At 39.2% G+C, this 72,089-nt stretch overlaps 1 protein-coding gene and 1 non-coding gene across 2 annotated transcripts; one reads left to right on the top strand and one right to left on the bottom strand.

Moving 5' to 3' along the window:
- Nucleotides 1–39,992: 39,992 nt before the first annotated feature.
- Nucleotides 39,993–40,100, bottom strand: LOC148577492 (small nucleolar RNA R71). Its single transcript, XR_015903814.1, has one exon. It is a non-coding gene; the product is annotated as a small nucleolar RNA R71 (small nucleolar RNA).
- A 22,657-nt stretch (nt 40,101–62,757) lies between these two features.
- Nucleotides 62,758–63,493, top strand: LOC107625286 (uncharacterized). Its single transcript, XM_088502888.1, has 3 exons — nt 62,758–63,093; nt 63,214–63,259; nt 63,360–63,493. The coding sequence occupies exons 1-3, from the start codon at nt 62,758–62,760 to the stop codon at nt 63,491–63,493; spliced, it is 516 nt and encodes a 171-aa protein (XP_088359014.1).
- The last annotated feature ends 8,596 nt before the right edge of the window (nt 63,494–72,089 follow it).

Below are 72,089 nucleotides of genomic sequence, written 5' to 3'. Positions count from 1 at the left end.
GAATACCTCAAAGTGAAGGTGTGGAGTATGGACAATCTTCCCTGGAGTAAGTGAACTACATGGGTAATTCTTCAAAGCCACCTCAAAATGATACTTTCTCTAAGATCTATAATCCTGGATGGAGAAATCACCCAAATTTTGGATGGAAAAATCAAGGTCAGATGCCTAATAATTTTAATAACAACCATCCACAGAACCACTTCCATTCCTAATATAATACCTTCAACCCTCACCAACAATAACCACCCCTCACTCAACCACCTCAAGACTCTTAAAGGCTCTCTAATCTTGAACTTGCTGTGGAGAAACCCTCCTAAGGCACACTCACATTTATGTAGGAGATAAGGACCAACTTCTAGAATCAAGGTACTTCAATTAAAAATTTTGAGGTACAAGTAGGCCACATTACTAAAAAATTACCCAAAGGCATCTCCTTCCCATAATGAGTTCTCCATACAAATATCTCTAGAAATTCTATCATAATCCAGATCTCCATTTACCCTTTGGTGGTATCCTGGTTCACCAAAGCGGACTGATTTTAGTCCCAAGACTTTCTTGATGGCATCTGAACTAAAGTCTACTTCCATCCCCCGTACATAACTCTTGTACATTGGGGCTTCACCTGTGTTGAGTCTTGGGATATTGGCATAGAACTCTCTTATGATATTTGCATTGACCCGAGTGATAGGTGAGACGAGTTCTTCCCATTTCCTCTTTCTAATCTTGTCCTTCATTTCTTGGCACCCTTCATCTAGTAGCAAGAGTGGAACCTCTGGATATATCTTCTTCTCATTCATCCATTGGAGTTGTAATTGATGGTACCAAGATCTAAATCTCGATCGGTCATATTCAGGTGTACTCTCTTCCACCATGGGATCTTTTCCTTTTCTTCGTTTGGTTCTTGAGGAAGAGGCCATGATCGCTTGATTGGTTGATCTTCTTAGAGGTTAATGGGTTTGTGAAGAATAGTGGAGGTTTTGTTTTGCTCTTGAGAAGGAAAATGTTTGAGGCTGAGCTTATATGATGAAAAGTGATAAATGAAATGGAGTTTGAATGGTTGGGGTGCAGGGAGTGTGCAACTCTTCGGTTATGTACAGGGCTTGAAGGTGGTGTGTTACTTAAATGAACAATGGAGGGCTGGGATGCAATTGGGCACTATGTGAATCAAAGGTGTGCATGTGAGGGTGAATGAAGACAAAACTTGCTTCTTCAATGGTCTTTATCGTGATCATTCCAAGGAGTGGCAGATTCACTTTTTGAGACATGTGATGGGATTCTGTCCTCATGCTATGCTCTCCTTTTGTCTTGTCTCTTTCATTAGGTGTTCCTTGACCACCTAGTCATCACAACAATACATCAAGGATCAACATTATCAAACCGTGGCAAGAATGCTTCCTTTATTCACAACTATATGAACTCTCATTCCTTATATCCATTTTAACCGTGACTTTTCTTGGAGGACACCAAACTTAATGTTTGGTCATATAGTTTAAAAATGTTTCTTCCTCCAACTAGTGTTCTTGAAATCCCAATGTCACTCTTGGTTAAATGTTTATAAGAAATGCTTTCATTATAATTTTTCTTTTTCTCTTTTTTTTTTTCATGAAGGATCAATTGTGTCCCTTAATCAGTGCATCAAGGTTTGATGAACACCAAACTTGTCTCTTGTTGAGGGGTAAATGTGAGATGCCAGTAATTAATCACAATTGATGCCTTCATCACGGAATATGATTTCTTTTCAATTGAAAAGTCTCAGAAAGTGACAACGTATGATCATTGGTGCATGATTTTTAATTTTCATGAAAAGAAAAAATCCAAACTTAGTGTTTGGTCATATGCTTCATCAGGATAACTAAGCATATGGTATGAAAATGTTTGTAACACTGGTTTGGTGTGCTTGAAGGCACACCAAACTTTAGAAGTTTTAGCATATTTTTCAAAACAGTGCATGCATTCATTAAGTACATTCATGAAAAGAACAAATCATGCTCAGGTGATCATAGCTTATTGAATTTAAAATGACATAAATCTTAAATCATGGGTTACCTCCCATGGAGCGCTCTTTTATTGTCATTAGCTTGACACTGGGGCTTTCTTTTATGGTGGTTGATGATTGTAGTGCCTCAACTTGTCTCCCCTGACTGTGATCCTCCTCTTTGTTCTTTGGTGTTCAATTTCAACATGCTCTAATGAGGGTATATCGCTGACAGTGTAGTAATCATCAGTTTGTTGGCTTGCTCCTAGTTGTTGATAAATCAATTGCACTTTATCGCCTTTGGAAAGCCCTTCTGTTGGAATCTTTCTGTTCTTCCAACCTCTTTTTGTTTTGTTTCTGTGTTTCTTCCTTTCTTTTGTTGATCTTTCTTCTCTGGCCGTAGGCTTACTTTGGAGATCTCTCTTCTTAGTGGCTAATATTCCAATATCCTCTTGAACTTCTTCATCCTTCTGCACAATCTTTTGCCTTGGGATGTTGCTGTGAATCACCTTGTTGCTTTCTTCCTTTAACTATGATTCTTCCTTGTCGAGTTCTATATAGTCTTTCTTCTCATCACTGAACTGCGCTTCTGGTAATACTTTCAGAGTGACACTCTTATCATGCATTCTGAGAGTTAATTCTCCTTGCTCTACGTCTATGATAGCCCTAGCAGTGGCCAAGAACGGTCTCCCAAGTATGATGGAGTCACTTTCATCCTCATCTGAATCTAGAACCACAAAATCTGCAGGGTATATGAATCTATCCACCTTGACTAGAAGGTTTTCAATTACACCCCTGGGGTATACCATTGACTTATCTACCAGCTCTAGAGACATCTGTACCGGTTTAACTTCCTCTATACGCAGTTTTTTCACCAAAGAGGAGGGGATTAAGTTAATACTTGCTCCTAGATCGCATATTGCCTTAGTGATGGTTAATTCCCCAACGGTGCAAGGCAGCAAAAAGCTCCCAGGGTCTTCAAGCTTAGGAGGAAGCCCTTTTTGAATCAAAGCCCTGCATTCCTTAGTAAGTAGTATGGTCTCTTTCTCCTCCCAACTTCTTTTCTTGTTGATAAGCTCCTTCAAAAACTTGGTATACAGAGGCATTTGCTCAAGTGCTTCAGCCAAGGGAATATTGATCTCCAGCCTTTTGAAAGTCTCAAGGAACTTATGAAAATGTTGGTCCTTAGTCTCTTTGCTGAACCTCTGGGGATATGGTAGTGGAGGTGCGATGCTCTTTCCTACTTGCTGCTGGCCCTGAATCACTTCTTTTGAATTGTGTGGTTGGTTGTTCTTCTCTTTGAGTTTCTCAGTGCTCTTGTTTGGCATCACAACTTGATCCTTGGCTTCATCTGCCTTTGTTTATTTTTCATCTTCTATTGGTCTTCTGCTGCTCTCTGCTTGCTTCTTTGTAGTGTCATTGTTGCTCATCAATGTTCTCCCACTCCTTAATTGTATCACCTTGCATTCTTCCTTAGGATTTGGGATTGTGTCACTTGGCAGTAAGCTTGAAGGTCTCTCAACAGAAATTTGCTTAGAGATTTGCCCAATCTGCCTCTCTAGGCTCTTCATGGAGGCTTCATGGTTCTTGGTTGTCATTTCCTGGTGTTTTCACATTTTGTCTATCAAGGTTTCCAACTTGGTGAGTCTTTGAGATTCAGGTGATGCTTGTGGTGGGTTGTGAGATGTGGATGGTGGATGGTGGGCATTTTGGTTGGTGGGTTGGTTATTAGATTGGTAATGGTTGGGATTGGGGTAGTTGTTTTGAGGTTTTCTGTAAGGGTTTTGGTTAGTTTGCTGCTGGTTGTGGTTTTGGTTGTTTCTTGAAGTGTTTTGGTTTGAGTTCCTCTGCCATGGTTGTTGGTTCTGGTTGTGATTATCTCCCCATCTGAGGTTTGGGTGGTTCTTCCAGGATGGATTGTATGTGTCACCATACACTTCATTCTGTCCAGAATTTTGGTTGTGCATGTACTGGACTTGTTCTTGCTGCTGCTCCTCTTGAGTTTCTTCATTTTGCCCCCATGTGGATGATGGTTGGCTTGTGTTAACTATTGCAACTTGGAGGCTATCAATCCTCTTGGCCATTTACTCAAATTGTTGTTGAATTTGCTGCTTCATCATCTTGTTTTGAGCCAAGATTGAGTCCACTCCTTCTAACTCCATTACTCCTCTCCTTTGTGATGGTTGGCGTTGCCTTTAATGCGCAAAGAAATACTGATTATTAGCCACCATGTCAACAAGATTCTGGGCTTCCTTAGCAGTTTTCATCAGTTGTAGTGAACCTCCAGCAGAATGATCTAGTGCCTCTTGAGATTTCAATGTCAGGCCTTCATAGAAATTTTGCAGCACGTCCCATTCATTGAACATCTCTGGAGGACACTTTCTGATTAAGGCTTTGTACCTCTCCCATGCTTCATACAAAGATTCGGCATCTAATTGTGTGAATGTCTGCACCTCAGTTTTCAGCCTGATGACTCTTTGGGGTGGATAGAATTTAGCTAGAAATTTAGTCACCAAGTCATCCCAACTAGTGATGCTTCCTTGGGGAAAAGTTTCAAGCCATTGTACGGCCTTGTCCCTTAATGAGAATGGGAACAGCAGAAGCTTATAAGTTTCAGGATTCACGCCATTGGATTTGACAGTGTCACAAATCCTTAAGAAGGTAGATAGATGTTGATTTGGATCCTCCAATGGTCCTCCCCCAAACGAGCAGTTATTTTGGACCAATCTGATGAGTTGTGGCTTCAGTTCAAAGTTATTTACATTGACATTAGGGGTGAGAATGCTGCTTCCACAATGTCTAGCATTTGCAAAGGTATAGGAGGCCAGTACTCTCCTCTGTTGTGGGTTATCGTTAACCCCTCCTCCTGGATTAGATGGATCTCCTTCCATCTCGTGATATTCTTCCTCAGATTCTTCCTCTCCAACAATATTTTTCCCTCTTTCAGCTCTTCTTAACCTTCTAAGAGTTCTCTGGTCAGTTTCAGATAAAATAGGAATGGATCTCCCTGTACCTGACATACAAACAAAACAAAAGAAACACCACCAGTAACACTTCAATCTATTGCTAGAATGAAGTTTAGTTTAAGCAAAATTTCAAACAGTTAGTGTGTTAGTCAAAAATTAGAGAAACAGAAAAGAAAAAGTGCTTGATCTAGATCTCCACTTCACGTAATCATTGTCAATCTATTTCAATCCCCGGTAACGGCGCCAAAAACTTGATGTGTATTTTCGGAAAACAACTTCCAAACACACAAAACTCACCGGCAAGTGCACCGGGTCGCATCAAGTAATAAAACTCACGGGAGTGAGGTCGATCCCACAGGGATTGAAGGATTGAGCAATTTTAGTTTAGTGGTTGATTTAGTCAAGCGAATCAAGATTTGGTTGAGTGATTTGTGATTAACAGAATTTAAATTGCATGGAAAGTAAAGGGAATGGGTAAATTGCATGAAATTAAAGAGAACAGAAAATAAAGTGCTGAATCTTAAAGAACAAGAAATTAAATGGCAGAAACTTAGAACGCAAGAAATGTAAATTGCAGAATCTTAAAGTGCAAGAAATGTAAATGGCTTGAATTGTAAAGGGAATTGGGAATTGGATTTGCAGAAATTAAACAAGGAAAAGAAAAATTCAACAAATAGGAATGTAAAAGATGGATTCAATTAAACCAGATCTTAACTGAAAATGAGAATAAGCTTGGAGTGACTGATGACAAGTCATCTTAGCCTAGTTTCACTAGTCTTTTTCTTTTGTTTTCACTTGAATTGTGCACTTTCTTGAGCTACAAGTAAGCTAATTTGGGTAGATTTTCATGCTTCCTTTGATTGAATCAACCATGTATGAATTCATGCTATTTCATGAGGTTTTATGCTATAATTGTCACATATTATGATAAAATGAATATCTCATGATTTTAAGCATAGCTTTGATGTGTTTGGTTGATTAATGATAGGTGAAGAAAGCTTGGAGAAAGGTTGAAGCAAGAAGGAATGGCTAGGAGTAAAGAGAGGACAATGGAATAAGTGAAAATGAACCAGGAAGCAAAAAGTTGGACCAAAAGTTAGCCTCAAACTTTTGCAAAAACTTTTGGGTGAAAAGTTAGCCCCAACGTTAGCCCCTAACTTTTGGGCTAACGTTGGCACATGAAAGTCACTCCCTGGGCACCAAAAGTTTGCGCCAACGTTAGCCCCTAACTTTGTGGCTAACGTTGGCACATGAAAAACACTCCCTGGGCACCAAAAGTTTGCGCCAACGTTAGCCCCTAACTTTTGGGCTAACGTTGGCGCCATAAGTGCACTAAGGAAGGCCAACGTTGGAGCAAAAGTTAGACCCCTAACTTTTGCACCAACGTGGGTATCAGCAAAACATGGGGGCTGATATGAAAAGTTGGACCAAAAGTTTGCCTCAAACTTTTGCTCAAACTTTTACTCAAACTTTTGCAAAACTCCAACCCGGTTCACTTGGTTCACTTTGGTTCCTCTCCAAACTCCAAGAGCAATCAACCAAGGCCTCTCTCAACCCAATTCCACCAAGAGCAAAGGCCCAACTCAAGGCTTGAAGATCATTTGAAGAAAGTGTATAAATAGGATAGAATTCAAGTTCTTAAGAGAGCTTTTCCTTTTGAGTTTTCATAATAGTTTTCGGAGAGCTTTGGATATTGAGTGATCTTTAATTTCTTAGTTTCGGGGAAGGAGAATTCCACTCTCTTCCTCTTAGTTTTATTGCTTTCAATTTCAATTGCAATTGTCTTGGATCTTGGGTTGGAGAATTGAAGAAATTCTGTTTCAATCTCATCCGAAGATCTCTCTGTTTCTTCTACTGCTTATTGAATTTGATTTCTGTTAATTGTTCTTCATCTACTTTCTTTGCAATTTACAATTCCTTTGCAATTGTTCTTGTTGGATCTAGGAAGGCATTGAGATCTAGACTTGGTTATCTAGTCTCTTGGGTCCTGAGATCCGGATTCCCCATTTCCCATTCCCTGTTTACTGTTTTCATGTTTATTTACAATTCTGTTTTTAGATCTGGTTCAATCCAAGTGTTCTTTTATTTCTCTGTTGGTTGCAATTCACTTTCCCTCGTTTAATTTCTGCAAATTCAACTCCCAATTCCCTTTACAATTCAAGCTATTTACATTTCTTGCCCTTTAAGATTTTTCAATTTACATTTCTTGCGTTCTAAGTTTCTGCCATTTAATTTCTTGTTCTTTAAGATTCAGCATTTAAATTCCTGTTCTCTTTAATTTCATGTCAATTACCCATTCCCCTTTACTTTCCATGCAATTTAAATTCTGCAAATCACAAATCACTCAACCAAATCTTGATTCGCTTGACTAAATCAACCACTAAACTAAAATTGCTCAATCCTTCAATCCCTGTGGGATCGACCTCACTCCCGTGAGTTATTATTACTTGATGCGACCCGGTGTACTTGCCGGTTAGTTTTGGGTGTTTTGGAGAAATTCGTTTCTCCGCGAAAATATCCCATCAAGTTTTTGGCGCCGTTGCCGGGGATTGATTAGATTGACAATGATTAAGTGAGGTGGTAATCTAGATCAAGCATTTTTTTCTTTAATTTTTGACTAACCCACTAACTGTTTGAAGTTTTGTCTCAACTGACTACACTCAATTTGCAAAAGTATCACTGTGTGTTCCGTTGTTGATTTATATGTCACAGGGAAGAAGGAGTTTCTGAGAAAGAAGAACACCACAACATGAAGCGGCACAATGGCTTGAAACCTTTCCCCAAGGAAGTATCACTAGTTGGGATGATTTGGTTGCCAAGTTTCTAGCCAAATTCTCCTCGTCCCAACAAAACATCAAGATGAAAGAGGGAGTACACCCATTCATCCAAGGAGGGGAAGAACCATTGTTCAAAGCATGGGAAAGATACAAGAAAGCAAGTGACAAAGTGGATTTTCAAGTGTTCTATGAAGGATTAACCTCAGAAACAAGAAGAGCAGTAGATTACTTCTCAGATGGCCTACTCAAGGCAACAGCAACCATCCAAGGAACTGCAGAGTTCAATGACAAAAGAGCCAATAACCAACACTCATTTGAGACACCACGGAATGCAATTTCAGAAAAGGAAGTAATGAATCTTGAAGGAGTGAGAGCAATCATGAATCAAAACAAACAACTATACCAACAAACTCAGCAACAATTGGAGTCAATAGCTAGACAAATTGATTTTTTACATTCCGCCACAGTGAATGCACAATTTCCACCATGGAAGCCACATTCTTATCTAAGAATGAGGGAATCTCAACATCAGGAACAAAGGAACTTCAACTACAACAACCTCAATTTCCCAAACTTGCAAAAACCACACTGCCTACCCTTCCAACCTCAGATACCTCACAACCAACAAATTTCACAACACTCTCATAGGATCACCAATTTGGAGATCTTAATAGAGAAAATGATGACACATCAAGAGATGATAAGCAAACACCAGGAGGCCTCACTCGGGAGAATTGAGAGGCAAATGGAACAACTAGCTAAGAATCTCACAGAAATGAGTGAGAAAAGGGCTAAAGGAAAAGAATCACTCATCCAGGATGAGCATCACAAAGCAAAGCCTCACTTAGGAGGACAAGGGGACAAGGAGAAGGAAGCTCAGAATCTGAACTAAGCAAGCACAGAGGATGTCAAGCTAGTGACAATAAAAGAGCGCTTGTTGGAAGGCAACCCAACCTGAGGTAGTTTTCCTTTCATAGCTATTTCAATAAAAAGGTTACTTAGTTTTATCTATATTGCAAGAAGCTAAGTTTGGTGTTGCACACCAAAACAATCTAAGGGAGAATGAAGGATTCTAAGTTTGGTGTTCCACCAAAATTCCATCATAAAATACATTCTCACCCTCTGCGTAATGCTGGCTTCAAGCATGTTGGATGAACTAGTCAACTATTCTGCTGTTTCCTAGTCTTCAGTTTTATTGCTTTTGAAAAAGAAAAAAAAGAAAAAGGGTTTCACACATGGTTAAATTTGATGCATGGAAACCATTGGCAAGGTACTAAGTTTGGTGTTCCCACACCAAAGTAAGTTCAAAAAGCCCACAAATAAATCATGCATGCTAACCATTTTTCAAGTGCTTGGGGAACAAGCAACTTTCAATATCACTGTAGGATACCATACAAACTTTTGGAAGGATTAAACATCATCAACCAAAGAGATGAAAGAGGAATGTGTGGATCAGTGATGATGATGATGAGGAGGAAAGCAAGTGAACTCCAAAAGGTTGTATTGTTAAGTGATTATCTTACATCAAACACTGCTATGATTGAGAGTGGTTTAGTTTCCCTGATTATCTATCTGCATAGCATAGTTTTTCTGTAATTCAATAAGCAAGATGCTTGATCATTCACAACATTTTTCTTTTCAAAACTTGTTTACACTAAACGTTAAAAAGATGCATCACATGAAAGTTCTTTGAAAAGAAGGATTGAGGAATCAAACAATTTTGAGGCAAGCAAAAGATTAGAAGAAGTGGTGGTTCTAGTTGTATGATTATGTATTGAGGTTGCATGCTTGTGAAAACTTGCATGGGAGCTCATAGGCAGGACATGAAGTTCAAAGAAGTATTGTGGAGATTCTCAAAAATTTATTGATCCAAGAAGCAGCAAACAAAACAAAAGAAAGAAAAGAAAATACAAAGACAAAAAGAACATGGCCCAAGGCTCTGAGCATCAATTACTAGGCAGAAAAGAAAGAAGAAACAATGACTCAAAGAGTTGTTAGCCTAGTAAAATGCTTGTGGTTGAGTTGTGTCAAAGAAAGAGGCTTGAGCAAGTAAATCCTTAGGGGTGCTTTAACACCTAATACCTTAAAACCAACTGGTTTAGGAGTATTGATTGAAAGCTTATCTAAAGAGCCGCTTTGAGACATGACACTTAGACTCAAGGTCAAATCAAAGAAACTATAAGCTGCTTCAAGGTGATTACATATAAAGAGATCTCCATGATACCATTTGGATGAAAATCCTAAGACCTAAGACTCCCAATATGTGAGGACTAGTGAGCACTGAAGCCCTTGCAAAAGTATATGATTTAGAGTTCACCCCACTGACACTTAATCACTTCACTCACAGGACCTTACAATTTATTCTTCAATCCGTCTTAAGTGAAAGAACATATGAGCATAATTCATTTCTTGCTTGGGGACAAGCAAGCTTTAAGTTTGGTGTTGTGATGACAAGTCATCTTAGCCTAGTTTCACTAGTCTTTTTCTTTTGTTTTCACTTGAATTGTGCACTTTCTTGAGCTACAAGTAAGCTAATTTGGGTAGATTTTCATGCTTCCTTTGATTGAATCAACCATGTATGAATTCATGCTATTTCATGAGGTTTTATGCTATAATTGTCACATATTATGATAAAATGAATATCTCATGATTTTAAGCATAGCTTTGATGTGTTTGGTTGATTAATGATAGGTGAAGAAAGCTTGGAGAAAGGTTGAAGCAAGAAGGAATGGCTAGGAGTAAAGAGAGGACAATGGAATAAGTGAAAATGAACCAGGAAGCAAAAAGTTGGACCAAAAGTTAGCCTCAAACTTTTGCACAAACTTTTGGGTGAAAAGTTAGCCCCAACGTTAGCCCCTAACTTTTGGGCTAACGTTGGCACATGAAAGTCACTCCCTGGGCACCAAAAGTTTGCGCCAACGTTAGCCCCTAACTTTGTGGCTAACGTTGGCACATGAAAAACACTCCCTGGGCACCAAAAGTTTGCGCCAACGTTAGCCCCTAACTTTTGGGCTAACGTTGGCGCCATAAGTGCACTAAGGAAGGCCAACGTTGGAGCAAAAGTTAGACCCCTAACTTTTGCACCAACGTGGGTATCAGCAAAACATGGGGGCTGATATGAAAAGTTAGACCAAAAGTTTGCCTCAAACTTTTGCTCAAACTTTTACTCAAACTTTTGCAAAACTCCAACCCGGTTCACTTGGTTCACTTTGGTTCCTCTCCAAACTCCATGAGCAATCAACCAAGGCCTCTCTCAACCCAATTCCACCAAGAGCAAAGGCCCAACTCAAGGCTTGAAGATCATTTGAAGAAAGTGTATAAATAGGATAGAATTCAAGTTCTTAAGAGAGCTTTTCCTTTTGAGTTTTCATAATAGTTTTCGGAGAGCTTTGGATATTGAGTGATCTTTAATTTCTTAGTTTCGGGGAAGGAGAATTCCACTCTCTTCCTCTTAGTTTTATTGCTTTCAATTTCAATTGCAATTGTCTTGGATCTTGGGTTGGAGAATTGAAGAAATTCTGTTTCAATCTCATCCGAAGATCTCTCTGTTTCTTCTACTGCTTATTGAATTTGATTTCTGTTAATTGTTCTTCATCTACTTTCTTTGCAATTTACAATTCCTTTGCAATTGTTCTTGTTGGATCTAGGAAGGCATTGAGATCTAGACTTGGTTATCTAGTCTCTTGGGTCCTGAGATCCGGATTCCCCATTTCCCATTCCCTGTTTACTGTTTTCATGTTTATTTACAATTATGTTTTTAGATCTGGTTCAATCCAAGTGTTCTTTTATTTCTCTGTTGGTTGCAATTCACTTTCCCTCGTTTAATTTCTGCAAATTCAACTCCCAATTCCCTTTACAATTCAAGCTATTTACATTTCTTGCACTTTAAGATTTTGAAATTTACATTTCTTGCGTTCTAAGTTTCTGCCATTTAATTTCTTGTTCTTTAAGATTCAGCATTTAAATTCCTGTTCTCTTTAATTTCATGTCAATTACCTATTCCCCTTTACTTTCCATGCAATTTAAATTCTGCAAATCACAAATCACTCAACCAAATATTGATTCGCTTGACTAAATCAACCACTAAACTAAAATTGCTCAATCCTTCAATCCCTGTGGGATCGACCCCACTCCCGTGAGTTATTATTACTTGATGCGACCCGGTGCACTTGCCGGTTAGTTTTGGGTGTTTTGGAGAAATTCGTTTCTCCGCGAAAATATCCCATCAGTGACAACGAAACAAGGAAATTGAAATTGAAAGCTATAGATCTCAGGACTCAAGAGACTAGATAGCCAAGTCTAGATCTCACTGCCTTCCTAGATCCAGCAAGAACAATTGCAAAGAAAATAAAGAAATGTAAATTGCAGAAGAGTAGAAGCCGAAGCAGTTAACAGAAATGGAAATTCAATTATGCAGAAAATTAAACGAGATCTCAAGGTGAGAAAGAAACAGAAGTTCTTCAATTCTCCACCCAAGATCCGAAACAAGAACAGTAAAAAGTGCTCAAACAAGAACAAGGAAGAAGAGAGATCAATTCTCCTACCTAATTCTCTTGAATTCTAAAAACAACAATGCAAAAATGTCAAGGTGCTCTCCACTGTAAGTGTTCTGAAAATTCTCTCCGGAAAAGCTCTCTTTAAAACTTAAATCCTAAGCTATTTATACACTTTCTTCAAATGGTCTTCAAGCCTTGAATTGGGCCTTTGCTCTTGATGGAATTGGGTTGATAAGAGTCTCTGTTGATTGCTCTTGGAGTTGGAGAGAAACCCATTGTGAACCGGGTCAAGAATCATAAAAGTTTGAGTAAAAGTTTGAGGCAAACTTTTACTCAAACTTTTTATACCAGATGGCTTCACTTGCTGCTACCAACGTTTGGGCTAAAGTTTGAGGTCAAACTTTTGCTCAAACGTAGGTCCCCTTGTGTAATTGTGTGGCGCCAACGTTTGCCAAAAAGCTTGAGGCAAACGTTAGCACAAGCTTTTCTCCTCCAGGGTGTGCAAGTGTGGCGCCAATGTTTGCCAAAAAGTTTGAGGCAAACGTTGGCGCAAGCTTTTCTCCTCCAGGGTGTGGGTTTTGTGATGCCAACGTTTGCCAAAAAGTTTGAGGCAAATGTTGGCTCAAGCTTTTTTCCCAAAAGTTTGAGCTAAAGTTTGAGCTAAAGTTTGAGGCAAACTTTGGCTCAAGCTTTTTTTCCTCTGGGGTGTTTTCAATTCTTCCAAAAGTTTGAGCTAAAGTTTGAGGCAAACTTTGGCTCAAGCTTTTTGTTCTCTCATGCTCCTAGCCATTCCTTCTTTCTTCAACCTTCTTCGAAACCCTTTTCACCTATCATCAATCAATCAAAACAATCAAAGCTATGCCTCAAATCATGAGATTGTGTTTCTTTCATAATATATGACAATTATAGCATAAAATCTCATGAAAGTGCATGAATTCATCCATGGTTGATTGAATCAAAGGAAACATGGAAATCTACCCAATTGGCTTGCTTATGGCTTAAGAAAGTACATAAAATCAATTGAAAACAAAAGAAAAAGGCTAGTGAAACTAGGCTAAGATGACTTGTTATCAACGTGTACGCGTCTTCTATAGCGTTCACTTAGTGAGCGCTACGTTGGCTTAGTGAGTGCTGCCCACGCGTGCGCGTCCTCTGCGCGTGCGCGTGGGTAGTAAAATCTCAATTCCAGGCTTTAGCACCAGTCACACGTGCGCGTGCTTCATCACAGGTGCTCCATCGACGTGTGCACGTCATGCACGCGTGCACGTCGATTGCAAAACTTTTCCTCCAAATTTTAATCTGCCCGAAAATGCTGAGTAAATGTACGTAGCGCTGTCTTTGAAAACGAGCACCAACCACTACCACGCGTACGCGTCATGCACGCGTACGCGTGGGTCTTCAAAAATTGCCCCTGACGCGTAAGCGTCCCGTACGCGTGCGCGTCGCAAGTGAGCGTGGCGTTCTTTATTTGAACACAACGTTATGCTGTAGTGCTTCTCCTTTTCTTCATTTTCTCACCTAAAATCAACCAAACAAGCAATCAAAGTCTCACCACAATCACAAGAATTTGCATAAATCATAATAATCACTTAATTCTTGCGTAAATCTCATGATTTTGTATAAAATAAATTATGTTTGATTGAATTAAAATAATCATGAAATTCCACTCCAACTACTTACTTATTGTGAAAGAAAGTGCATAAAACCTAATGAAACAAATGAAAAATGCTTGTGAAACTAGCGTAAGATGACTTGTTATCACGTACGCACAGACCTGCGTGCATACGCACAGCCATCAGATCAGAGCCACGCGTGCGCGTGAGTCGCACCGTGTGTATGCGCACAACCTTCTATGTGTATGCATGGGTAGAGATTTTCAGCAGAGTGTGCAGACGCACACCTCTGTGTGTCTGCACAGGTGGACGCACATGTCTTCATTAAAATCTGATGCCATTTAGCTCATAAGGAGAGGAGAATGAAGACCATACCATAGGATAACATTAGTGTAGCTTAGGAGTAGTGGTAGATAGCTTTAGTATAATTTTTCTTTAAATTTTTCATCATCTTCTCTACTAGGGTTTATACTAGGGTTTTTACATTCAAGTGCCATTTCCATTTCGATCTTGGATTTTGCTCATTCCCATTGTAAGTATCTCTTTGTTACTACTCTTTATAGTTACATTGTTCTTACACTTTCTTATAATTCAAGTTATAGTTCAATTTCATTTCTCTTTTGCACCTTCTATTTCTTGTTGATAAGTTTCATGATTGATAATTGTTACATGCTTTCTTGAGTATTAATTGTTGATTGAGATCATTTGTTGCTTTTGGTTCCAAGCTTTTTTCTCATTTTTCCCATGTTTAAGGTTTTTGCCCACCAAGTGTTTGACAAAATGTCAAGTATGATTTTGGGCTAGTTTTCCATCTCTTGGCTTGGGGAAAGTGAGCAATTGGGTTCCTAGAGTTGGAATGTCCAACATTTAGTGTTAATTTTGGATTGTTAATTGTTCTTGTTCCCACTAACGCTATGTTGTTGCTAAGGCAATTAGCAAGCAATTTAGGATTTGTGGGTTAAGAACACTTATGCTCATTTAACTTTCTCTCCGATGTGAGGGTTGATCAAGTGAGATTGATCCGTTCTAGTTGGCATAGTTGTGGTTCTAACAAGGAAAGGACCCTTAGCTCACTCCAAGCCAAGATACCTTTTATGCTTATATTCCTTTATACATCTTAATTAGTTCCTTTTACACTTTACTTGTCTATATTGCATAGTTACTTCTTTGATTCCTTTATTAGTTCATTTATTACAATTTTGCTTTCATTGCTTTATATGTTTATCCCTTTATTGAAAACCCCATGATCTTCACAACCAAGAATTGCTTTCATTGCTTTATATGTTGACACACTCATTGGTCTCAAGTGTCCTTGAGAGACGACCCAGGAATTGAAACTCCCGGAATTGAATTGGTTTTGAATTGTGACATATCCTTTGGATTTGAAATTTGACCTTGAGAATTCATTGTTGGTTTTGGACTATGCTACCAACGAATTGATTCTAGTTTTGGTTGATTCTAAACCGGCAATAATTCTCTTATCAACCCGTAACATTAATTAACCATTTTCAACATCAATAAAGGCTCTCCTAGTGGCTAGGAATGGTCTCCCAAGAATGATGGAGGCATTCTAATCTTCCTCCATGTCAAGAATAACAAAATCCATTGGGAGAAAAAACTTTTCCAGTTTGACCAAGACATTTTCAACCTTTTCATGTGCATGTTTAACTGATTTGTTTGCCATGTGTGGGCTTCATCTCTTGAATTTGAAGTTTTTTTTCATCACAGAGAGAGGCATCAAATTAACACTTGCCCCCCAAATCACATAATGCTCTCTCAAAGGTAGTGTTGCCAATGGTGCAAGGAATTTGAAAACTCCTTGGATCTTTCTTCTTTGTTGCCAAATGAATTTGAATAATTGCACTACACTCTTTGGTCATGACCACGGTTTGTCCTCCTTTTAAGGATCTCTTGGACAACAATTTTTTCATGAATTTAGCATACAGGGGCATTTGTTCAAGTGCTTCTATGAATGGGATGTTGATATGTAGTGACTTGAATATCTCTAAGAATTTGGAGTATTACTTTTCCTTGTTCTCCCCTTGGAGCCTTTGAGGATATGGAATCCTAGGCTTGTACTCAGGAACTGGGATTCTCTCCTTTGGTGGGTCTTTTGAAACTTGAATTGAGTGGTCTTGAGAGGTTGCAATCCCATGCTACTCTTGAGGATTGGCTTTTTCTTGGGCTTCTTCTCCCACCACCTTCCCGCTTCTCAAATAAATAGTCTTGCACTCTTTCCTGGGTTCGAAAACTTGCAGAGAAGAACTCAGCCGGGTCTTGGTTGTACTACCCAAGCACCATTATGAGGTTGTGCGCAAAAGCTAAAGTGCCAATGGAGGACGAGAACCCAACATGGTTGAACCAGGGCATGCCTATAACCATTGAAAGAATGATGATGGTTACTGAAGCGCATCAGGGCCGAAGACCACACGGAAGAAGGCAAAGAGAAGAACCAATGGAGGAAGAAGAGTTACAAGAGGAAGAAGAGCCACAAGAGGAAGAGGAACAGCAACACATTCCACCACATAATACTCTTGATATGACTCAGATGCAGGAAGCAATTGGAAGATTATCACAACAGTACATGAGAATTCAAGAAAGGCAAGAGGAATACCATTCACTGTACATGAAAAACCAACAAGAGCAAGAGGAACGGCAGCTAAGAATGATGAACAGACAAAGTGAGTTTGAGTCAAAATTCTTCGTGATGCAAGAGGAGCATGCCTTTCAATCTCACGAATCATTTGGAAAGTTGGCACAAATGCAAGCCAAAAATTTGAGGGCTCTCAAAGAGTTCACAACCCTCCAAGATGCAAGATATGAAGTCCAAGCCGACTACAACATAAATAGTCAAATCAAACTGAACTATATTGGAGAGCATCTGCACAACATGGATCCAGCATTCCCAACTTTCGATGAATTCTTCAAAGGGAAAAGTGAGATAGAAGTAAGCAATGCTATGAGACTTGAAGATAGAGTAGAGGAGGCGATGAATAGAGCTGGGTTCTGGCGGGGTCAACAAACAACAGACATGGACACAGAGAACACCAACAACCAAGTGTATGAAAGAAGAAAGAAAAAGCATGACAAATGAAAGGTGGACTTGCTCCTTGTTCATCACTACAAAGAAAAAAAAAGCATGCATCTTATCTGTTTAAAATAGTCTTTGCATTATGTTTGTTTCCCTTAAAATAAGTAAGCTAGTCTAAGTGTGTGCTTGTGTGTTTACTTTCACTTAACAAAAAGCATGCTTTGTCCCCTGTATCTTTAATTCAATAAAAGAAATGTTTGAATGTGAAGTAAGATAGTTCTCTGTTAGATAGAAGTACAATAAAAGTAAGTGGTGGTATGTATGTGTGATTGTATGATAGCTCACTTTTAGTGAATAACAGAACTAGGATGTCTCCTTCTAAGTAGAAAGTGGCCTACTGTCTATGAATCTCAATCAAATAAAAGTTCTTGGTTAAAAAGAAAAACAAAAAGAGAAAAGAAAAAGCCAAAAAGTGGCAACAGAACAAAAGAAAATAAAAAGAAACAAAGCTAGACACCAATAGCTTGAACCTTAGAATATATGCCTGTGGTGTCTTTGTACTAGGATCTGCTTGGATTATTAAGTTCTTTGGAGTGCATCAACACTTGGTGACTTGAGTTAACTAACTCGGGATCATCAGCTGAAAGTCCACTATCAAGAGCAACCTAACTACAAGGCATTTAGTAACCCAAAGAGGTGCTGGACATCAATGTTTTAAGAAGGAATGTGAGCCAAGTGTCTATAGTGAATAATGTGTCAAGTATAAAGAAAGAAATGAACTTGTTACACATGACACTGAACTAAATCTTAGAGAAAAAAAAATAATAGTCAAGAACAAAGGAATAAAGAGAGGCCATAGCAGTGTGTTACTTGATGCTTGAAGGAGACTTTCTAGGCCTAAAAGTCAATAAGAAGTGAGTGTTTACATATCCACATAAAACCCCATGAACTACCAATAATACTCTGCTAGCATGAACATCCTCTTCCATTTCATTCTTTCTTCTTAATAATTCTTTTCTTGCTTGGGGACAAGCAAGCTTTAAGTTTGATGTTGTGATGACAAGTCATCTTAGCCTAGTTTCACTAGCCTTTTTCTTTTGTTTTCAATTGATTTTATGCACTTTCTTAAGCCATAAGCAAGCCAATTGGGTAGATTTCCATGTTTCCTTTGATTCAATCAACCATGGATGAATTCATGCACTTTCATGAGATTTTATGCTATAATTGTCATATATTATGAAAGAAACACAATCTCATGATTTGGGGCATAGCTTTGATTGTTTTGATTGATTGATGATAGGTGAAAAGGGTTTTGAAGAAGGTTGAAGAAAGAAGGAATGGCTAGGAGCAAGAGAGAACAAAAAGCTTGAGCCAAAGTTTGCCTCAAACTTTAGCTCAAACTTTTGGAAGAATTGAAAACACCCCAGAGGAAAAAAAGCTTGAGCCAAAGTTTGCCTCAAACTTTAGCTCAAACTTTTGGGAAAAAAGCTTGAGCCAACATTTGCCTCAAACTTTTTGGCAAACGTTGGCATCACAAAACCCACACCCTGGAGGAGAAAAGCTTGCGCCAACGTTTGACTCAAACTTTTTGGCAAACGTTGGCGCCACACTTGCACACCCTGGAGGAGAAAAGCTTGCGCCAACGTTTGCCTCAAGCTTTTTGGCAAACGTTGGTGCCACACAATTACAAAAGGGGACCTACGTTTGAGCAAAAGTTTGACCTCAAACTTTAGCCCAAACGTTGGTAGCAGCAAGTGAAGCCTTCTGGTATAAAAAGTTTGAGTAAAAGTTTGCCTCAAACTTTTACTCAAACTTTTATGATTCTTGACCCAGTTCACAATGGGTTTCTCTCCAACTCCAAGAGCAATCAACAGAGACTCTTATCAACCCAATTCCATCAAGAGCAAAGGCCCAATTCAAGGCTTGAAGACCATTTGAAGAAAGTGTATAAATAGCTTAGGATTTAAGTTTTAAAGAGAGCTTTTCCGGAGAGAATTTTCAGAACACTTACAGTGGAGAGCACCTTGACATTTTTGCATTGTTGTTTTTAGAATTCAAGAGAATTAGGTAGGAGAATTGATCTCTCTTCTTCCTTGTTCTTGTTTGAGCACTTTTTACTTTTCTTGTTTCGGATCTTGGGTGGAGAATTGAAGAACTTCTGTTTCAATCTCACCTTGAGATCTCGTTTAATTTTCTGCATAATTGAATTTCCATTTCTGTTAACTGCTTCGACTTCTACTCTTCTGCAATTTACATTTCTTTATTTCCTTTGCAATTGTTCTTGCTGGATCTAGGAAGGCAGTGAGATCTAGACTTGGCTATCTAGTTTCTTGAGTCCTGAGATCTATAGCTTTCAATTTCAATTTCCTTGTTTCGTTGTCACTCCAAGCTTATTCTCATTTTCAGTTAAGATCTGGTTTAATTGAGTCCATCTTTTACATTCCTGTTTGTTGAATTTTTCTTTTCCTTGTTTAATTTCTGCAAATCCAATTCCCAATTCCCTTTACAATTCAAGCCATTTACATTTCTTGCACTTTAAGATTCTACAATTTACATTTCTTGCGTTCTAAGTTTCTGCCATTTAATTTCTTGTTCTTTAAGATTCAGCACTTTATTTTCTGTTCTCTTTAATTTCATGCAATTTACCCATTCCCTTTACTTTCCATGCAATTTAAATTCTGTTAATCACAAATCACTCAACCAAATCTTGATTCGCTTGACTAAATCAACCACTAAACTAAAATTGCTCAATCCTTCAATCCCTGTGGGATCGACCTTACTCCCGTGAGTTTTATTACTTGATGCGACCCGGTGCACTTGCCGGTGAGTTTTGTGTGTTTGGAAGTCATTTTCCGAAAATACACATCACACGTGAACATGGCGCGCAAGCATGCTGGGAACTGAAGATTGATAGTGACGTGCACGCATACGTGATGCGTACGCATCAATGAGCAAGAACGCAAAAGGACGCACACGCGTCAGAGACGCGTACACGTGGATGAATGAACGCTGCGCTCACTTAGAGAACGCAACATTCCCCTGGAAGCAGCAACAAAGTGCCATTTTGATCCACTTCTGCACAGGCCAAATAGCCCACTCCAAGTACTTAATGACTGAAATAGAAAGTGTATAAATAGAGAAGAAGTTAATTTCATAGGCAGCTCTCTTTTAATTTTCTTCTGCTGCAATTTTTATTTTCTTCGTTTAGTTTTGGAACTCTGGTTGGAGAATTCTTCTGAATTTCTTAACCTTGGAGTTTTCTTTTATCTTTTCCTGTTTCTAGTTTTATGAATTGGAGATCTGATCTTAGTTTTCTTTCTAGTTTCCTTTCTTATGCAATTTCTTCTTTTTTGTTTTGTTAAGAGAGCAATTGAAATCTAAGTTTTCATTCTGTTTTAATTCGGCTACAAATTTTCCATTTCTGTTTTGGAACTAAAATCTTAATTGATCTATTTTCTGATTTTCTTCATCTAGAGTTCTTTAATTCACTGCAATTTAAATTTTCCAGTTCTGTTTTGATTCCTAACACCCAGATCCCTTTATTCTTCATGCAATTTAAGTTTCCTGGCAATCTTAATTCTGCAATTTACATTTCTTGCACTTTAAGTTTCAGTTATTTACCTTTCTTGCACTTTAAGTTTTTGTTCATTTAATTTCTTGCACTTTAAGTTTCTGCAATTTACTCCTTCAGCACTTTAAGATTCTGCCAATTTTCATTTTGCTCTTTTAGTTTATTTGCAATTTCACTTCTGTTAATCAAATTTCACTCAAATCATCAAATATTCGCTTAACTAAATTCATCACCATACTAAAAATAATCAAATTAGGCACAAAAGAGCATGTTTTCATAATAAAGCACAAATTGGGAGGAAAGTTCAAATGCATGCTATTTAGTGGAATAAGTGCAAGTTTATATGATGAAATCCATTCAAATTCAACCAAAAATCATCATTAAATATGGATTCATCAATTCCCCCACACTTAAACACTAGCATGTCCTCATGCTAAACACTCTTAAAAGAGATAGATGAAAGGAAAATGATTTATTCTATGTACTACCTAAACGCATGTAACTATCCTAAGGGTTACTACCAGAATGTACTATGCAAAGAGTTTGTAAAACAAACCATAAAATTCCAATCCATCACAAGAAGGCTTTGGGGCAAACGCAAAGATTTTATGCACTAAAATCAATGTCCGAAGAATCGAATTGAGCTTTTCAAAACTAATCAACAAAAAACTTGCAAGAAGATACAACATGAGATGCAAGAACATAGAATTGAGCAATCGAACCCCTCACCGGATGTGTATTCACTCAATTCGCTCAGTGTTTAGGGCTTAATCACTCAATTCTCCTTTTATCATGCTTTTCAAAGATTTGCACTTCATCTAACAATCAACCAGTATTTGATGCATGAAAGACAAATATCATGAGGTCTTTGGAGGGTGGTGATGGGGCCAGGGTTTAGGTAAGATAAATATGGTCAAGTGGACTTAAAGAATTAGTTCTTTGATTAGCTTAAGTATCCACCTAATCCTATATTACCTATATACTCATAACAATGTAACCTATCTACCCAATTTTTCTTCTATCTCACCTTACTCGTGCACTTTTTTTCAAAACATGAACATATGCATTCTTTATTTCAACTTTTTATTTCACTTTCTATTATGCACAGTTTTTTTTTTGAATTATTTCTTGTCTTTGTTAACACAAGAGATGCATATGCCTAAGACAAAGAGCACATGAGCCTTTCCAATTGCCAATTTTTCACAATGATTTCCATGCCTCTATCACCAATGCTTCCCAACAATTCCACTGACACTTAGAATATACACACTAATCCACCCAAGCTAATCAAAGAGTAATTTAGGGACATCAATGGTTTTTCGCTTAATGGGAAATAATATGCTAAAATCAGAACAAAAGGGGATTACAGGCTCAACAGGGGTTCACAATGGTGAGTACAAGGGTTGGCCATATAGGTCGGTGAGTTTAACATCAAAGATGGCCTCAATCATGCTAAATGCATCCAAACAACAAATACAGGATATAAAGAATCATGCAAATCAATTATCACAATAAAAAAAGGAGTAAAATCGCACCAGAATAAACATTAAGGTTGAAAAATGCAACCATCTATTAAGGCTCAAATCTCACAAGGTATGCTGTTCTAGCTCTTTTCTATGTTCCACAAATTGAATACTTCAAGCAAGTCGGAAAACACAAAATTTTTCTTCAATTCAACTGATGGTATACCCTAAGAAGGATTTCATGGAAATTCCTTGGTGTTTCACCAAACTTATTCATTCTATCATGCAATCATGCAAACATTAACTACCATATAACTATGAACACTAAACGGATATATACAGACAAACCACCTAAGGTGCAATAAAGATAAAGCTACTAAAATTCAGTAAAAAGAACTAAAAGAGTATTGCAAAGTGGTTTGAGAAAAAAAATTTTTTTTACCCCTACGAAGTCGATCCTCCCCCAAACTTAGTTCTTGCACGGTCCTCCGTGCTTGCTTCGGATCTAGGAGAATGAGAACTTCAGGGCCACATTCAGCTGGTGGTATCGGGAATGGGTTAGTTACCTTCATCATACTCCTCTCCAACTAGCTCGAATGAAGCCTCAGGAATTGGTCCGGGGTCTCTCCCGTATAGCTTTGTCGCTATCCACTCAAAACACTTCTATTCCAAATGCTCCGTCTGGTGGATATCGTGCAAGATGTCTCGAAATAAATCCGAAAGAGACCGGAGAACCGGTAAAGGAATCGATGAGGTTAGTAGACTTGATGCTGGTGCTACGGGTGCCTTCCTCTTCGAGGGTATCTTATTTGATGATCCATCCAATTCTTCCCTCGAAATGAACTTTTGCCTCTCAGAAACTCTAACTTGATGTCCATTGGTTGCCTCTCTGCCCCCGCTGTATTTGCTAAGCGCATCACCATCGATGGAAATAGAATGTTGATATTTTTCTTTTCAACTAATTTCCAAATCGATTTGCGCAACAAAGGTACGATGGCTATATGCTTCCCTTCTATAATAGCCTAAAGTAGCAAAGCAGTTCCAAATCTAACATGGGTAGTGTGGGTGCTCGGGATGATGTAGTCCGCCACAATCTGATGCCATATACGGGATTCGACATTCAAATCAAAGTATGCAATACTAGTGGGAACAGAATTTCTCCCTTTGCTATATTCCCAAGATGCACCAGGACGGCCTATTCTCTCAAGAATGGTAGCCATAGATATTCTTCCTTTGAACACATCCACTTTTATCTTGAAATAATCATCCTTCTCAAGCGGAATGTGGGGGATGTTTAGAATAGCTTCTAGAGCTTGATTGGAAGTATCCAACATTTTTCCCCGGAGGAATAATGACTTTGCTTCCCAAGCTTGGTAGTTCGCATAGAATTCCCGCACCATAGTTTCATTGACTTCAATGGTTTCTCGCTTGAGAAATTCCCACTGAAGCGAGGCAATCCTTTGATGAATAGTCGCTTTGTACTGGTTTGGAACCTTTAACAGCCGCTCCCGATGGATTGCGCGCTTCTCATTATCCTCGTATTGAGAGTCGGCTCTTTGGTTAACCAAGGTATTCGGTTTAGCACCTTGGTGATGCCACCAAATAACAGGAGAGCGAGCGGTAGTTTCCTCAACCGGTGAAGTAACTGGTGCCTTACCCTTCTTTCGCATCCTGAAAATAAAATAAAAGATTTTTGAGATCATAGGGCAACAATAATACAAAATCACTGAGGAAGCACTAACAAGGTTAAAAGAAGCTTTGAAAATAGTGTGATTTATAAAAGCACAGTATGTATATTCCAATGATGCGCGCGATTGGAACACACACACCGGCCAGATACCACGGTAACCACACTGTTTACTGGACAAAGCTCACTGCTTCTCAAACAAGTTCTTAAGTTGCAAGGCTAAAGCATGGAATAAAAGCAACTTCAAGCTCGCACCAATTGATTCATTAAAACGCTTTGAATGTAATGGTCATTGAGGTTGTTGGCAAGAAATTTCATTAACAAAAAAGTGTACAACAACAATAACCATCCATTCAAAGTGAAGTGTCAATTACTCATCCTCAAGAAGTGATTACCGAATACAAATTTCGAGATGAACAATGACAATTGAGTTTGACATAACACAATGCAATTGTAACCAAAATTTCACATCAACAAGCAAGGAAATGCGTTGGTGAATTCACTTAATTACCGTCAAAAGTCATAAATGAAGTTGCACAATTCATACAATATGGCTAACAAGAGATAAATTGAGTACATATGATGGCCATGTCATATGAATCAAACAAAATGTTCATAGAGGCATTTAATCAAACATGTAGTATGCAATGTGCAAGCTTATCACAATTGATACTCAAATTCAATCATAATCAACCCATAATCAAATATCAACACTTGCAATACATAAAAGACAAAGAAAAGCACTAAATTCAATCTAAGAAACATGAAAACAAAATCAAAACAATAGCAAAAATCAACAAAAAAGGAAGATAAGAACCTGAAAATTGAAGATGGAAACAACGAGAAATGAGGAAGAAACAATGGTACTTCTTATAGCCACTGCGAGTTGCGGCAATTGGGTTCCCCAGAAAAACGCCGGGGAGGGAGAACTCACCGGTGGTAAAGAGAGAAAAGAGAAAGGAAATAAAGATAGAAAAGAAAAGAGAAGAGAAAAGTGAAGTGAGAGAGAGAAGTGGAGGCGGCTTGACGGTGGCAGGTTCGCCTGGAACTGAGGACTGTGGTGAGAGGAGCAGCAGCAATGAGAGGAAGAAAATGAAACTGCTGCTCAACAGGGTAGGTTGCCCTATTAACGCCCAAAACGAGTTGTGTGCGGGCACACAGAAAGCAGAAATAGGAAGGGTTGCAAACGCACAAAGCATGCGATCGCCGCGACTAGAGGGGGTGTATAAGCGTGTGCGGATGCACAGCAGGGAGCGCGCACACAGAGGTCGCAAGATAGGGTGTGTGCGTACCCACAAAACATGAAATGGAGAGGGATGCAGGCGCACAGAGGGTGCGATTGCTCCCACCAGAGGGGCTGCAACGACGCGTGCGGGCGCACTGGGGCGTGCGCTCGCACAAAAAATTTTTCTTTTCTTCTCTTATTTTTTTATTTTTTTTATTTTTTTATTTTTTTATTTTTTGAAAATTTCTTGAGGTACAGAGTCATGTGTGTGTGCGCACACAGGTTCGTGCACACGCACAAGGACAAAGATGGGGGAAGGTTGTTCACACGCACATCTCATGATGACGCTCCCACCAGAGGGGTTGTCAAGTGGTGTGCGGAGGCACACGTCTATGTGGCCGCACAAGAAGCGCGATAAGGGGAATACGTGCGTACGCACAGAGGGGTGCACACGCAAAAGACTCAGGAAACAGGGCAGCGCCCACACACAGGAAGTGCTGTCGCTGCGACCAGAGGGTGCTCCAACGAGTGTGCAGGCGCACAAGGGTGTGCGCTCGCACAGATGATGGAAAATGCAGTTTTGTGCGCGTGCACAGGGTTTGCGCACGCACAGGTGCCCTGTTCCACAAAAATTTTTCTTTTCAAAACTAAGGTTCCTTCCTATAGCATATCAAAATACCAACCCCAAATCATACCAACAAGCATAAATTCATGATTGATTATTAGACTTTTGATGGTTTAGAATTTCACAATTGAATCCTCATTGCAAGTATAGTTTCTAAACCAATAATAATCCTTTCATGCAAAAATTTGTTTGTCACAAGTAACAAACCCCTAAAATCTATAAACCGAAGTATTGAACCTCGGGTCATTCTCCTTAGGAATTGTAATAAAGTGTTCTTGTTATTTGTTATGAGATGTATTTTGGGGTTTTGGGGGTAATAGGCAAGAAATATAAATGGCAAAGGAAATAAACTAACAACTAACAAAGCTCTTGGCAAGATATGAGAACTAGAAGTCCTATCCTAGTTATCCTCCTCAATTGTGACCATAAATTGTCCATTGCTACCACTTAGTTAACCTCTAACCATGGAGGAAAGTCAAGTGGATGAATCAACTTGATTCCACAAGTCCTAGCCAACTTCCATGGGAAAGACTAGCTTTAGTGGTATCCAAATCAGTTAGCAACTTCTAATTATCAATCAACAAAGGAATTAGATAACTCAAACGTCACTAATTACTCTACCTAGGCCAACAGGAACAAAATCTAACTAACAACTAGACGAAGTATTTCATCAAATACATAGAAGGCAATAAGAGTAAACAACATGAATTGCAAGAATTAAAGAGAGATCTAACTAGAATAGCAAGAGATCAACAATAGAAAAGGAAAACAATTATAAAACAACAAAGAACTTACCAATTGCATTGAAGAAAAAATGTAGATCTACAAAAGAAAGTTCATAAACTACAACTAACAATACAAAGGAATTACAAGAGAAGAAGAAGAATTCTACAACTACAAGAGAACAATTAAGGAAAGAAAAGGAAAATTAGAAGAGAAAAGAAGAACTAGATCTAGATCTAAGCCTAATCCTAATTATGGAGAGAAGTGAGAGCTTCTCTCTCTAGAAACTAACTAAAGCATGATAAAACTAAAATAAAACTACACTAGTGTCTAGATGTCTCATCCCTCTTCAATCCTTGGGTTAAATAGCATAAAAAATGAGTTGGATTGAGCCCAAAATGCCTTAGAATTCGCTGGCCATGGGTTGCATTAAGTGAATCATGTGCACCCATCAGCGTGTACAAGTACCGTGCGCGTGCGCGCGCCTATGCACGGTGAAACTATGGAAAATCTTATATCATTTCGAAGCTCCGGATGTTAGCTTTCCAACGCAACTAAAATTGCATCATTTGGACATCTGTAGCTCATATTATGATTGATTGAGTGCGAAGAGGTCGGCTTGACAGCTTTTACAATTCCTTCATTTCTTCATGAGTTCTCCATTTTTACATGCTTTTCCTTTATTCCCTTGATCCAATCTTTGCCCCCTAAATATGAAATCACTTAACAAATATATCAAGGCATCTAATAGAATCAAAGGTAAATCAAGATTAAACAATTAAGGGCCTAAAAAGCATGTTTTCACACTTAAGCACAAATTAGGAGACAATCATGAAAATATGCTATTTCATTGAATAAATATGGGTAAAAGGTTATAAAATCCTCTAAATCAAGTATAAGATAAACCCTAAAAATGGGGTTTATCAATGATCCACAAGCAATCCAACTTATTCAATAAAAAAAAAATACCAAATCAAAACTAATCTAATCATCATACCACAAGAAAGCAACTAATTCAAAAAGCTATACACAAAAAGATAAAGTTGGAACAATGTTACCATGGTGGGGATGTCTCCCACCAAGCACTTTGGTTTAGAGTCTTAAGATGGACTGTGCATGGCTTCATTGGTCACTTTGAGCTTCTCCAAGGAGGAAAATCTCCAACTCCTTGGCATTCTTAGGTTGAGTGTGATCTCTTGAATCGTACTTCTTGGCATCCTTCTCTTCTTCTTGCTCTTTGTCAACCTCAATCACTTCATCTTCAACTATATCACACCCAAAGATAGAATAGGCTTCGAGGGTGGGTTTTCTGGATTTTTCCAATGTGAATCTTGCTACCTTGCCATTGGCCTCAAAAGAATAGACTCTTGAATGTGCATCCAGCTTGAAACGAGATGTCTTTAGAAACGGCCTTCCAAGTAGAATGGATGATGGCTTGTCTGAGTCAATGGGAGGAGTCTCCAAAATGTGGAAATCTACCAGGAAGAGTAAACCTTGGATGTCAACCAAAACATTTTCTGTAATCCCCACAACTGATACAATGCTCTTATCGGCCAACACGAATCTCGCCCCGGACCTCTTTAAGGGTGACAAGTTCAATCTCTCATAAATGGGGAGTGGCATAATGCTTACGCACACCCCCAAATCGCTCATACAGTCTATGAACTTAATCCCACCAATTAAGCAAGTAACCAGACATGGGCCGGGATCATTGTATTTTTCAGGAATTAGAAAGAAGATAGAATCATCTACCGATCTTTTGTTGAGTTCGCCAATTTTCTCCTTGTTGGTACAAATATCTTTAAGGAACTTGGCATACTTGGGCACTTGTTGAATGGCTTGAAATAGAGGGACGGTGACTTCAACATTCTTAAAAATTTTCACCAGGTTGGGGTCAAGTTGTTCTTGCTTCTTGGCCTTCTTGGCCAATATTGGGAATGGAATGGGCATAGGCTCTTCAATTGAATTTTTCCTCTTTGGCTCCTTGGCCTTGAGTGGTTCCTCCTCATCCTTCTCAACATCTTCCTCTTCATCCTTCATCACTCCCATATCCTCTCCCACCTCTTCCTTGTGGGTTTCCTCACTCGAACTCGTAGGCACAACACCAATTTCATCCAACTTGGTGCCACTCCTAAGGGTGATAGCATTGATGCTCCCCGTAGGATTTGGTTGGGGTTGTGAGGGCAAACTAATAGAAGTTGAGGCTTGTTGGGCATTTTGTGTAGTCGGAGGAGAAAGAGTCAAACGGGTGAGTGCTTCAGCAATTGTAGCCATATATGCTTCTTGTTTCTTGCGAAAGTCCCGTTGCTCTTGCATAAAAGTTTGGAGTGTGTCATTCATGTATGGTTGATTAGGAGGAGGACCTTGATTGCTTTGAGGAGGGTTAGGTCTACTATTTGGGTGTTGATACCTCCCTTGAGGTTGAGATTGTGGTGGTTGTTGGTATTGTGGTTGACCTTGAGGAGCTTGATGATAGTAGGCTTGTTGGTTTGGGTAAGGTTGAGCTTGTGGGGCTTGGTTCAACCTTTGATTATAATTATCCCTCCACCCTTGGTTTTGACTTCCTCCATGTTGATTGTAGTTGGGTCTTTGTGGGTATGGATTGGCTACCACTAATGTAGTGTCTTCTTGGAGTTGAGGGCACTAATCAGTGTAATGGTTGTTACAAGCAAAAATACCGCATAATCTTGGTGGTCCTTCAATTCTTGGAGGTTGAGGTGGAGAAGATATCAAGGCTTGGGAAATTTGTTGCCCTTGGGTGATTTATCTCAACAAAATTGTCATCTCACCGAGGGTCTTTGTCAAAACGGCATCACCGGAAGGAGAAACTTCACTTAAAGCTTTTGGTTGAGGGTTTCTTGCCCTTGAGTGTTGAGTGGAGTCCACCAAGTCTGCTATGATCTCCCAAGCTTCCTCGGCGGTCTTGTTTTTGGTGAGGGATCCTCCACTAGAGGCATCCAGGAGAAGCTTATCTTGGGGGTTCATCCCTTGACAAAAGTAGCTAATAAGTACCAACTCGTCAATATGGTGGGGGGCAAGCTTCCAACAACTTCTTAAATCTCTCCCAGTACTCATAAAGAGTCTCCCCAACTTGTTGCACAATGCAAGAGATTTCCTTCCGTAGCTTGTCTGTCTTTTGCGGTGGGTAGAACTTTTCCAAAAATTCCTTACGCAACAAGTCCCAATCAGAAATCACATCTCCCTGTTGAGTATAAAACTATTCTTTCGCTTTTCCCTCCAAAGAGAAAGGGAAAGCAAACACTAAAACTGCTACTTCATCTGCACCATGTCTTCTCGCAGTGGAGCATGCAACTTGAAAATCCTTAAGATGCTGAAGAGGGTCTTCTCCGGGTAGTCCATTGTACTTGGGGAGCAAGTTGATTGTGCCGATCTTAAGCTCAAAATTTGGATCCAAAGCCGGATACCGGATTTGTATCGGTTGCAAGTTAATATCAGGAGCTCCGGCTTCCCTTAAGGTGATTCTACGGGGTGGATCCGCCATGGTGTCGTCACCTGAGTCACTCACAGAGATTTCAGCACTCCCCACAGATGAATATAAGGTTTCCTCGTTAATTGAAGAGTGATGGTAACGGATTGATGGTGATAGTGAATTGGAGTGCTCTTCAAGCAAGCCCGATTCACTATTCACAAATGCTAGCCGGTGCCGAGCTTGCCTAATATGAGTTAAAGTTCTTTCTATTTCCGGATCAAAAAAAGCCATGCTCGGGTCTGGAAGTGGCCGTGTCATTCAACTGAGGAAGCAATAGAAGCATGCAATTATGAAAAGCAAAACAAGAATGGGCAAATAAACATAAACCAACCTAACAATTAACAACTACCAAGACTAGCTAGATAGAAACAATATCTACAAATTAGTACCAAGTAGCAAACAAAAACAAAATATTCACACTATTCACATATTCACAACAACCAAAATTATAGCACTCATTGCACTTAAAGTGATTCCCCGGCAACGGCGCCAAAAATTCGATAAGAGAATTATTGCTGGTTTAGAATCAATCAAAACTAGAATTAATTCGTTGGTAGCATAGTCCAAACCAAAAATGAATTCTCAAGATCAAATTTCAAATCCAAAGTGTTCCGAGGGTTACCTGAAACTGTAGGTCGATCTCGGATGAGATCTTTAGTACTGGTCGGAGATGACGTGTCCGGCTGGCTGGTGGCAGCCGGAGCTGTTGTGTCCGACTTACTGGACTGGCTACACTTCTGATCCTTGGTCACCGGAGGGTTGGGGGTACCTGCAAGAGACTCCGATGCTTAAGTTAGCATGGGTGTTAAACAGGTTTTATGTAGAATCAGAGTATGAGTTATACCTGGGTGCTCCAGTGTATTTATAGTGGTTGTAGAGTGACCTTTTTAGATAAGATAAGTTAGTTATCTTATCTTATCTTTATCTTTGAGGTCAGCTTATCTTTAAGGGAACCGCCCTTATCTCTATAGGCTTGGACGGCCTTTGGATTTGGGTCGTGTTCCTCTATTTGGGCCCTTTATTGGGCTTTCCTGTCGATTTGGCCGACTTCTTTGAGAAGAGGTCGGATAGCCTGACCTGAAGAGGTCGGTCGCTTTGTCGCCGATCATCCCGGGTCGGATAGCTCGACCCAGGGTATGAACAGTGCCCCTGCTCGAGCTCGGCCTTTCTTTTGGAGGTCGAGTCTTGGTTTTAGGACTTCGATCCTTCTCGGGTGAAGCCGAACTCGAGCATTTTGTCTACTTCCTCTTTTGTAGAACCTTTTTTGAATGTAGAACATTTTTCTCTAAAAGCGCGTGCTTTTGTATAAGCGCCTTGTTATGGGGAATGTGCGAGGGTTTACTGCCCCAATTAATTTGGCATTAATTGCTCTGTTTCCCTTAACTTCTTTATTTTTGAACTTTATACTCAGGAAACGGTTTCTCTTCTTCACTCTTTCTTCGTAACTTCTCCCTTTACTCTCTCGCTTTCTGTTTCTGGCTTTGAGTCCATAGCTCCTTCCTACGACGCTTGCTTTGTTGCTGTTTTCGTGGAAGAGGGGTGATTCTGGATTTTGCCTTCCGTTTTTCTGCTTTCTTTTGCAGTTTTTCTCCCATTTTCCAGGTTTGGTTCTTCTTCCTTCCTTCCTTTACGCCATTTATTTTGAGAAATTTTTTATTTTGGCTGGAGAAAGTTTAGATCTTTCTGCCTTTGCTTATGCCTGATCGTGGTGTGTTCTGTAGTTTCTTTGCCTCTTTGCATGATTTTTTGCTTTTCCTGTTGCTAGTGCTTTTGGTTTCGAAGCTTTGAGTGATAATTTTGTTTGATCCTAAAAAAGGAAGTATCTTTGACGCTTTCTACTTGTCGTGCTTTGATGTTTGGGGATGCATGCTTGTTCTTTACTGATAGACTGTAGGAAGATAGTGGTTTTGATGACTTTCTATGCTTTTTGCATTTTGTCTTTCTCCTATTAAAATGCTCGCTGTTTGAGGTCTTCTATTCTTGTTTGAGAGATGCTGGAATGTAAGCGGTAGTTTTTTTCCTGAAACGGTGCTTTGTTACTGCCTCCAAAGGATGCCACAAGACTTTGGTTTGAGTCTTAGGGTTTTCTTTTCCTTTTTGTTCTTTTGTATCATATTTAGTCGAGTTGTTTAACCCTTTGTCCGAGATGCTTTTTAGTAATCCATTCTTCTTTTCTTATTGTAGGATTAGTTGGTCTCATGTCATCTCGCAATAACATTGTAGAGATGTCTTCCCAGGTTTCTGAGGGCACGGCCGATTGGGTGGACTCAATGGTTCTTATGTGTGTCTCTTTGGTTGATTCCAAGTTTTGTGCGCAGCTTAGGCAGTTTCTTAGGGTCTGTAGTAGTGCAGGTGATGAAAAGAATTATGAACTTGTCCCTCGCTCTTCTGAAGAGAGAGTTTGTTTCTCTACTCGGGTTGTTAGAGATTGCCCTTATTTCTATGCTTATGACTTCTTCTTTGGTCAGCTGGGTATCACCCTCCCTTTTACTGAATTTGAGACCAACCTGTTATGGTCCTGTAATGTTGCTCCCTCTCAACTTCACCCTAATTCCTGGGGATTCATGAAAATTTTTCAATTGTTGTGTGATGGTTTCGGTATTCCTGCCTCGCAATCTCTCTTCTTCTATCTATTTGTTTTGATGAAGTCTGGAGTAGTAAAAAAGAAGGCAGCTTGGGTCTCCTTTCGATCTTCCCAGGGGAAGAAGGTCTTCTCCATGTTTGACGAATCATTTTGCGATTTTAAAAATTACTTTTTCAAGGTCTGAGCTATTGAAGGAGCTCGGCCCTTTTTTCTGGATGAAAATGATGAGCCCGCTTTTCCCTTGGAATGGCAAAAAGATGTGAGAGTGTCCAGATACACGTGGGAGATGTTGGATGAAGCTGAGCGAGCTTTTGTGACCGTCTTGGAAGAACACTGGGGTCAACCTCCCCATCTTGATACAAAGAAATTTTTAACCAATCCTTCTCTTCTTCAAACCGAACTGGGTATTTTGCGTTCCTGATTTTCCCTTTATTATCTATTTATATTGCTTGTAAATGCCTTTCCGACTTGCAGCTTAATTTCTTACTGTTGTGTTTTATTTGCAGGGGCAATGAAGAATAATGAATCCATGAAGGCTTTTAAAAGAGCACAGAAGGCGACTACTGCTAAAAATATCTCGGCCAAGGCGGCCGGGGAGGGATCTTCCCAAGTGCGTGTGAAGCCGTCCATGCCGAGTTCTCCTGGGGCGAGGAAGGTGATCCCCACTCCCCGAGTTCGTCTGGCTGACCCTCCACCAACTTCTGCCGCTCCTTCTGGCGCTCCTCCCAATAAGAAACAAAAAAATGGCTGAGCCTTTCAACTTTGATGCTCCTGACTTCAATGCGATCGAATTCGTAGATCAGCAAATCGGTCCCTACGGTGCTCTTCCTATGGATGATGTGTCTATCCTTAGCCATCTGGAATTTATGGCCTGAAACAGTGTAAAAATGGCGTATATGGGGGCTGCTTTGTACCGAATTGCTCAGAATATTCCTCTTCATGCCACCAAAGAGTTTATGGAGGAGGCAAAGCAGGAGTTCGACCGGATGAAGGGCCTTAAAGAGGAGCTTGAGGTAAAGGTTGCCAAGTTGGAGAAGGATTTGGAGAAGGAGAAGGCGAATTCTCTTGCTTTGGCAACTTCTGTGCGGCTGGCCGAGGACACGGCACTGATGCATAAGGATAGCTACGTCACGTCTTATCGGGAAGTGATGCATCTGAGGGGGGAGCTGGAGAGTGCCCGGGAAGATTACTCTGAGCTTCAGGGTCATCTCGTTGGTAGTGTGACTGCTGCTTACGAGAACCTGAAGGAACAAGTTCGGGTTATTGCTCCCGAGGCCGACCTTACCCTCTTCATCCTGGATAACGTTGTCAGGGATGACAAGATTGTCCCTGATGACGAGGATGATGATGTTGAACCTCCCCCTATGTCTTCTGCCAAAGTGTCGACTTCTTCAGCTCCTCCGGTTGTAGCCGATCCAGATTGCCAGATTCTGAACTGGGAGGATGGAACTGTGGATGCTGTGCCTATTCAGACTCGCCCTCCTTCTCCCCCTAATGATGCTGCCGAGAAGGCTCCCGATGTTTGCTGATTTCTCTCTGAGCATTTATGTAGCTGGCCCAGCTTGTGGGCTTTTAAACTCTTTATTGTTTTGTTAACTGCTGACACTTTTTAGTCACTTGCCTAGCGACTTTTATTTTGAAAAACAAAAGTAGATTTCTAGCTTTTTGAGGTAGATTTTGGTGGATTATGAAGCTTTCTAACTTTTGTAGATTATATCACGCTTTTTTGCATTTAACTTGCGGCTCGGCCTCTTTGGATTGTTTGTACTTATTGTTTGTAGCTTGGATCGTTTGAGGTTGTGACTTTGTGGGTCTAACTTATTTTTCAGTTTTCTCGCTTTTGCTTGTATCTTTAGCACTTTCATAACCGATTTCTTTACGTTAGTCCTCTTTCCAATTATTTTTGTAGTCCTCTCTTTTTTTGAATTTTTGCCAGATCTCTTTTTAAGGACTACTTTTATAACTTGGTTTTTGCAGGAGGACGACTTCTTTACGTCGTTCTCTTCTAAGTTATTTTTGTAATCCTCTTTCTTGGACCTTTGTCAGGTCTCTTTCAGGGATTACTTCTATAACTTGTTTTTTAGGAGGCCGACTTCATTACGTCGTCCTCTTCTAAGTTATTTTTGTAATCCTCTTTCTTGGACCTTTGTCATGTCTCTTTCAGGGATTACTTTTATAACTTGTTTTGTAGGAGGCCGACCTCTTTACGTCGTCCTCTTCTAAGTTATTTTTGTAATCCTCTTTCTTGAACCTTTGTCAGGTCTCTTTCAGGGATTACTTTTATAACTTGTTCATTGTAGGAAACCGACTTCGTTATGTCGATCTCTTCCAAGTTATTCTATAATCCTCTTTCTTGGATCTTTATCATATCTCTCTCAGGAATTACTTCTATAACTTTTTCATTTTGGGCTGACTTTGTTATGTCGGGCCCTTCTAAGTTAAAGTAATCCTCTTTAATAGGGTTGGCCAGACCTCTTTCCAGGGTTTACTTGTAACTTGGGTTGACTTGGTCCAACTTCTTTATGTCGGCCAGTCTTTAAGTTATTATTTAGCAATCCATAAGACCTCATCAGGTTCTTTTTCAGATCACTTTCGATAACTTCTTACATTATTCTATGTTCATCTTTGCCGATTTGTAGAAGGTGGTTGCTATCTTTAGATCGTCTTTTAGGTGAATCGCGTTTTCAACTTTATCGGACGATTGTATTTATCGTGATCGTGTAGTGAAGTTGCTTTTCACTTTATGCCGATCTGTTGCTTTATAATCGGACGATGAATGCTTCAGATTAATGCGTCTTGAAAACTTGTAGAATATCTAAAATATATTTTATTTAAAGGAAAGTGCAAATATATACATGTGGGAATTTTTCATCCTTTTAAGTCGGATAGTGTCTGAGTCTCAACTTGGTGCCTCATTAAAAAACCTTTTCAGGAAAAAGAGTGCATCCAATAGTGAGATCTTTACTTTTTCTAGCTGTAGTACCTTCTTAGGTTGTAGGCATGCCATGATCTGGGAAGCTCTCGTCCATCGAGTTCGGACAGTCTGTAGTAGCCCTTCCCAAGTACTTCTACGATTCGGTAGGGTCCTTTCCAGTTTGCTGCCAACTTTCCTTCTCCTGGTCGAGTTGTTCTAATATCATTTTGGATTAGGATGAGATCATTCTCTGCGAAACTTCTCGGCACTACCTTTTGATTATATCTGGAAGCCATCCGACGTTTTAGTGCTTCTTCCCTGATCCGAGCTTTTTCTTGGATTTCAGGTAGTAGGTCGAGTTCTTCCCTCTGAAGTTGAGAGTTGGCTTCTTCATTGTAGTGGACTACTCTGGATGACCCTTCCTCGATCTCTACTGGGATCATTGCCTCCACTCCATATTCTAGTCGAAAGGGTGATTTATTTGTGGTGGAGTGTGGCGTTGTTCGATATGCCCATAGGACTTGTGGAAGTTCTTCTGCCCAAGCTCCCTTTGCATCTTGTAGTCTCTATTTCACCCCAGCCAATATGACTTTGTTGGCAGCTTCGGCCTGTTCATTGGCTTGAGGGTGTTTGATGAGCAGATAATTTATACGCTTTTTGGCATTGTTTTTAGTATGTTTTTAGTAGAATCTAGTTACTTTTAGGGATGTTTTCATTAGTTTTTATGTTAAATTCACATTTCTGGACTTTACTATGAGTTTGTGTGTTTTTCTATGATTTCAGGTATTTTCTGGCTGAAATTGAGGGACTTGAGCAAAAATCAGATTCAGAGGTTGAAGAAGGACTGCTGATGCTGTTGGATTCTGACATCCCTGCACTCAAAGTAGATTATCTGGAGCTACAGACCTCCAAATGGTGCGCTTCCAATTGCGTTGGAAAGTAGACATCCAGGGTTTTCCAGCAATATATAATAGTCCATACTTTGGCCAATAATAGACGATGCAAACGGGCGTTCAACGCCAGCTCTCTGCCCAATTCTGGCGTCCAGCACCAGAAAAGGATCAAAAACCAGAGTTGAACGCCAGAAAAGGATCAAAACCTGGCGTTCAACTCCACAAACGGCCTCTGCACGTGGAAAGTTAAAGCTCAGCCCAAGCACACACCAAGTGGGCCCCGGAAGTGGATTTATGCATCAATTACTTACTTCTGTAAACCGTAGTAGCTAGTTTATTATAAATAGGACCTTTTACTATTGTATTAGATATCTTTTGATCATCTTAGGATCTTAGGATCATCTTTGGATGCCTGGTTCTTAGATCAGAGGGGCTGGTCATTCGGCCACGCCTGGACCTTTCACTTATGTATTTTCAACGGTAGAGTTTCTACACTCCATAGATTAAGGTGTGGAGCTCTGCTGTTCCTCAAAGATTAATGCAAAGTACTACTGTTTTCTATTCAACTCATCTTATTTCGCTTCTAAGATATTCATTCGCACTTCAACCTGAATGTGATGAACGTGACAATCATCATCATTCCCTATGAACGCGTGCCTGACAACCACTTCCGTTCTACATTAGATTGAATGAGTATCTCTTAGATCTCTTAATCAGAATCTTCGTGGTGTAAGCTAGAATGATGGCAGCATTCAAGAGAATCCGGAAAGTCTAAACCTTGTCTGTGGTATTCCGAGTAGGATTCAATGATTGAATGACTGTGACGAGCTACAAACTCGCGATTGCTGGGCGTAGTGACAGATGCAAAAGGATAGTAAATCCTATTCCAGTATGATCGAGAACCGACAGATGAATAGGCGTGCCGTGACAGGGTGCGTTGACCATTTTCACTGAGAGGATAGGATGTAAACCATTGACAAGGGTGATGCCTCCAGACGATTAGCCGTGCCGTGACAGGGCATTTGGATCATTTTCCCGAGAGAAGACCGAAAGTAGCCATTGACAATGGTGATGCATCACATAAAGCCAGCCATGGAAAGGAGTAAGACTGATTAGATGAAGATAGCAGGAAAGCAGAGGTTCAGAGGAACGAAAGCATCTCTATTCACTTATCTGAAATTCTCACCAATGATTTACATAAGTATTTCTATCCTTTATTCTATGTTTATTTAATTATTATTCGAAAACACCATTATCAATTTATATCTGCCTGACTGAGATTTACAAGGTGACCATAGCTTGCTTCATACCAACAATCTCCGTGGAATTCGACCCTTACTCACGTAAGGTATTACTTGGACGACCCAGTGCACTTGCTGGTTAGTTGTGCGAAGTTGTGAACCATGGTATTGGCATCATGTTTTTGGTGCCATTACCAGGGAAAGAAAGAGCGATGAATTTTACATAATCAAAGTGTAATCACAATTTCTGCGCACCAAGTTTTTGGCGCCGTTGCCGGGGATTGTTCGAGTTTGGACAACTGACGGTTCATCTTGTTGCTCAGATTAGGTAATTTTCTTTTTGTTTTATTTTCAAAAATTTTTCAAAAATCTTTCAAATATTTCTCATCTGTTTTCGAAAAAAAAAAATGTTTTCAAAAATATATTTTCTTCAGAATTTTTAAGAATGAATTCTAGCGTTTCATGAAGCATGTTGAAGCCTGGCTAGCTGTAAAGCCATGTCTAATTCTTTTGAATAGGGCATGTTAGGCCTGTCATGTCTAAGTTACATACTAAAGCTTGGTTGGCTATTAAGCCATGCCTAACCCTCAGATTGGAGCTTTAGACTAAAAAGATTCCTGGAATTCATATTAAAAATTTTGGAATCCTTATTTTTCTTTTTCAAAATAATTTTCGAAAAATATAAAATAAAAAAATAAAAATCCAAAAAAAATTTAGAAAGTCATAAAAAAAAATATTTTTGTGTTCTTGTTTGAGTCTTGAGTCATGTTATAAGTTTGGTGTCAATTGCATGTGCATCTTGCATTTTTCGAAAAAAAAATTATGCATTCATAGTGTTCTTCATGATCTTCAAGTTGTTCTTGGTAAGTCTTCTTGTTTGATCTTTGCATTTGCATGTTTTGTCTCTTTTCTTGTTTTTCATATGCATTCTTGAATTCTTAGTGCCTAAGCATTAAAGATTTCTATGTTTGGTGTCTTGCATGTTTTCTTTGCATTAAAAATTTTCAAAAAAATATGTTCTTGATGTTCATCATGATCTTCATAGTGTTCTTGGTGTTCATCTTGACATTCATAGCATTCTTGCACGCATCACATGTTTTGAAAAATATGTTCATATGCATTCAAAAAAATATGTTCATCATGATCTTCATATGCATTCAAAAAAATATGTTCTTGGTGTTCATCTTGACATTGCACCATTTCCATGTTTCTCTCTCTCATCATTAAAAATTCAAAAATCAAAAAAATATCTTTCCCTTTTTCTCTCTTAAAATTTCGAAAATTAGATTTGACTCTTTCAAAAATTTTTAAAAATCTAGTTGTTTTTATGAGTCAAATCAAATTTTCAATTTAAAAATCTTATCTTTTTCAAAATCTTTTTCAAAAATCAAATCTTTTTCAAATTTTTTAGTTATTTTCGAAAATTTCAAAAATATTTTCCAAAATCTTTTTCTTAATTTTACATCATAATTTTCGAAAATAACAATAACAATTAATGTTTTGATTCAAAAATTTCAAGTTTGTTACTTACTTGTTAAGAAAGATTCAAACTTTAAGTTCTAGAATCATATCTTGTGATTTCTTGTGAATCAAGTCATTAATTGTGATTTTAAAAATTCAAATCATTTTCAAAAACTAATTTCTATCATATCTTTTCAAAAATATCTTCTTATCTTATCTTTTTCAAAAAAAAAAAATTGATTTCAAAATATCTTTTCTAACTTCCTAACTTCTTATCTTTTCAAAATTGATTTTCAAAATTTGTTTCAACTAACTAACTAACTTTTTGTTTGTTTCTTATCTTTTTTAAAACTACCTAACTAACTCTCTCTCTCTAATTTTCGAAAATATCTTCCCCCTTTTTCAAAAAATTTCTTTTTAATTAACTAATTATTTTAACTTTTGATTTTAAAAATTTTCGAAAAAAATTACTAACATTTTTCAAAAACTATTTTCAAAAATCACTAACTCTTTTTCAAAAATAATTCTCGAAAATTCTCCTTCTCTCTCATCTTATTCTATTTATTTATTCATCTACTAACATCTCTTCCTCACATCACTCACCAAATTCAAACCCCCTCTTCCATCTGTGTTCGAATTTTTCTCTTCTTCTACTAACAATAAGGAACCTCTTTACTGTGACATAGAGGATTCCTCTTCTTTTCTTGTTTTCTTCTCTTTCTTATGAGCAGGAACAAGGAAAAAGGCATTCTTATTGAAGCTGATCCAGAACTTGAAAGGACTCTGAAGAGGAAACTAAGAGAAGCTAAATTACAACAATCCAGAGACAACTTGATTGAAAATTTCGAACAAGTAAAGGAGATGGCAGCCGAACCCAACAACAATGCAAGGAGAATGCTTGGTGACTTTACTGCACCAAATTCCAATTTGCATGGAAGAAGCATCTCCATTCCTACCATTGGAGCAAACAATTTTGAGCTGAAACCTCAGCTAGTTTCTCTGATGCAGCAGAACTGCAAGTTTCATGGACTTCCATCTGAAGATCCTTTTCAGTTCTTAACTGAATTCTTGCAGATCTGTGATACTGTTAAGACTAATGGAGTAGATCCTGAAGTCTACAGGCTCATGCTTTTCCCATTTGCTGTAAGAGACAGAGCTAGAATCTGGTTGGACTCTCAACCCAGAGATAGCCTGAACTCTTGGGATAAGTTGGTCAAGGCTTTCTTAGCCAAGTTCTTTCCTCCTCAAAAGCTGAGCAAGCTTAGAGTGGATGTTCAAACCTTCAGATAGAAAGAAGGTGAATCCCTCTATGAAGCTTGGGAAAGATACAAAGGACTGACAAAAAAGTGTCCTTCTGACATGCTTTCAGAATGGACCATCCTGGATATATTCTATGATGGTCTGTCTGAGCTATCAAAGATGTCATTGGATACTTCTGCAGGTGGATCCATTCACCTAAAGAAAACGCCTGCAGAAGCTCAAGAACTCATTGACATGGTTGCAAATAACCAGTTCATGTACACTTCTGAAAGGAATCCTGTGAATAATGGGACGCCTATGAAGAAGGGAGTTCTTGAAATTGATACTCTGAATGCCATATTGGCTCAGAACAAAATATTGACTCAGCAAGTCAATATGATTTCTCAGAGTCTGAATGGAGTACAAGCTGCATCCAACAGTACTCAAGAGGCTTCTTACGAAGAAAAAGCTTATGATCCTGAAAACCCTGCAACAGTAGAGGTGAATTACTTAGGTGAACCTTATGGAAACACCTATAATCCATCATGGAGAAATCATCCGAATCTCTCATGGAAGGATCAAAGGCCTCAACAAGGCTTTAATAATGGTGGAAGAAACAGGTTTAGCAATAGCAAGCCTTTTCCATCATCCACTCAGCAACAGACAGAGAACTTTGAACAAAGTACCTCTAATTTAGCAAACTTAGTCTCTGATCTATCCAAGGCCACTGCGAGTTTCATGAATGAAACAAGGGCTTCCATTAGAAATTTGGAAGCACAAGTGGGCCAGCTGAGTAAAAGGATCACTGAAATCCCTCCTAGTACTCTCCCAAGCAATACAGAAGAGAATCCAAAAGGAGAGTGCAAGGCCATTGACATAAGCACCATGGCCGAACCTGTAAGGGAAGGAGAGGACGTGAATCCCAAGGGGGAAGACCTCCTGGGACGTCCAGTGATCAATAAGGAGTTTCCCTCTGAGGAACCAAAGGAATCTGAGGCTCATCTAGAGACCATAGAGATTCCATTGAACCTACTTATGCCCTTCATGAGCTCTGATGAGTATTCCTCTTCTGAAGAGAATGAGGATGTCACTGAAGAGCAAGCTGCCAAGTTCCTTGGTGCAATCATGAAGCTAAATCCCAAATTATTTGGTATTGAGACTTGGGAAGATGAACCTCACTTGTTCACCAATGAAGTAAGTGATCTGGATCAACTGACATTGCCTCAGAAGAGACAGGATCCTGGAAAGTTCATAATACCTTGTACCATAGGCACCATGATCTTTAAGGCTCTGTGTGATCTTGGTTCAGGGATAAACCTCATGCCCCTTTCTGTAATAGAGAAACTGGGAATCTATGGGGTGCAAGCTGCTAAAATCTCATTAGAGATGGCAGACAATTCAAGAAAACAGGCTTATGGACAAGTAGAGGACGTGTTAGTAAAGGTTGAAGGCCTTTGCATCCCTGCTGATTTCATAGTCCTAGACACTGGAAAGGAAGAGGATGAATCCATCATCCTAGGAAGACCTTTCCTAGCCACAGCAAGAGCTGTGATTGATGTGGACAGAGGAGAATTGATCCTTCAATTAAATAAGGACAACCTTGTGTTTACAACTCAAGGATCTCTCTCTGCATCCATGGAGAGGAAGCAGAAAAAGCTTCTCTCAAAGCAGAGTCAAACAAAGCCCCCACAGTCAAACTCTAAGTTTGGTGTTGGGAGGCCACAACCAAACTCTAAGTTTGGTGTTGAACTCCCATATCCAAACTCTAAGTTTGGTGTTGGAGAGTCTCAACAATGCTCTGAACATCTGTGAGGCTCCATGAGAGCCCACTGTCAAGCTATTGATATTAAAGAAGCGCTTGTTGGGAGGCAACCCAATGTTTATTTATCTAATTTTATTTTTGTTTTTCATGTCTTTATAGGTTCATGATCATGTTGAGTCACAAAATAAATATAAAAATTGAAAACGGAATCAAAAATAGCAGAAGAAAAATCACACCCTGGAGGAAGCATCTGCCTGGCGTTCAACGCCAGAACAGAGCATGGTTCTGGTGCTGAACCCCCAAAATGGGCATCATCTGGGCACTGAACACCCAGAACAAGCATGGTTCTGGCGTTCAACGCCAGAAATGGGCAACAAATGGTCGTTGAACGCCCAAAATGGGCACCAACTGGCACTGAACGCCCAGAGTTGTGTGCAAGGGAATTTTGCATGCCTAAATTGGTGCAGGGATGTAAATGCCTTGACACCTCAAGATCTGTGGACCTCACAGGATCATCTCAGGATCTGTGGACCCCACAGGATCCCCACCTTCCTTCCTCATTAATCCTAGTTTTTTTTTCCACATCATCTTCTTCATCTATTCCTTCTTTTCTTGCTCGAGGGTGAGCAACATTCTAAGTTTGGTGTGGTAAAACAATTATGTAAAGGATCTATAGCTCAGTGGTAGAACATGTGGCTACAAATCAAGAGATCCCTGAGATACCTCAGGGGATGCACTTCCCTCCACATAGTTATTGGAAGCAACTGAGGATAGAAATACCAAAAATCACTAGGAATCAAGCCACAAAGGCAAGGAAGAGACATAGAAGAGCTCAAGAACATCATTGGTTCCTCAAGAAGGAAACGCCATCATCACTAAGGTGGATTCATTCCTTGTTCTTATTTCTTCTGTTTTTCGTTTTCTATGTTATGTGCTTATCTATGTTTGTGTCTTCATTACATGATCATTAGTAGTTAGTAACTTTGTCTTAAAGTTATGAATGTCCTATGAATCCATCACCTCTCTTAAATGAAAAATGTTTTAATTCAAAAGAACAAGAAGTACATGAGTTTCGAATTTATCCTTGAACTTAGTTTAATTATGCTGATGTGGTGACAATGCTTCTTGTTTTCTGAATGTATGCTTGAATAGTGCATATGTCTTTTGAAGTTGTTGTTTAAGAATGTTAAATATGTTGGCTCTTGAAAGAATGATGACAAGGAGACATGTTATTTGATAATCTAAAAAATCATAAAAATGATTCTTGAGGCAAGAAAAAGCAGCAAAGAACAAAGCTTGCAGAAAAAAAAATAGAAAGAAAAAGAAAAAGCAAGCAGAAAAAGCCAAAAGCTCTTAAAACCAAGAGGCAAGAGCAAAAAGCCAATAACCCTTAAAACCAAAAGGCAAGGGTAAATAAAAAGGATCCCAAGGCTTTGAGCATCAGTGGATAGAAGGGCCTAAAGGAATAAAATCCTGGTCTAAGCGGCTAAACCGAGTTGTCCCTAACCATGTGCTTGTGGCATGTAGGTGTCAAGTGAAAACTTGAGACTGAGCGGTTAAAGTCAAGGTCCAAAGCAAAACAAGAGTGTGCTTAAGAACCCTGGACACCTCTAATTGGGGACTTTAGCAAAGCTGAGTCACAATCTGAAAAGGTTCACCCAATTATGTGTCTGTGGCATTTATGTATCCGGTGGTAATACTGGAAAACAAAGTGCTTAGGGCCACGGCCAAGACTCATAAAATAGCTGTGTTCAAGAATCATCATACTGAACTAGGAGAATCAATAACACTATCTGAACTCTGAGTTCCTATAGATGCCAATCATTCTGAACTTCAATGGATAAAGTGAGATGCCAAAACTATTCAAGAGGCAAAAAGCTATAAGTCCCGCTCTTATGATTGGAGCTATGTTTCATTGATAGTTTGGAATTTATAGTATATTCTCTTCTTTTTATCCTATTTGATTTTCAGTTGCTTGGGGACAAGCAACAATTTAAGTTTGGTGTTGTGATGAGCGGATAATTTATACGCTTTTTGGCATTGTTTTTAGTATGTTTTTAGTAGAATCTAGTTACTTTTAGGGATGTTTTCATTAGTTTTTATGTTAAATTCACATTTTTGGAATTTACTATGAGTTTGTGTGTTTTTCTGTGATTTCAGGTATTTTCTGGCTGAAATTGAGGGACTTGAGCAAAAATCAGATTCAGAGGTTGAAGAAGGACTGCTGATGCTGTTGGATTCTGACCTCCCTGCACTCAAAATGGATTTTCTGGAGCTACTGAACTCAAAATGGTGCGCTTCCAATTGCGTTGGAAAGTAGACATCTAGGGCTTTCCAGCAATATCTAATAGTCCATACTTTGGCCAAGAATAGATGACGCAAACTGGCGTTCAACGCCAGCTCTCTGCCCAGTTCTGGCGTCCAGCGCCAGAAAAGGATAAAAAACCAGAGTTGAACGCCAGAAATGGATCAAAACCTGGCGTTCAACTCCACAAATGGCCTCTGCACGTGGAAAGTTAAAGCTCAGCCCAAGCACACACCAAGTGGGCCCCGGAAGTGGATTTATGCATCAATTACTTACTTCTGTAAACCCTAGTAGCTAGTTTATTATAAATAGGACCTTTTACTATTGAATTAGATATCTTTTGATCATCTTAGGATCTTAGGATCATCTTTGGATGCCTGGTTCTTAGATCAGAGGGGCTGGCCATTCGGCCATGCCTGGACCTTTCACTTATGTATTTTCAACGGTAGAGTTTCTACACTCCATAGATTAAGGTGTGGAGCTCTGCTGTTCCTCAAAGATTAATGCAAAGTACTACTGTTTTCTATTCAACTCATCTTATTTCACTTCTAAGATATTCATTCGCACTTCAACCTGAATGTGATGAACGTGACAATCATCATCATTCCCTATGAACGCGTGCCTGACAACCACTTCCGTTCTACATTAGATTGAATGAGTATCTCTTAGATCTCTTAATCAGAATCTTCGTGGTGTAAGCTAGAATGATGGCGGCATTCAAGAGAATCCGGAAAGTCTAAACCTTGTCTGTGGTATTCCGAGTAGGATTCAATGATTGAATGACTGTGACGAGCTTCAAACTCGCGATTGCTGGGCGTAGTGACAGACGCAAAAGGATAGTAAATCCTATTCCAGCATGATCGAGAACAGACAGATGAATAGCCGTGCCGTGACAGGGTGCGTTGACCATTTTCACTGAGAGGATAGGATGTAAACCATTGACAAGGGTGATGCCTCCAGACAATTAGCCGTGCCGTGACAGGGCATTTGGATCATTTTCCCGAGAGAAGACCGAAAGTAGCCATTGACAATGGTGATGCATCACATAAAGCCAGCCATGGAAAGGAGTAAGACTAATTGGATGAAGATAGCAGGAAAGCAGAGGTTCAGAGGAACGAAAGCATCTCTATTCACTTATCTGAAATTCTCACCAATGATTTACATAAGTATTTCTATCCTTTATTCTATGTTTATTTAATTATTATTCGAAAACACCATTATCAATTTATATCTGCCTGACTGAGATTTACAAGGTGACCATAGCTTGCTTCATACCAACAATCTCTGTGGGATTCGACCCTTACTCACGTAAGGTATTACTTGGACGACCTAGTGCACTTGCTGGTTAGTTGTGCGAAGTTGTGAACCGTGGTATTGGCATCATGTTTTTGGCGCCATTACCAGGGAAAGAAAGAGCGATGAATTTTACATAATCAAAGTGTAATCACAATTTCTGCACACCAGTGTTCGACGGAGGTGAACTGGTGCTTTATATTCAAGTCGGCTACTAGTCTCCTGAAGCCTGCGTCTGTGAATTGAGTGCCATTGTCTGTGGTGATGGAGTATGGAACCCCGAACCTCGTGACAATATTCCTGTATAGGAATTTCCGGCTTCTTTGAGCGGTGGCGTTGGCTAGGGGCTTTGCCTCAATCCATTTTGTAAAATAGTCTACTCCGACTATGAGGAATTTTACTTGTCCTGATCCCTGGGGAAAGGGTCCGAGAAGATCAAGTCCCCATTTTGCAAATGGCCAGGGCAAGGTTACACTGATGAGCTCTTCTGGTGGGGCGATGTGGAAGTTGGTATGTTTCTGACATGGTGGACATGTCTTTACAAATTCTATAGCCTCTTTCTGTAGGGTTGGCCAGTAGAATCCCGCCCGCAGTACCTTTTTGGTGAGAGCTTGTGCCCCGAGATGATTGCCACAAATACCACTGTGTACTTCTTCTAAAACATCCCTTGTGTTGGAGGTCGGCACACATTTTAGTAGTGGTATTGAGATCCCTCTTCGCCTCTTTTTCATCCGTGGGGAGTGTTTTTGCTTTGAGGTAGTTAATTATGGGAGTCATCCATCCTTGATCCCGATCTGTTATGGCTAGGATCTTTTTTTCTTCTGAGATTGACGGGTTATGTAGCATTTCCTGGATGAGACTTCTATTGTTGCCCCCTGGTTTGGTGCTGGCTAGTTTCGAGAGTGCGTCAGCTCGGGCATTTTGTTCGCGGGATATGTGGCAGATCTTATATTCCCCGAGGAGTCCGAGCTGTTCTTTGGTTTTATCCAAATACTTTTTCATGGTGGGATCTTTGGCTTGGTAGCTCCTCGTTATCTGTGAGGTGACTACTTGTGAATCACTGTAGATGTTGAGTTTTTTAGCTCCAACCTCTTTAGCCATCTTCAAACCAGCTAATAACGCTTTATATTCCGCCTGGTTGTTTGAAGCCGGGAACCCGAACTTGAGGGAGAGCTCAACATGGGTTCCTTGGTTGCTTTCTATTTTCACACCTACACCGCTTCCAGTCTTATTTGAAGAACCGTCCATATAGAGATTCCATTCTGTGGGAATTTCCAGGGCATCTGTGAATTCTACGATGAAGTCGGCCAGATATTGTGACTTGATGGCCGTCCGAGCTTCATATTGGAGGTCGAACTCAGATAGCTCGACTGCCCATTATAAAATTCTGCCTGCCAGATCTGTTTTCTGCAATATTCCTTTTATGGGCTGGTTGGTTCGAACCCTAATGGTGTGAGCCTGGAAGTACGGGCAAAGTTGTCGAGACGTTAGAATGAGGGTGTAGGCAAATTTTTCTATTTTCTGGTAGTTCAACTCGGATCCCTGTAGCGCTTTACTAATGAAGTAGACGGGTTGTTGCCCACTTTCATCTTCTATGACTAGTGTTGAGGCTATTGCCTGGCTTCCAACTATGAGATATAATATGACCGGTTCTCCTTCTCGTGGTCGAGATAGGATAGGTGGCCGTCCTATGAATTCCTTGAAGTTTTGGAAGGCTTGTTCACATTCTGTTGTCCATTCGAACTGCTTTCCCTTCCTCAAAGTAGCATAAAAGGGGAGGGATCTTATCGCTGATCCTGCTAAGAACCTGGATAGGGCGGCTAATCTCCCGTTGAGTTGATGTACTTCTTTGACACAGGTTGGGCTCTTCATGTTGAGTATGGCTTGACATTTATCCGGATTTGCTTCAATTCCTCTTTGTGTGAGCATAAAACCTAAGAATTTGCCTACTTCTACTGCAAAGGTGCATTTCGCAGGATTGAGTCGCATGTCATACTTCCTTATAGTGTCGAACACTTGAGCCAGGTCAGACAATAATGTTTCTTCGCTTTGTGTCTTTATTAACATGTCGTCTACATAGACTTCTATGATTTTATCGATGTGATTTGAGAAGACTTTATTCATTAGCCTTTGATAAGTAGCTCCCGCATTCTTGAGACCGAAAGGCATCACAATGTAGCAGTAATTCGCTTTCAGCGTTAAAAACAAAGTCTTTTCTTGATCTGGTGGATACATGGGGATTTGGTTGTATCCCGAGTATGCGTCCATAAACGAGAGGTATCTATATCCGGAGGAAGCATCTACCAGAGCGTCGATACTTGGGAGTGGGTAAGGATCTTTTGGGCAGGCTTTGTTGAGATCGGTGTAATCGGTGTACATTCGCCACTTCCCGTTTGATTTTCTCACCAAGACGACGTTGGCTAGCCATAATGGGTACTTGACTTCTCTTATGAATCCTGCCTCCAGTAATGCTTGTACCTGTTCTTCTACAACTTGAGATCACTCTGGCCCAAGTTTTCTTCATCTCTGCTGTACTGGCCGAGATCCTGGATAGACTGCCAACTTGTGGCATATTAGTTTGGGGTCTATGCCTGGCATGTCTGCGGCTTTCCATGCGAAGAGATTGACATTGTCTCGTAAGAATTGTACTAGTAATTCTTTTGAGTCTCCTTTCAGGATCGTGCCGATATTAGTTGTTTTGTCCGAGGTGTCTCCGATCTGAACCTTCTCTATCTCACCTTCTGGCTGCGGACGAAGTTCTTCTCATCTCTGAACTCTGCCAAGCTCAATTGCATAAAAATCTTCTCCTCTGCCTCTGAGGTTTAGACTTTCGTTATAACAGCGACGTGCCATCTTTTGATCTGCTTTTATTGTGGCTATCCCATCTGTAGTTGGGAATTTCATGCATAGGTGTGGAGTCGAGACTATTGCGCCGAGTTGATTTAGTGTTGTCCTACCTATTAGAGCATTGTAGGCTGAACTCACGTCGACCACAATGTAGTCTATTTTGAGTGTCCTGGATTGGTTCCCCTTTCCGAAGGTTGTATGTAGTGATATGTATCCCAGTGGTTGTACCGGGGTATCTCCGAGTCCGAACAGATTGTTCGGGCATGCCTTAAGCTCTTTGTCTTCTAGGCCAAGCTTGTCGAAGGCAGCTTTGAATAAGATACCGGTGGAGCTCCCTTGGTCTATTAATGTGCGGTGCAGATTGGCATTTTCCAGTATGATGGTGATGACCATGGGGTCGTCGTGTCCCGAGATGATACCGGATGCGTCCTCTTTAGTGAATGTGATTGCAGGGATGTCGGGTGCTTCCTCCTTTCCCTCGACATGATATACTTCTTTGAGATATCTTTTGTGAGATGATTTGGAGATTTCTCCCCCAGCGAATCCGCCGTGTATCATATGGACGTGTCTTTCTGGTGTACGAGGCGATCGCACGGTTCGTCCGATATCTTCGTCCCTTCGTCTCTTTCTTTGATCATCATCTCGGGTGGCCAGAAACCGATCTAGTTTTCCTTCCCTCACTAATTTTTTTATGATGTTCTTTAAATCGAAGCACTCGTTGGTGGAGTGCCCTCGCACTCAATGATATTCACAATACTCATTCCGGTTTCCTCCCCCTCTTTTGCCTTTGAGTGGCCGAGCTGGGGGTGTTTTCTCCGTATGGCAGACTTCTTTATATACATCGACTAAGGATACCCTGAGAGGGGTGTAATTGTGGTATTTTTTTATATTCTCCCCATGTCGATATTCTTTCCTTTTAGACTCCTTATCTTTATCTCATTTGGGGACCCCGGATTTGGAGGAATCTCCCAACCGAGCATTTTCTTCCATGTTGATATAATTTTCTGCTCGCTCCTGCACTTCGTCTAAGGAGGTAGGGTACTTCTTTGATATGGATTGGCTAAAAGGTCCTTCTCGTAGGCCGTTGATGAGTCCCATGATGGCGGCCTCTGTTGGGAAGCTTTGTATGTCTATACATGTTTTGTTGAATCTTTCCATGTAGTTGCGGAGGCTCTCTCGATCGCCTTGCTTGATCCCCAGTAAACTGGGGGCGTGTTTGGCCTTATCTTTCTGGATGGAGAATCTGGCTAGGAATTTTTTGGCCAGGTCGTCAAAGTTTGAGATGGACTTTGGAGGTAAGTTGTCGAACCATCTGATTGCTGTCTTCGTGAGAGTTGTTGGAAAAGCTTTGCAGCGAACGGCATTTGAGGCATCGGTGAGGTACATTTTGCTTCTGAAATTGCTAAGATGATGGTTGGGATCTGTGGTACCATCATACAAAATCATATCCAGAAGTTTGAAGTCTTTTGGAATTTTGGTTTTCATGATTTCCCTGGTGAATGGATCTTGTTCTTTGCGTCAATTTTTCTCAGGAGTGGCCCAAGGAGCTTTTGCTTTGAGATCGGCTTATAATTGCAGTAGTTTGTCTTCCAGTTCTCGTCGTCACCGTACCTCTCTTTGAAGATCCTTCCCAACCTCTTGTTGTAGTTGGGTTTCTTTTTCAAGTTGCTTTAAGTGATCTTGAAGTGCTTCTATTACCCCGGGATTTGATGAGTTTTTGTCCCCGTTGGATTCTGGAGTATCCTTCAGCGTAGTGTCTGCATTCTTGTGCGGCGTTCTGTTTTCTAGATCTGAATCGTGGTCGTTGTCATGGCCGTCCGCCATGGTGTTGGGATGACTTCCAGGTTCTCCGGCAATGGCGCCAATGTTCCGAGGGTTACCTGAAACTGTAGGTCGATCTCGGATGGGATCTTCAGTACTGGTCGGAGATGACGTGTCCGGCTGGCTGGTGGCAGCCGGAGCTGTTGTGTCCGACTTGCTGGATTGGCTACACTTCTGATCTTTGGTCACCGGAGGGTGGGGGGTACCTGCAAAAGAATCCGATGGTTAAGTTAGCATGGGTATTAAACAGGTTTTATGTAGAATCAGAGTATGAGTTATACTTGGGTGCTCTAGTGTATTTATAGTGGTTGTAGAGTGACCTTTTTAGATAAGATAAGTTAGTTATCTTATCTTATCTTTATCTTTGAGGTCAGCTTATCTTTAAGGGAACCGCCCTTATCTCTATAGGCTTAGACGGCCTTTGGATTTGGGTCGTGTTCCTCTTGGGCCCTTTATTGGGCTTTCCTGTCGATTTGGCCGACCTCTTTGAGAAGAGGTCGGATAGCTTGACCTGAAGAGGTCGGTTGCTTTGTCACCGATCATCCCGGGTCGGATAGCTCAACCCAGGGTATGAACACAAAGGATATGTCACAATTGAAAACCAATTCAATTCCTGGGTCGTCTCCCAAGGACACTTGAGACCAATGAGTGTGCAATCTTGGTTGTGAGGATCATGGGATTTTCAATAAATAGATAAACATATAAAGCAACGAAAGAACATGCAAAATTGTAATAAATGAACTAATAAAGGAATCAAAGAAGTAACTATGCAATATAGACAAGTAAAGTGTAAAAGGAACTAATGTGATGTGTATAAAGGAATATAAGCATTAAAGGTATCTTGGTTTGGAGTGAGCTAAGGGTCCTTTTCTTGTTGGAACCACAACTATGCCAACTAGAATGGATCAATCTCACTTGATCAACCCTCACATCGTAGAGAAAGTTAAATGAGCATAAGTGTTCTTAACCCACAAATCCTAAATTGCTTGCTAATTGCCTTAGCAACAATATAGCGTTAGTGGGAACAAGAACAATTAACAATCCAAAATTAACACTAAATGTTGGACATTCCAACTCTAGGAACCCAATTGCTCACTTTCCCCAAGCCAAGAGATGGAAAACTAGCCCAAAATCATACTTGACATTTTGTCAAACACTTGGTGGGTAAAAACCTTAAACATGGGAAAAATGAGAAAGAAGCTTGGAACCAAAAGCAACAAATGATCTCAATCAAAAATTAAAACTCAAGAAAGCATGTAACAATCATCAATCATGAAATTCATCAACAAGAAATAGAAGGTGCAAAAGAGAAATGAAATTGAACTATAACTTGAATTATAAGAAAGTGTAAGAACAATGTAACTATAAAGAGTAGTGTTCATACCCTGGGTCGAGCTGTCCGACCCAGGATAAATCGACCGATCTCTTCAGGTCAGAACTACCCGACCTCTTTAAAAGAGTTTGGCCAAGTCACCAGGAAGCCCAGAAAAGGGCCCAACAGTGGAACACGACCCAAGTCCAAAGGCAGCTCAAGCCTAGAGAGATAAGGGCGGTTTCCACATAGAAGATAAGATAAGATAACTATCTTATCTCCAGGAAAAAGATCACTCTACAACATTATAAATATGCTGGAGCACCCAGGTATAACTCATACTTTGAATCTACAAAATACCTGCTTTAAACCCATGCTAACTTAGGCATCGGAGTCCCTTGTAGGTACCATTCCCCTCCGGTGATAAAGGATCAGCAGCTCCATCAAAATCAACAAGTCGGACACATCAGCTCTGGCCACCACCACAGATCTCATCCGAGATACACCTAACAGTTTCAGGTAACCCTCGGAACATTGGCGCCGTTGCCGGGGACCTGGAAGTCATCCCATCATCATGGTGCACAACCTTGACAACGACCACAATTCTGATTTGGAGAATAGAACGCCACATAAGAACGCGGACATCACACCAGACGATACTACTCAGCCTAATAAAGACAAGAATTCGCCAAGCACAGGAGTCATGGAGGCACTTTAAGATCGCCTCAAACAACTCAAAAAAGAGGTCGAATATCAAAGGGAAGCCAAGAGAGACCTACGAAGGGAAGCTAGGCGACGCCGAGAGTCAGAGGACAAGATCCTAAAGCTTCAAGCCAACCTCAAAGCTAAAACTACCCAATCCAATTATGAAGATAGCCCCCGCAAGGATCAAGACCCATTCACCAAAGAGATCATGAAGGCCAAAATCCCAAAAGATTTCAAACCCCCTGACATGACTCTGTACGATGGCACATCAGACCCCAGCCATCATCTCAGCAACTTCAGAAGTAGAATGTATCTCATCGATGCCTCAGATGCAATTCGGTGCAAAGACTTCCCGACTACCTTGACGAAGACAGAAATTAAATGGTTCGACAATCTGCCCCCCAGGTCCATCTTAAGCTTTAACGACTTAGCCAAAAAATTTCTAACCAGATTCTCCATTCAGAAGGATAAAACTAAACACGCCCCAAGCCTACTAGGGATCAAGCAAGGAGATCGGGAAAGTCTTCGTAGCTACGTGGAAAGATTCAACAAAGCATGTCTAGACATACAAAGCCTACCAATAGAAGCAGCCATTATGGGTCTCATCAATGGCTTGCGAGAGGGACCTTTTAGTCACTCCATATCCAAAAAACATCCCACATCTCTGAATGAAGTGCAAGAAAGAGCAAAGAAGTACATCAACATGGAGGAAAACACCCAACTAGGAGAGACCTCAAAGTCTGGATTCTCCTACTCCTCCCGAGATAAGAATAAAGAGTCCAAGAAAAAAGAAGAACAGCATGGAGAAAAGATTAAGAAATACCACAATTACACCCCTCTTTGGGTGTCTCTTGTAGATGTTTATCGAGAAGTATGTCATACTGAAAAGATACCCCCACCTCGCCCACTCAAAAGCAAGAAAGGAGGAAGAAATCGGACAGAATACTGTGAATACCATCAAATCTATGGACATCCTACCAATGAGTGCTTCGATTTGAAAAATGTCATAGAAAACTAGTAAGAGAGGGGCGACTAGATCAGTACTTAGCCAGCAAAACAGATGAGCCAAGAAAAAGAAGAAGGGACGAAGAGGTCGGACGAACTGAACGACCGCCTCATACCCTGGAGAGACACGTCCACATGATACACGGAATATTTGTGGGAGGAGGAATATCCAAATCATCTCGCAAAAGACATCTGAAAGAAGTATATCATGTTGAGGGAGGAGGTGGAGCACCCGACCTCCCCACTATCACCTTCACCAAAGAGGACGCAGCTGGCGTCATCTCGGGACATGACGATCCCATGGTCATCACTACATATTGGCCAACACCAATCTCCACCGCACATTAGTGGACCAGGGAAGCTCGGCTAACATCCTGTTCAAAACCGCCTTCGACAAACTCGGCCTAGGGGAAAAAGAACTCAAAGCATATCCGAACAACTTATTCGGACTAAGAGACACTCCAATCCAACCACTTGGATACATCTCACTGCACACAACCTTCGGGAAAGGAAACCGGTCAAAGACACTCAACATAGACTACATCGTGGTCGACGTGAGTTTAGCCTACAATGCCTTGATAGGTCGGACAACGCTAAATCAGTTCAGCGCAGTAGTCTTGACTCCACATCTGTGCATGAAGTTCCCAACCACAGAAGGGATCGCTACGATAAAAGCAGACCAAAAAACAGTGCGCCGCTGTTACAATGAAAGTCTGAACCTCAGAGGCAAAGGAGAAGAAATCCACACCATCGAACTCGGAGGAGTTCGAGGGTGGGAGGAACTTTGTCCACAACCTGAAGGTGAGATAGAAAAGTCCAGATCGGAGATGACTCAGATAAAACAACCAATATTGGCACAATTCTAAAAGAAGACGCAAAGAAATCCCTCATACAGTTCTTAAGAGATAATATCGACCTCTTCACCTGGAAGGCCACAGACATGCCAGGCATAGACCCCATACTAATGTGCCACAAGTTGGCAGTATACCCAGGATCTCGACCAGTACAGCAGAGACATAGAAAGCTCGGACCAGAACGATCACAAGCTGTGGAAGAACAGGTACAAGCTCTACTAGAGGCAGGATTCATAAGAAAAGTCAAGTACCCACTATGGCTAGCCAACGTCGTCTTGGTGAAAATATCAAATGGAAAGTGGCGAATGTGCACCGATTACACCGATCTAAACAAAGCCTGCCCAAAAGATCCTTATTCACTCACAAGTATTGATGCTCTGATGGATGCCTCCTCCGGATACAAATACCTCTCGTTTATGGACGCCTATTCAGGATACAATCAAATCCCAACGTACCCACCTGATCAACAAAAAACCTCATTCTTGACCCTAAAGGCAAACTACTGCTACATCGTCATGCCATTTAGACTCAAAAATACAGGAGCCACCTATCAAAGATTAATGAATAAAGTCTTCACAGACCATGTCGAAAAAATTATGGAGGTATATGTGGATGACATGTTAGTAAAGACACAAAGCGAGGAGTCATTACTGTCCAACCTCACCCAAGTATTCGACACTATAAGAAGGCATGGTATGCGACTTAACCCTGCAAAATGCACATTCGCAGTAGAAGCTGGTAAATTCTTGGGTTTCATGCTCACACAAAGAAGAATCGAGGAAAATCCGGATAAATGCCGGGCTATACTCGACATGAAGAGTCCGACCTGTGTCAAAGAGGTACAATAACTCAATGGAAGATTGGCATCCTTGTCTAGATTTCTAGCCGGATCAGCAATAAGATCTCTCCCCTTCTACGCCACTCTAAGGAAGGGAAAGAGGTTTGAATGGATAACGGAGTGGGAGCAAGCTTTCTAGGATTTCAAAAGGTTCCTGGGACAACCACCTATCCTAACTCGGCCACGGGAAGGAGAACCATTTGTATTGTACCTCGCAGTAGCACATCAGGCAATAGCCTTAGCACTGGTCAGATAAGATGAAAATGGATAACAGCCTATATACTTCATCAGCAAAGAACTACAAGGATCCGAATTAAACTACCAGAAAATAGAAAAATTTGCCTATGCTCTCATCCTAGCATCTTGACGACTTCGCCCATATTTCCAAGCCCACATCATCAAGGTTCGAACCAATCAGCCTATAAAAGGCATTTTGCAAAAAACAGACTTAGTAGGAAGAATCTTAAAGTGGGCAGTCGAGTTATCTGAATTCGACCTTCAATATGAAGCTCGGACAGCCATCAAATCACAGTATCTGGATGACTTCATTACAGAGTTTACTAACATACCAGAGATCACTACAGAATGGAATCTCTACATAGACGGCTCCTTGAATAAAATCGGAAGTGGCGCAAGTGTGATAATGGAAAGCAACCAGGGAACCCAAATCGAACTTTCCCTCAAATTTGGGTTCCCTGCTTCAAACAACCAAGCCAAATATGAGGCATTACTGGCTGGTTTGAAGCTGGCTAGGGAGGTCAGAGCTCAAAAACTTATCATCTTCAGCGACTCACAAGTAGTCACCTCACAAATAGCAGGAAGCTACCAAGCTAAAGATCCCACCATGAAAAAGTACTTGGACAAAACCAGAGAACAGCTCAGACAACTCGGGGAATATGAGGTCTGCCACATACCTCGGGAATAGAATGCTAACCATAACAGGGGGCAACAATAGAAGCCTCATCCAGGAGATACTACAGAGCCCGTCAATCTCAGAAGAAGAAAAGATCCTAACCATAACAGGTCTGGATCAAGGATGGATGACTCCTATAATTAAGTACCTCAAAATAGAAACACTCCCCACAGATAAAAAGGAGGCGAAGAGGTTAAAACGGGAGGCACAATACTACACCATCATAAATAATGCGCTATACAAGAGAGGGATCTTGAAACCCCTATTAAAATGTGTACCAACCTCCAACACAAAAGAGGTTCTGAAAAAAATACACAGTGGCATATGTGATAATCATCTGGGAGCACGAGCTCTCTCCAAGAAGGTACTCCGAGCTGGATTCTTTTGGCCAACTTTGGTAAAAGAAGTGACCGAGTTCATCAAGACATGCCCACCATGTTAGAAACATGCCAACTTTCATATCGCCCCACAAGAAGAGCTCATCAGCATAACATCAGAAAAAATTCCTCATTGTAGGGGTCGACTACTTCACAAAATGGATTGAGGCAGAGCCCCTAGCTAATGCTGATGACAAGTCATCTTAGCCTAGTTTCACTAGTCTTTTTCTTTGTTTTTATTAGGTTTTATGTACTTTCTTGCATTATAAGTAAGCAATTTGGAATGGAATTGCATGATCTCTTTGAATCAATCAACCACCCTTTAATTGATGCAAAATCATGAAGTTTAAACTAAAATTAATTGGTTTTAAATGAATTTTAAGCTTTGTGAATTTTGTGATACTTTGATTGGTTGTTTTGATTACTTGTAGGTGAGGAAAAGAAAAAAATAAGAAAAGCGTAGCCTAAGGAGCATAATCTAAGCAAAGAAAGAAAGCGTGGCACAAGGAAGAGAAGCGTGGCTCAAAGAAGGAGAAGCATGGATGCATTCAAGAAACAAGGGTATAAAGCTCTTGCCAAGAGCTTTAAAGCTCTTGTGGAGAGCTTTCTTTCAAAGAATCAGAAGCCAAGCTCTTGCCAAGAGCTTTGAAGCTCTTGCCAAGAGCTTTATCAAGAGCACATGGAAGAAGGAAGCAAGAGCCAAACTCTTGCTGAGAGCTTTTTTGGGCATGCCTTGAAGAAAATCAAGAAAGAAAAGCTCACTAATGCACTCACCAAGACTTGAACCCATGACCAAAGGGAGAGAGTGAAGCGCTACTTTACAAGAAAAATAAGCCAAAATTGGCTTGTTTTCACTCCATGGGATTCGAACCATGTTCCTCAAGGAGGTAAGGCTTTGTGCGCCACTCATTTGCCAAGGAAAATGGCCAGCAACTTTCTTCACCAAGGATTGAACCGGGCACCTCAAGGAAGCAAGACTTTGGGCGCTCCTCTTGTGCCAAGGAAATTAGCTCCACAAGTGCTCCACCCAAGACTTTAACCAAGGGCCTCAAGGACAAGTAAAGCTCTTGCCAAGAGCTCAAAAGCTCTTGCAAAGAGCTTTGTTCTCTTGTCACAAGGGAAGGACTGTGCGCACTTAAACAAGGAAGGGAAGCAAAGCTCTTGGCCAAAGCTCTTGCCAAGAGCCGAACCTTCCCCTGGGAGGTGCACCATGGGCTGAAAATTCAATAAAAAATCCAATTAAATTCAAATCTTCACCAAATTAAAAAAGCCTACCCAAATTCTTAAATCCAGGAATAGGAAGTGTATAAATAGAAGCTAGTTTGATTTAGTGAGGAACCTTTTTACTTACTTTGGAATTTTCTTTTGCTTCTTTGAATTTTCATTTTTGTAATTTTGAGCTTTTACTTTGAACTTGGATCTTGGAGAATTAGGAAGGAGAATTGATCTCTCTTCTTCCTTGTTCTTGCTTGAGCACTCTTTACTTTTCATCTTGGATCTTGGGTGGAGAATTGAAGAACTTCTGTTTCAATCTCACCTTGAGATCTCTTGTTTACTTTTTCTGCATAATTCAATTTCTGTTTACTGCTTCATCTTCTATTCTTATGCAATTTACTTTTCCATCTTCATTTTGCAATTGTTCTTGTTGGATCAAGGAAGGATTTGAGATCTAGACTTGTTTTCTAGTCTCTTCCACTCCTGAGATCTTCAACATTCTTTTAAATTGCTGCAACTAAGCATCAGTCAATTCCTGTTTTAATTCTTCAAGCACTTTAACTTCTCTGTTTGAGATCTATTTCAATTCAATTCATCTTTAGCTCTTCTGTTTGTTACAATTTACTTCTGCTTGTTTAAATTCTATAATCCCAACTCCCAATCCCTTTTATAATTCCAGCAATTTACATTTCTTGCACTTTAAGATTCAGTTATTTACATTTCTTGCAATCTAAGTTTCTGTAATTTAATTTACTTGTTCTTTAAGATTCAGCACTTTTATTTTCTGTTGTCTTTAATTCATTGCAATTTTTCCCTCTCCCTTTACAATTCATGCAATTTAGCTTCTGTCAATTATAAACCACTCAACCAATACTTGATTTGCTTGACTAAATCAACCACTAAACTAAAATTGCTCAATCCTTCAATCCCTGTGGGATCGACCTCACTCATGTGAGTTATTATTACTTGATGCGACCCGGTACACTTGCCGGTGAGTTTTGTGTTGGATCGTTTTCCACACATCAAGTTTTTGGCACCGTTGCCGGGGATTGAATTAGATTGACAATGATTAAGTGAAGTGGAGATCTAGATCAAGAACTTTTTTTTTTCTTTTCTGTTTCTTTAACTCTTGATTAACCCACTAACTGTTTGAATTTTTGCTCAAGTCAACTAACATTTCACTTTAGCAATGGATTGAAGTGTTATTGCCTTTCTGGTGTTGTGTGATTCTTATGCTTTGGTTGTATGTCAAGTACAAGGAGAATTATACCCACTTTTTTTGAACAAGACGAAAGAACTCTTAGGAGATTAAGGAGAGCTGAAAGAGGAAAAAACATTGTTGGCGAAGAGGATTCAGAAGAAGAATTCCAGGACATGGAGGAACACTTAACAAATCCACCAAATCCACCAGAAGGAGCAGCCCATAACAACAACAATCCACCACAGAGGAGAGTTTTGGCTTCCTACACTTTTGCAAATCCTAGACATTTTGGGAGTAGCATTCTTACCCCAAATGTTAATACAAATAACTTTGAACTAAAGGCACAACTCATCACCTTGGTCCAAAATAATTGTTCCTATGGGGGAGGACCACTTGAAGACCCTAACCAACATTTGTCTACCTTCTTGAGGATTTGTGACACTGTCAAAACTAATGGAGTGCATCCTGACAGCTACAAGCTACTGCTATTTCCATTCTCCCTCAGGGACAAAGCCACTCAATGGTTGGAGTCGTTCCCAAGAGACAGCATCAACAATTGGGACGATCTAGTAACCAAGTTCCTTGCTAAATTCTACCCACCTCAAAGAATCATTAGGTTGAAGACTGAGGTACAAACATTCACACAAATGGAAGCTGAACCCATCTATGAGGCATGGGAGAGATACAAGGCTCTAATCAGGAAGTGCCCTCCTGAAATGTTCACTGAGTGGGATAAGTTGCAGAACTTTTATGAAGGCTTGACTTTGAAATCCCAGGAAGCGTTGGATCATTCAGCTGGAGGCTCTTTGCAACTCATGAAAACTGCAAAGGAAGCTCAAAACCTCATTGATATGGTGGCCAACAACCAGTATTTCTTTGCTCACCAAAGGCAACGCCAACCATCACAAAGGAAAGGAGTGATGGAGTTGGATGGAGTGGACTCAATCCTAGCTCAAAACAAAATGATGCATCAGCAAATTCAACAACAATTTGAGCAAATGGCCAAGAGGATTGATAGCCTCCAAGTTGCAGTAGTAACCACAAGCCAACCATCAACCACATGGGGGACAAATGAAGAAATTCAAGAGGACCAACAGCAGGAACAAGTCCAGTATATGCACAACCAAAATTCTGGGTCAAATGAAGTTTATGGTGATACTTATAACCCATCCTGGAAGAACCACCCAAACCTCAGATGGGGAGATAACCATAATCAAACTCAACAGCCATGGCAAAGGAACTCAAACCAAAACAGTTGGAAAAATACTAACCACAACAACCAGCAAACCAATAACCAAAACACATACAGAAAACCACAAAATACTTATTCCAACTCTAACCATCATCCATCCAATAACCAAATCATCAACCAAAACACTTATCCCCAACCCTCAACACCCCACAACCAACCAATCTCACAAGACTCTCAGAGGATCACCAACTTGGAGCTCTTAATGGATAAAATGATGAAGCACCAAGAGATGACAACAAAGAACCAGGAAGCATCCATGAAAAATATGGAGAGGCAAATTGGACAGATCTCCAAGCAAATTGCCATGGAAAGACCATCAAGCTCACTACCAAGAGACACCATCCCTAATCCAAAGGAGGAATGCAAAGCTATACAACTAAGGAGTGGAAAGATCTTGGTAAAGAATGAAGAAGTAACCAAGAAGTCAAGGGAAAGTGACAAGAAACAAGTTGAAGAAGAGAAAGCCAATGATGAGGATGTAACAGCAAGCAAGCAAACTCAAGATCAGGCTCAAGAAAAGGAAGGCCAGCCACAAATATCAAGAAAAGGGAAAGAAGCAATGAAAGAATCACCCAAGGACCAAAGGGAGAGAGTGAAGCGCTACTTTATAAGAAAAATAAGCCAAAATTGGCTTGTTTTCACTCCATGGGATTCTAACCATGTTCCTCAAGGAAGCACGGCTTTGTGCGCCACTCATTTGCCAAGGAAAATTTCCAGCAACTTCCTTCACCAAGGATTGAACCGGGCACCTCAAGGAAGCAAGACTTTGGGCGCTCCTCTTGTGCCAAGGAAATTAGCTCCACAAGTGCTCCACCCAAGACTTGAACCAAGGACCTCAAGGACAAGTAAAGCTCTTGCCAAGAGCTCAAAAGCTCTTGTAAAGAGCTTTGTTATCTTGTCACAAGGGAAGGACCGTGCGCACTTAAACAAGGAAGGGAAGCAAAGCTCTTGGCCAAAGCTCTTGCCAAGAGCCGAACCTTCCCCTGGGAGGTGCACCATGGGCAGAAAATTCAATCAAAAATCCAATTAAATTCAAATCTTCACCAAATTAAAAACCCACCCAAATTCTTAAATCCAAGAATAGGAAGTGTATAAATAGAAGCTAGTTTGATTTAGTGAGGAACCTTTTTACTTACTTTGGAATTTTCTTTTGCTTCTTTGAATTTCCATTTTTGTAATTTTGAGCTTTTACTTTGAACTTGGATCTTGGAGAATTAGGAAGGAGAATTGATCTCTCTTCTTCCTTGTTCTTGCTTGAGCACTCTTTACTTTTCATCTTGGATATTGGGTGGAGAATTGAAGAACTTCTATTTCAATCTCACCTTGAGATCTCTTGTTTACTTTTTCTGCATAATTCAATTTCTGTTTACTGCTTCATCTTCTATTCTTATGCAATTTACTTTTCCATCTTCATTTTGCAATTGTTCTTGTTGGATCAAGGAAGGATTTGAGATCTAGACTTGTTTTCTAGTCTCTTCCACTCCTGAGATCTTCAACATTCTTTCAAATTGATGCAACTAAGCATCTGTCAATTCCTGTTTTAATTCTTCAAGCACTTTAACTTCTCTGTTTAAGATCTATTTCAATTCAATTCATCTTTTGCTCTTCTGTTTGTTGCAATTTACTTCTGCTTGTTTAAATTCTGTAATCCCAACTCCCAATCCCTTTTATAATTCCAGCAATTTACATTTCTTGCACTTTAAGATTCAGTTATTTACATTTCTTGCAATCTAAGTTTCTGTAATTTAATTTACTTGTTCTTTAAGATTCAGCACTTTTATTTTCTGTTCTCTTTAATTCATTGCAATTTTTCCCTCTCCCTTTACAATTCATGCAATTTAGCTACTGTCAATTATAAACAACTCAACCAATACTTGATTTGCTTGACTAAATCAACCACTAAACTAAAATTGCTCAATCCTTCAATCCCTGTGGGATCGACCTCACTCATGTGAGTTATTATTACTTGATGCGACCCGGTACACTTGCCGGTGAGTTTTGTGTTGGATCGTTTTTCACACATCAAATGCTGTAACATCCCGCATTTTTTAAAATCTAAATATAAATAAATTGTGATTTTATCTTGTTAAGTTTAAATTTTGTAATTTTAGAAATTATTTTATTAGAAATAATTAAGTAGATTTGGAGATAAATTCATTTTGAACCAATTAATATTCTTAGGTAATTTTGTTATTTTGGAATATTTTGTATAATTTTAGTAATTGAAAATAAGAAATAATTGTACAATTTAATTTAAGTAACTTTTATTCTTAAAAGGTTACGATTTATTTTATTAATTTGATATCTTGTTTTATAAATCAATTAAGAATAATTAAATTAGTTTTATTAATATTTGGAGTTAAGTTAATTAATATTTTTGTGTAATTTTTATAATTGGTTATTTTATATAATTAAATTTAAGAAATTTCTATTATGAATAAATATGATTTATTCTATTAATTTGAGCCCTTAAAGATTAATTTATTAGAAATGATTAAATTGATTTTCATAAATACTTTAATTTTAAGTCAATTAGTATTTATGCACAATTTTGGTTATAACTAGTTATTTTATATATAAATTGAAATTAAAGTTATGATAGAAAAATAATAAAAGGTCATATAATTTAATATAGGTAATTGATATTTCGAGTTTAACCGTATTTTATAGAATGTGATTAGTATGCTTATTTTATAATTTAAATTAAAAATAATTGTTTGAGCTCATTGATATGCTGATAAATAAAATCTTATGCGTTTTGAAAGTAATTTTTATGAAGTAATTTTTATGGTATTATATTTGAATCTTAAATGGTTATTCTATCTCAAATATTTTGTAAAGGTTGTTATATTAATCATATACATTATACCTTAACCTTAAATTCCTAATTAAAAACTTAATTTTACCCTAAATTCACAAAACACACGCACAAACAGAATGGGAAAGAAAGGAAACAGGGGAGCTCGAGGGGGAAAACAGAAAGGGAAAAGAAAGGAAGGGGAAAGAGGGAAGATGGGGGAAAACAGAGAACAGGAAGGGAGACAGAGGACGAAGGAGAAGAAGAGAGGGGGAGGAACAACGCTATGGAGCTTGGTGCCGCTGCCGAGCTGCTGTCGCAGAGAAGAAAGGGAGAGGCGAACGTGACCCACGGAGGAGAGGAAGGAGCTGCCGTCGAGCCACGCCCCGTTGCCATTGTTCGTGTATCGCCGTTGCCGTTCGCTGAGGGTGAGACGCGAAGAGAAGATGCTGACCTGCACCATCGTGCCTCGCTATCTTCGTCGAGCCTTCATCATTGTTGCTCCCTATTCCGGTTGCCATCAGGGTTTGCTGCCGCTGCCATTGAGAGTGACGCAGCAGAGGAAAAGTCGTTCCTCTTCCGCCGCCGTCGCCGGAGACCTTGGTTGCTGCTGTTCATATGGGTGAGTTCGTTGTTCCCTAGTTACCAGAGTCACTGTCTATGAATCTTTTGTTGCTTTAGAATGACCTTGTCCCCATCTTTAATGTTCCTGAGTACACTATAGTTGTTGGAATCATTATAGCTGGAACTTGTCACCGGGGGAGAGAAGCGACTGCACCATCCTCTTTGTTTTGACATTGAACCTCTATTCCTAACCCTGTAACGCTCTTGCTCTTGTTCTATTTGGTATTTTGTTTCTCTATTATGTTCTTATTTTAATTATGATAGCCAATATCTCTGTTTTAGTATTATGGTGTTATGCTGAAATTGCCGAACATGCCGTTGCTGCGAGCGTAGCTAGAATTGATGCTGCTGCCGCCGTCCCGGTTGCGTTGAAATCGCCGCTGCAGTTGCCAGTTTAGACTAAGCAGGGATTGTTGCGTTAAACTATGTGATTGCGACATCGAGGTAGGGGGTTTAAAACAATTTCAATTTAAGAATGCTTACAAGGTTTATTGAATAACTGCAAATAGATTTAACATCTGTGAGTAATTGATTGACTATGTGAATATTGAATTGTGGCTGAAATTTTGATTTGAAATGGTTGAGATTGTGACTTGGAATTGTTGATTAGTGATATTGATTGATTGTGTGGATTGGGAATTGTTTGATGACTAATTGTTGAGAATTCCTGAATTTTAATGGGTTATGTTGGATTTGTTGCCGCTGAGATGTTATTTGGTATATTGTAATGTTAATGAACTTGGTTGGTGGTTGATTTGGAATTGGTTTTGAGGGGTATGGAAGGGTTGGATTTTGAATACAAAATGGTTTACTAAAAATCAGGTTCTCTTGAAATTAAACAGCAACTTTGAAAGTGATTCAGTGACTCTATAGTGACTGAAATGATATGAACTTAAGTGTTAAGTAAATTATATTAAGTGTAATTGTGAAAACTCAATTTTGAAGATTTTGTATCAACTAGAGAATCAGTTATGATTTTTCAAAGTTGAATGCTAAAATCTTATTTTCTGCATAATTTCTAAACTAAGTCAGCAACTTTGAAAAAGCTATAACTAGTTCTGTGATTATCGGAATTGCATGGAACTAAGTCCGGATCAAGCTTGGGAATATAGGGAGTTGGACTGGTGAATTTGAGACTTTTTCATTAAGTTTATGATTTATGGTAAATTTTTGAATTATGGATGTCAAATCTGGTTTTTCTGCAGAACGTTTAACACAGCAGCAACTTGATTCCTCTATTGGAAATTCTGCAGTTTGAATTTTGAAATGGAACCAATTTTAAATAAAACTTTCTTCCTATTATTTTAATTCCGTAAAATTTCAGAACAATTGGACTTGTAGTTTTAAAGATATGAATTTTTGAAGGATGATGCATTATGCAGAAAAAGCCAGATTCTGTTTTCTTAAATTAGTAACTTTGGGAGTTTATAACTTTTGATCCTGGATAGATATTGAGATGAAACCAATTGAAAGTGAAAATTAAGTATGTTTAGCATATGAGATTTAAATTTCAGGATTTTCCATGTTTAAATAAGTGAGTTATGGAACTAGGAAGAGATTGTGTTCAATGATTTGTAAAACAGAATTCTGCAGAAAATTACCTAACTTCCAAGCTACGTAACTCCTTCATTAAAAATGGTCTGACCCTGGAACCAATTGAGAAAGAAATTTGGATGAGTTATATGTAACCACATTAATTTTTAAGGTAGTTGGATTTAATTTGGATTTTATATAAAATTTCAAATGTTATATGTTGCTGCTGTCTTCTGGTTTTAAAACACTGCAGAACAGTCATGGTTTTGCTTATATTCCCAAAGCTAGAGTCAGCAAAAAATTATGATTTTTGATTTAATAGAAAGCTTAATTCGAGATGGTCGCATGGATATAAAGTTTACATGATTCCGAATTCATTTGATATTTTAAAAACAAAATGAAAATCAGGATGCCAAGTTGTGTTGGCAATTATTTTGGATATGGAATTTAAGAAATAGATTTTTTATATTATTATCAAATGTTATTGAGAATATATATTGTTGTGGCAACTGCTGAAAGAGGCTGATGAAATGTTGAGAACGAAGGAACCCGTAAGGGTGGCTAAGTCCTATTTTTAAAGGAGATTATGTCCAAAGTTTTGTAAAAGTAAAAGGACTTAGTCAAAAATGAATACTTGAGACTTGTTTAACGATAATAACTTTATTGGTTCTTTTGAGAAAATATATTTGGTTTATAAAGTTGCTAGCAAGGACATGGGTTTTGTACCGCTTGCATATTTACAATTACAAAAGAGTAAAGTGATAAAGAGAAAAAGAGTAATATAGATACAGATGAAAGAGTATCCAGAGAAAAGTAAAGAGATACAGAGAATAGAGCAACTAGAGTAGAGTAAAGAGATGCAGAGAAAAGAGAAACCAGAGCAGAGTAAAGAGATATTTGTATATTTATATATATTAGTTGCTTGATGCAACCCAGAGCTATATTTATATATATATATTAGTTACTTGATGCAACCCAGAGCTATATTTAATATATATTAGTTGCTTAATGCAACCCAGAGCCTCTGTAGGGAAACTAAGTTACCTACAGCCATTTTCCGCTTCCCCAGAGAAGAGCAGAGTATATATATATTTTCCTGCAGTAAGCAGAGGCTGTCTCAAATGAGCGGCTATTATCATATGCGCATTTATTTAGGAACGGAAAATCGTATTCGGGAAATCGGGATTACTCGTGACCGGATAAATGTCGGGATTGCGGGCAGCCAACTGACACATGAGCTCATGGCCTGTATTAGGACTAGACATTCATCATATGCATCTATGTGACATTGTTTGGGTGTGTATATCGTAATTGGTTTGCCTATGTGAATAATTCTGTTTAACTGCTAATTGCTATACTTGATGTAATTGCTCTTACTTGTGTTTGAATCTCTTTACTTGTGTTTGTATCTGATTGGCTGGGTTGTAGTGGATTGGGTGTTGATTGAATTGCTTGGGCCTAAGGCCGTGATTGGTTCGTGTTTGAGGTTTAGTAAAGTATGAAAGATTAAGCTGGTTCAGTATAGACTTAATGAACCTATGCTTGGAACAAATTAGTCATTCATACAGTCTAGGAAAACTTTTAAGACGTATATAAAGTAAAATATGGGTATTTGATTTTGGATAATTAATTGATGCTTCTAAAGAAGGTTTTAGATTTTTTGAAAGTTGAGCCATTGGTTTTCAAAAGAAGTTTATATAAGGCGAGCGATGAATACTGCGAATGAAAGTAGTTTTCTTTTCAATGTCTCTAAATGAAATTAACTATTTGCGCTTTATTCTTTACTTTCACGGTATTCTCCACTTCTACTAAGAACATGTGGTTTGGTTCTCACCCCAAATTTTTAACCCTTTCAGCGACAGGTTTGAAGACGCAATTTGAAGCTGCGAGCGATCAGTAGGCTTTCTTTATGGTTTTAATTGCTTTCATAGAGTCCCCTCGCTATTGTCCTTTGAGATTTTATTTTACATAGAGGGGTAGGTTTAGTATATTGTATTTGAGTTTTATTTGGTCTCTTTTGTATAAGAATTATTATCAATAATATTTATGTGATTATTATTCTTTGTGAATGTTTGAATTATGACTTTAATGAATAAAAAACAAAATTTTCTGGAATTTTCTTAAATCTAAAACGCGAACTCGATACAAAGGCTCGATAATTAAGTAGTTAATACTAGAGAAGGTTACGTAATGTTCTTTCTAGTGGAAATACCCTGACTTAAGCAAGGTATTTTGCTGGACGGGACGTTACAAATGCCACTGCTCAAAGAAGTCGAAAATTCCTATATAGAAACATTGTCTCAAGGTTTGGGGTTCCATACTCCATTACCACAAACAACGGCACTCAATTCACAAACGCAGGCTTCAGAAAATCACTGGCTGACTTGAAAATAAAGCACCAATTCACGTCCGTAGAACACCCCCAGGCCAATGGACAGGTAGAAGCCACCAATAAAGTTATATTAGCCGGGCTAAAACTGAGATTACAGGATGCAAAGGGAGCCTGGGCCGAAGAGCTCCCACAAGTCTGATGAGCGGATAATTTATACGCTTTTTGGCACTGTTTTTAGATAATTTTTAGTATGATTTAGCTACTTTTTAGTATATTTTTATTAGTTTTTTTTGCAAAATTTACATTTATGGATTTTACTATGAGTTTGTGTGTTTTTATGTGATTTTAGGTATTTTCTGGCTGAAATTCAGGGACCTGAGCAAAAATCTTATTCAGAGGCTGAAAAAGGACTGCAGATGCTGTTGGATTCTGACCTCCCTGCACTCAAAATGGATTTTCTAGGGCTACAGAAGCCCAATTAGAGCGCTCTCAATTGCGTTGGAAAGTAGACATCCTGGGCTTTCCAGCAATATATAATAGTTTATACTTTTTTCGAGATTTGATGGCCCAAACCGCGTTGCAAGTCAGCATAAAAGTTCTGGTGTCAAAACGCCAGAACTGGCATAAAAGTTGGAGTTAAACGCCCAAACTGGCACCAGAGCTGACGTTTAACTCCAAGAAAAGTCTCTACATGTGAAAGCTTCAATGCTCAACCCAAGCACACACGAAGTGGGCCCGGAAGTGGATTTCTGCATCATTTACTCATTTCTGTAAACCCTAGGTTACTAGTTCATTATAAATAGGACCTTTTACTATTGTATTTTCATCTTGGTTATTCTAGTTCCCCCTCTGGGGCTGAAGCCAATGAACACCATTATCACTTATGTATTTTCAACGGTGGAGTTTCTACACCCCATAGATTAAGGTGTGGAGCTCTGCTGTTCTTCATGAATTAATGCAATTACTACTGTTTTTCTATTCAATTCAAGCTTATTCTTGTTCTAAGATATTCATTCGCACACAAGAAGATGATGAATGTGATGATTATGTGACACTCATCACCATTCCGTTCTACATGAAACAAGCTTGAATGCATATCTCTTAGCCTCCTGATTCACGAAGCATGGTTGCCTCTCCTGACAACAGAGCCTCCATTCTGTGAGATCAGAGTCTTCGTGGTATAAGCTAGAACCAATTGGCAGCATTCTTGAGATCCGGAAAGTCTAAACCTTGTTTGTGGTATTCCGAGTAGGATCTGGGATGGGATGACTGTGACGAGCTTCAAACTCGCGAGTGTTGGGCGTAGTGACAAACGCAAAAGGATCAATGGATCCTATTCCAACATGAGTGAGAACTAACAGATGATTAGCCGTGCGGTGACAGCACATTTGGACCATTTTCACAGAGAGGACGGACGGTAGCCATTGATAACGGTGATCCCCCAACATACATCTTGCCATGGAAGGGAATACGCATGATTGGATGAAAGCAATAGGAAAGCAGAGGTTCAGAAGCAATAAGCATCTCCATATGCTTATCTGAAATCCCACCAATGAATTATATAAGTATTTCTATCTTTATTTTATGTTTTAATTATATTTTAATTATCAAAACCTCATAACCATTTGAATCCGCCTGACTGAGATTTACAAGATGACCATAGCTTGCTTCAAACCGACAATCTCCGTGGGATCGACCCTTACTCACGTAAGATATTAGTTGGACGACCCAGTGCACTTGCTAGCTGCACGGAGTTGTGTGAAAAGTGTGTGATCACGATTTTGTGTACCAAGTTTTTGGCGCCGTTGCCGGAGATTGTTCGAGTTTGGACAACTGACGGTTCATCTTGTTGCTCATATTAAGTAATTTTATTTTAATTTTAAGCTTTTTATTTTCACAAAAATTTAAAAAAAATTAAATAAATTATTCTATGACTTCAGAATTTTTTTGAATGAATTCTAGAGTTTCAGATGATGCTTTTATCATTACAGGAGCTAGTTGATTGCCATCAATTTGGCTATTGTATGTAATGTCCTGCTGAAACTTGGCTAGCCATATCTGATCTTTTTAGACTGAAGCTTTAGACTAACATTGCATGATTCCTGGAATTCTTATAAACAAATTTTTGAAATCCTTATTTTTTTTTTCCAAATAATTTTCGAAAAATACAAAAAAATTTATAAAATCATAAAACCAAAAATAATTTTGTGTTTCTTGTTTGAGTCTAGTGTCAAATTTTAAGTTTGATATCAATTGCATCTTTTTAATTTTTTCTTTAAATTTTCAAAAAAAATTATATGCATTGAGTTCTTCATTGATCTTCAAGTTGTTCTTGAAGATTTTATTGGGTTTGATCTTTAAATTCTCTTGTTTTGTGTCAGTTGTTGTTTTTCATATGCATTTTCAAATTGTTATTGTCCCTAGTATACAAACTTCTAAGTTTGGTGTCTTGTGCGTCTTTGTTTTCTTGAAAAATTTTCAAAAATGTGTTCTTGATGTTCATCATATTCTTCAAAGTGTTCTTGCATGCATCATTTATTTTGATCTTGATTTTCCATATTTAGTCTCATTTTGTTATTTTTTTCTCTCATCATTAAAAATTCAAAAAATTTTCAAAATTATGTCTTTTCAAGTCAATAATACAGAGAATTGAAGATTCAGAACATTCAGCAGACGAATTACAGAGAAAAAGCTGGGTGTTCAAAACGCCCAGTGAGGAAGGAAATCTGGCGTTTAAACGCCAGCCAGGGTACCTGGCTGGGTGTTAAATGCCCAAAAGGGTAGTATTTTGGGCGTTAAATGCCAGAATGGATACCATTCTAGGCGTTTAACGCCAGGACAAAACAAGGGAGGTAAGTTAGTTTTTAATTCTATTCTTTTTCAAATCTTCATAAATTTTTCAAAATCAAATCTTTTTCAAATTCAATCCTTTTCAAATCCTTTTCAAAAATCAAATCTTTTTCAATTTTCTTCTTAATTTCGAAAATTTTAAAATTTGATTTTCAAAATCTTTTTCTTTTCTTTTATTTCATAATTTTTGAAATTAATGCTAGCAATTAATATTTTGATTAAAAAATTTTCAAGTTGTTACTTGCCTATTAAGAAAGGATCAAATTTTAAATTCTAGAATCATATCTTTTAATTTCTTGTTAGTCAAGTAATCAACTTTAATTTCAAAAATCAAATCTTTTTAAAATATTTTTCAATCATATCTTCTCAACCAAGTCTTTTTCAAAATAAATTTCAATCATATCTTTTTTAAATTTTAATTTTAAAATCTTTTTCTAACTTCTTATCTTTTTAAAAATTTGATTTTCAAATCTTTTTCAATTAACTACTTAACTTTTTGTTTGAATTTAAAAGTTTTCTATTTCAATCATATCTTTTTCAAAACCACCTAACTACTTTTCTCTCTCCAATTTTCAAAAATTTTCCCCCTCCTCAACTTCTTCTATTTAAGGACTAACACTCCTCCTCAATTAGCAAGTTGGACTCTCTATCCTTCTTCATATGTTTGAATTCTTATCTACCTCATCCCTCTATTCCTGCTTTCCTCTGACACCTCAAGGAATCTCTATACTGTGACATAGATGATTCCATAGTTTCTTATTCTCGTCTCTTTCTTATGAGCAGGAACAAGGACAAAGGCATTCTTGTTGAAGCTGATCCAGAACCTGAAAGGACCTTGAAGAGGAAGCTAAGAGAAGCTAAATCATAACTCTCTGGAGAGGACCTGACAGAAAATGAAGAAGACATGGCAGCCAAAAATAACAATAATGCCAACAATGCAAGGAAGATGCTTGGTGACTTTACTGCACCCTCTTGTGACTTCTGTGGAAGGAGCATCTCAATTCCTGTAATTGGACCAAACAACTTTGAGCTTAAGCCTCAATTAGTTTCTCTAATGCAACAGAATTGTAAGTATCATGGACTTCCATTGGAAGATCCTCATCAGTTTTTATGCTTTTCCCTTTTGCTGTAAGAGATAGAGCTAGGACATGGTTGGACTCACAACCTAAAGAAAGCCTAAACTCTTGGGAAAAGTTAGTCAATGCCTTCTTGGCAAAGTCCTTTTCACCTCAAAAATTGAGTAAGCTTAGAGTGGAAGCCCAAACCTTCAGAAAGAAGGAAGGCGAATCCCTCTATGAAGCTTGGGAAAGATACAAGCAATTGATCAGAATGTATCCTTCTGGCATGCTTTTAGAATGGAGCATCATATGCATATTCTATGATGGTCTGTCTGAACTATCCAAGATGTCATTGGACAACTCTGCTGGTGGATCTTTTCATCTGAAGAAGACGCTTGAAGAAGCCCATGAACTCATTAAAATGGTTGCAAATAACCAATTCATGTACACTTCTAAAAGGAATCCTGTAAATAATGGGACAACTCAGAAGAAAGGAGTTCTTGAGATTGATACTTTGAATGCAATATTGGCTCAGAATAAAATATTGACTCAGCAAGTCAATATGATTTCTCTGAATCTGACTGGAATGCAAGCTGCATCCGGTGGTACTAAAAAAGCTTCATTTGAAGGAGAAGCTTATGACCCTAAAAATCCTGGAATGGAAGAGGTGAATTACATGGGAAAATCCTATAGAAACACCTATAATCCTTCATGGAGGAATCATCCTAATCTCTCATGGAAGGATCAACAGAATCCTAATCAAGGCTTCACTAATAATAATGGTGGAAGGAATAGGTTTGGAAATAGCAAGCCTTTTCCATCATCTTCTGAGAAACAGACAGAGAATTCTAAATAGAGCCTCTCTGACTTAGCAACCATAGTCTCTTATTTATACCCTTTTTGGCATTATTTTTACATAGTTTTTAGTATGATTTAGTTACATTTTATTATATTTTTATTAGTTTTATTCAAAAATCACATTTCTGGACTTTACTATGAGTTTGTGTGTTTTTCTATGATTTCAGGTATTTTCTGGCTGAAATTGAGGGACCTGAGCAAAAATCTGATTTAGAGGCTGAAAAAGGACTGCAGATGCTGTTGGATTCTGACCCTCTTGCACTCGAAGTGGACTTTCCGGAGCTACAGAAGCCCAATTGGCGCGATCTTAATTGTGATAGGAAGTTGACATCCTGGGTTTTCTCGTAATATATAATAGTCCAT

Source organism: Arachis ipaensis, chromosome B1 (genome assembly GCF_059453495.1).
Source record: "Arachis ipaensis isolate K30076 ecotype BB chromosome B1, ASM5945349v1, whole genome shotgun sequence".
In the NCBI taxonomy this organism is placed as follows: Eukaryota; Viridiplantae; Streptophyta; class Magnoliopsida; order Fabales; family Fabaceae; genus Arachis; species Arachis ipaensis.
Note: the sequence above shows the minus strand (reverse complement) of the source record. Positions and strands in the feature narration are given on the sequence as shown.

What these genes read in the sequence shown, in the direction of transcription:
- LOC107625286 (XM_088502888.1), top strand. Translation starts at nt 62,758, where the DNA reads ATGGAGCTTGGTGCCGCTGCCGAGCTGCTGTCGCAGAGAAGAAAGGGA. An exon ending in GGTTGCTGCTGTTCATATGG is followed by an intron (nt 63,094 to 63,213) that starts GTGAGTTCGTTG and finishes GAATCATTATAG; the next exon opens with CTGGAACTTGTCACCGGGGG. An exon ending in GCGACTGCACCATCCTCTTT is followed by an intron (nt 63,260 to 63,359) that starts GTTTTGACATTG and finishes TAATTATGATAG; the next exon opens with CCAATATCTCTGTTTTAGTA.